This window comes from Lepidochelys kempii, chromosome 19 (assembly GCF_965140265.1).
Source record: "Lepidochelys kempii isolate rLepKem1 chromosome 19, rLepKem1.hap2, whole genome shotgun sequence".
NCBI lineage: Eukaryota > Metazoa > Chordata > Testudines > Cheloniidae > Lepidochelys > Lepidochelys kempii.
The window spans coordinates 10,001-61,661 of NC_133274.1; the positions used below are offsets into that span (position 1 = coordinate 10,001).

Below are 51,661 nucleotides of genomic sequence, written 5' to 3' on the forward strand. Positions count from 1 at the left end.
GAACCCTGCCTGCCCCCTGCATGCTGGAATGCTGTCTCTGTCCCCCAGCCCTGCCTCCATGGGGCTGGCATCTCCACTCGCCCCCACATACGTTCCTTCACACTGCACCCCATTTGTCCTGTTTGCTCTTGCCAACTGATGACAAATGCCCATTTTTGCAAAAAAAAAGTTGGGACAACAGGGACAGAGATTAAAAAGGGGACTGTCCCAGCCAAAATGAGACGTATGGTGATCCTAACAACAATTCGAGTGATGTACTGAGAGCTGCTGTGGCAAACACAGCACATCTCTCCCATGAGACCGGGGCCCCCTCAGCACCTCCCATTGGTGGCATGGGTGCTACCTGCTCCTCTGACTTTTCTCTAATTGTGGAGCCACCTGCTTAGGGCACAGCCTGTCACAGCAACTTCTGCTTCTGGCCTCACACCACCCTTGCCTTTGAAACAGCGAACCCTAGTGGGGCCCCAGCACAGACCCTACAGTGGCTGATCAGAGAGGGAGACTGGAGAACACTACATCTCCTTTGCAATACAGATGGGGTAGAAGGGCTAATGTGGGGACCCTGGGATTTCTCCTCCTAGAAGGGAATGTGGTCCTCATCCTCAGAGGCATTGACTATGGGGTTTGGAGATGGAGAGATAAGGGTGGGGGAATAAGGATGCCTGGAAGGTGTGAGGGATTTGGGATTCCCAGGCTGATAGGGGAAGCAGGATGTGATGCAAGGGTTTAGGGAATGGGAGTTCCTGGTGGGAATGGGCGGTGGGTCTTGGCAGATTAGGGTGTGGGGGTGCCAGGGGGATTGGGGACCTGGTGGGTGGAGATGGGCGGAGCAGGAGAGATAAGTGGGCCTGGGGAGGGGTTGGGATAGGGATTTGCGGGGGGATTGGAGTGTGGGGAGAATTGTTAATGGGAGGTTTGGGATGGGGAGGGCCTGGGGAAATTGAGGATAAGGGTGTGGGTACCCGTGGTAGGGGAAAAGGGGTTATTGGAATAGAGGGATTGGTGATGAAAGGACCTGGCAGGGATTGATGGTTCAGCGGGGATGGGGGGAGGGGTTGAAGAAGTTTCATGGGGGACTATGCTCAGGGAAGATAGGGATGTGGTGAGATTTGGGATTAAAGTTGCCACCTCTGAGGCACAAAAAAATCAGGACCTCTGCAATGATCCTGCACCAATAAAACTGGACAGCCAACAGTGTGTACTGAGCACCCCTCTGGATTTCCCAGAACAGCTACCTCAAAAAAAGGGATGATACTGGGAAAACGTAGCTGGCAACCCAATTTTGAATTAGTGCTACCGCTCTCTTGGTGCTCTGTGGCCAAGGCAGGGCTGGATCAACTCTCCTGTGGGCTGGGGCCTATTAGATTTTGTGGGGCCCCCAGGGGTTTGGAGTTGGGGGGTGGGCTCAAGCAGGGGACTGGGATACAGGGCAGCGGGGTGTAGCACTAGCGGTGGGGGTGGGTTCTGGGGTGGGGCCAGGGCTGGGACAGGGGGTTGGGGTGAGCAGGAGGTTCAGGCTCTGGGTGGGAGTTTGGGTGCAGGAGGGTGCTCAGGGCTGGGGTAGGGGGTTGGAGAGTGGGGAGGAGGGGGTGTGGGCTGCAGGCTTCGCCCGAGAGGCGCGTACCTTGGGCAGCTGCTGGTCAGCGGTGCAGCAGGGCTAAGGCAGGATCGCTGCCTGCCCTGGTTCCTGTGCTGCTTCCCCAGGTGGCCGCCACCTCCAGCCCCTAGACAGAGGAGTTAGGGCAGTCTGCATGGTGCGCGCTGCCCGTGCCAGCAGGCCCCGCCCCCGCAGCTCCCATTGGCTGCAGCACCCGGCCAATGGGAGCTGCGGAGCCGGCGCTGGGGGCAGTGTGCAGAGATTCCCTGAACACCCCTCGCCTGGGAGCTGCAGGGGCACGCTGGCGACCAGGCGCTCGCGGCTCCAGCCGGGCGGGAGCTGAGGCTCGGGGACCGGTGTGCGGCTCGCAGCCGGACACTTGCCGCGGGCCGAATGCGGCCTGCGGGTCCCTCCAGCCCAAGGCCTTGGGCTGCAGCCCCTGAAGCCCCGGCACTGATCCAGCCCTGGGCTGAGGGGTCGGAGGATGCAGTTTGGAGAGACGGGCGTGCGGCCGGGCCGTGTCACTGCGAGGGCGTGTCGGCGGTTGCCCGCCCCGAGAATGTGGCTGAGGGAGGCTCCTCCTGGAGCTGCCGCCGGGGCGGGCCGGGGAGCGGCTCCGGGGGCTGATCCTGCTCTGCAGAAGTAGGAGCGGCCGGCGCAGAGACTTGAGGCGGCAGAGCCGAACTCGGAGTCGCCAGGTAGGCCGGAGCCGAGCCAGGTCCCGGGGCAGCCGGGCGGCGTGACTGGGAGGGGGCGAGCCAGGCCGCCGGCCGGCCGGCGGGCGGCACCGCTTTGGTCTCCGTGGTGGTCCTGTCTGGAAGTCGGGGCCAGTCCGTGAGCCATGAGGTAACTTGGCGCCTTGCTCCCCACAGGGAGCCCTTGAGTGTCGCTGAGCCTCGCAGGCGGGGCTGGAATTCAGCTTCGGTAGCTTTGCTTGGTTCAGCTTCTTGACCTAAAACTCCCCAGAAACGCTTCATGGGGGAAAAGCTGCCCAGGCCGTTGCGGGGACAGTCTCTCTGCCTCCTACGTTCAGCGCCAAGCACCAGATTGCTTTGGCTGGGGAGATACGAGTGTAGTGCGGTCATTTGGGGGTTTTAGTATCCCTGTAAAAACGGCTCTTGCACAGAGAGCCGCTCTAAGGGCTGTGCCTTGAGGCTGAAGAACATTCCTCTGAAATAGCCATGTCACAGCGTTTCCAGTCTATCCTTTCAGCGTGTACAGCCACAGAGTGCTTCTTCAATGAAGTTAGTGGGTTTGTAATTATAATGGCTGGAATTTTTAAAAAACTGTCAGCGGTCTAGGGTCCTGCAGTTGCTTTTGTTCAGTGCCAGTACCACAAAGGCATTCTGTTGGCAATATTTAAAGAACATGTAAAACTTAGACTAGAAACCCATAACAACCAGTAATGCAGCCCAGATAAACTAACACTCCTTTTGATTAAAGGAGATTGAGAAGTGGGTGGAGAAGTGTTTTTTATTTAAACAAAAATTGGCCATAAAGACATCATATTTTCTTAAATTAGCGTTACACTACAGACAGCTGCTTTATCACAGTGGTAGTTGGACCTATCCAATGTCTGAGAACACATTTAAAAATACCTTCTGCCTAGAGTCTGTTTACCACTCATATCCCGCAAGCTAGATCAAAGACAGTACTTTGAAGCAAGTTCTCTTAGGATCATCTAGATACTATAATAAGTGGGGTGCTTTTTTTTTAGTGCCAGTAGTTGTCATTAATGCTTGGAGTTACTACTGAAGTAAAATTTCAGCTTTGCCTAGGGATTCCTTTGCTGTTGGGGCACCATTTTGTTCTTTTTTTAAAAAAGAGGTAAGACTGAGCCTCTCATAGCTATATCCTTAGGAGAAAGAAGGAACATTCTGATATCTAATATAATTTTCCAACTTAGCAGCTGGACAGGTACTTATAGTGCAATGCTCACACTGTCGATGATGGTGCCCCCATTGTGGATGCGATCTGCTGACCAAGGGAGCAAGTGTGAACATGAGATTCTGATTTTTGTCGACAAAAATTAGTAGTGTAGACATGGCCTAGGTCAGAGACTTTCTAGTAAAGAGCGTGTAATTGTTGTTTCTGTTGTTGTGCTTTGATCTAGTGCAGGGGTAGCCAACCTGTGGCTCTGGAGCTACATGCGGCTCTTCAGAAGTTAATATGCGGCTCCTTGTATAAGCACAGATTCCGGGGCTGGAGCTACAGGCACCAACTTTCCAATGTGGCGGAGGGTGCTCACTGCTCAACCCCTGGCTCTGCCACAGGCCCTGCCCCAACTCCACCCCTTCCTGCCCCCTCCCCTGAGCCTGCCCTGTCCTCGCTCCTCCCCCCACAGAGCCTCCTGCACACCATGAAACAGCTGATTGGGAGGTGCAGGGGGGGAGGTGCTGGGAGCAGGGGGGGGAACGGACTGATGGGGGGCTGCTGATGTATTACTGTGGCTCTTTGGCAATGTACATTGGTAAATTCTGTCTCCTTCTCAGCCTCAGGTTGGCCATCCCGATCTAGTGTTTGTCTTTAATAATAGAAAAAACCCAAAGATAAGCAATTTATTTCTGGAACATTATTTTCTTGTGAGTGGTTTCTTTTTCGATCAAGGTCGGGACAAAAATATTTGCAAAATCAGGGACAGCTGAGAAGCACGTCTGAGATAAATTATATTAAAAAATGCTTCTGTCTGCAAGTTACGCTGAATTACAACTAAATAAAGGGACACTCAACTTGTGTTTTTTGTTTTTTTTTACCTACTGTTGTTACAAGTAACACTTAAAATGGCTGTCTAAAAGATTATAGAGAGATTTCCTTTTTAAAGTTCATTTACATTGTGCATCTGACAGCACTTTTGTACCATCATTTTTACTGTTCCCCATCTCTCCTTCATGTGTCTTTCACACATCAACTGGAGAGAAATATTTTGTGACTGTAAAACCACAAAATTGACAGAGTTACTTGGGGGATGGGTGTAGCACCAGAAAGTATGTTAGTGTATTTTAATTGACTACATTTCAAGGTGGCTGTACCCATCTAATCAATCTTGGTATTTCTATCTGAGAGAAAAGAAATCTACATAGTATATCTGAAAAACAGAAAGGGCCAGACCTACACTGGCAGAACCTAGGTTGTGGGACTCCAGAGACCCCAACAACCTTCATTCAATGACACTAGCTGACTACAGTCTCCACTCCAGCAGTGGTCTGGACCTGGCTGGTATAGCCTACAGGGGGGGAGACTTGATTCAGTGCATTTCCAGGCAATATCCTATGAAGCCATAAATAAAGCTGCTTCCATTTTGCCCTATGAATCCCAAATGGAAGGGGTCAGTGATACTGCCTCCAGAGGTGTAGAGGATGCAAATTGCTGCTGCTTTAGCTTATAGTTTGAGGTCATTGAATGGGTCATTAAAGAGTTCATGATGGTTGTCCCCCCGCTCCCCCCCCCCCCCCAAAAAAAGGAATTTTTAGCCCCGTAGTCCTAGCCAAAGTCAATTTTAGGTTGTATTGTGCTTACCTTACATTCCCCTGTAATGTTACCTGGAAGCAAGAGTCTTCAGTTCTGTCTTAATTCATAGAATATCAGGGTTGGAAGGGACCTCAGGAGATCATCTAGTCCAACCCCCTGCTCAAAAGCAGGACCCATACCCAATTAAATCATCCCAGCCAGGGCTTTGTCAAGCCTGACCTTAAAAACTTCTAAGGAAGGAGATTCCACCACCTCCCTAGGCAACGCATTCCAGTGTTTCACCACCCTCTTAGTGAAAAAGTTTTTCCTAATATCCAACCTGAACCTCCCCCACTGCAACTTGAGACCATTACTCCTTGTCCTGTCCTCTTCCACCACTGAGAATAGTCTAGAACCATCCTCTCTGGAACTACCTCTCAGGTAGTTGAAAGCAGCTATCAAATCCCCCCCTCATTCTTCTCTTCTGCAGACTAAACAATCCCAGTTCCCTCAGCCTCTCCTCATAAGTCATGTGTTCCAGACCCCTAATCATTTTTGTTGCCCTTCGCTGGACTCTTTCCAATTTATCCACATCCTTCTTGTAGTGTGGGGCCCAAAACTGGACACAGTACTCCAGATGAGGCCTCACCAATGTCGAATAGAGGGGGACGATCACGTCCCTCGATCTGCTCGCTGTGCCCCTACTTATACATCCCAAAATGCCATTGGCCTTCTTGGCAACAAGGGCACACTGCTGGCTCATATCCAGCTTCTCGTCCACTGTCACCCCTAGGTCCTTTTCCGCAGAACTGCTGCCTAGCCATTCGGTCCCTAGTCTGTAGCTGTGCATTGGGTTCTTCCGTCCTAAGTGCAGGACCCTGCACTTATCCTTATTGAACCTCATCAGATTTCTTTTGGCCCAATCCTCCAATTTGTCTAGGTCCCTCTGTATCCTATCCCTGCCCTCCAGCGTATCTACCACTCCTCCCAGTTTAGTATCATCCGCAAATTTGCTGAGAGTGCAATCCACACCATCCTCCAGATCATTTATGAAGATATTGAACAAAACCGGCCCCAGGACCGACCCCTGGGGCACTCCACTTGACACCGGCTGCCAACTAGACATGGAGCCATTGATCACTACCCGTTGAGCCCGACAATCTAGCCAACTTTCTACCCACCTTATGGTGCATTCATCCAGCCCATACTTCCTTAACTTGCTGACAAGAATACTGTGGGAGACTGTGTCAAAAGCTTTGCTAAAGTCAAGATACAATACATCCACTGCTTTCCCTTCATCCACAGAACCAGTAATCTCATCATAGAAGGCGATTAGATTAGTCAGGCATGACCTTCCCTTGGTGAATCCATGCTGACTGTTCCTGATCACTTTCCTCTCGTGTAAGTGCTTCAGGATTGATTCTTTGAGGACCTGCTCCATGATTTTTCTGGGGACTGAAGTGAGGCTGACTGGCCTGTAGTTCCCAGGATCCTCCTCCTTCCCTTTTTTAAAGATTGGCACTACATTAGCCTTTTTCCAGTCATCCAGGACTTCCCCCATTCGCCACGAGTTTTCAAAGATAATGGCCAATGGCTCTGCAATCACAGCAGCCAGTTCCTTTAGCACTCTCGGATGCAACTCATCTGGCCCCATGGACTTGTGCACGTCCAGTTTTTCTAAATAGTCCCTAACCACCTCTTTCTCCACGGAGGGCTGGCCATCTATTACCCATGTTGTGATGCCCAGCACAGCAGTCTGGGAGCTGACCTTGTTCATGAAGACAGAGGCAAAAAAATCATTGAGTACATTAGCTTTTTCCACATCCTCCGTCACTAGGTTGCTTCCCTCATTCATTAAGGGGTCCACACTTTCCTTGGCTTTCTTCTTGTTGCCAACATACCTGAAGAAACCTTTCTTGTTACTCTTAACATCTCTCGCTAGCTGCAGCTCCAGGTGCAATTTGGCCCTCCTAATTTCATTCCTACATGCCCGAGCAATATTTTTATATTCTTCCCTGGTCATATGTCCAACCTTCCACTTCTTGTAAGCTTCTTTTTTATGCTTAAGATCCGCTAGGATTTCACCGTTAAGCCAAGCTGGTCGCCTGCCATATTTACTATTCTTTCGACACATCGGGATGGTTTGTCCCTGTAACCTCAACAGGGATTCCTTGAAATACAGCCAGCTCTCCTGGACTCCTTTCCCCTTCATGTTAGTCCCCCAGGGGATCCTACCCATCTGTTCCCTGAGGGAGTCGAAGTCTGCTTTCCTGAAGTCCAGGGTCCGTATCCTGCTGCTTACCTTTCTTCCCTGTGTCAGGATCCTGAACTCAACCAACTCATGGTCACTGCCTCCCAGATTCCCATCCACTTTTGCTTCCCCTACTAATTCTTCCCGGTTTGTGAGCAGCAGGTCAAGAAAAGCTCCCCCGCCAGTTGGCTCCTCTAGCACTTGCACCAGGAAATTGTCCTGGTGCAAGTGTAGTGTAGTGTTGTGTAGTGTTGCTTTGTGCTGTTAGACAAGAGGTGGAGTGGCTGGTAAAGTTTATAAAGTGCTTTGGGGAAGCTTTCTGGATGAAAAATAATGTGTAAATTTGTCATCATAATGCAAGAGATTATTCTTGTAAAATTTACCAGTCATCTGAATGTTGTGCTGATTGTGTGTAAAATAGTAACCTGTATGTTTGCTGGAACAGGTTTTTGAAATTCCTAAGTATTTGGCCTTTTCCGAGTAAGAAATATGGAGATGGAGAGGATGAACATGGATATGTCTGGTGAGGAGGAAGAGAAGGAAAACAATGAAAGAAACTCTAGAGTTTGTACTACCTGTGACAAGATTCATGAGTCCATTTCCAAATGGATGCTTCCTGAAAATGCCAGAGGAACCTACCTGGAAAGAGCAAACTGTATCCCTCCTCCCCTCTTCATCATTTCCATTAGTATAGCTGAGGTAAGGGTTCTTACCTGGTAACGTAAATGTTTGCATTTGTCTTGCATTGAACACTATTATTTTACAGTAACAACAGTCAAACTATGGGATTTAGATTATACACATTGCAGTTGTTTCACTTTAGAGTCACAGGCTTCTTGTCTGTTGTTCAGCACTGGAGTTTGCATGTGATCATAAAACATACTGAATTGAGCATTTTTAACTTTTTGATTATTTTCCATTTAGTAACTTCTTTCTCATTCATTGCACATTTGAAGCCCATATTATACATATTGACCACTATAACACCCTATTTTCAGTTCCTTGTAAGTCTGGCAAATCTTAACAGTGCAGGCTGAAATCTTCCATCTCTGGTTTCTGTTTCATGTTGAATTTTTTAAAATATTTGAGCAAAAATGGTTCCACATCAGCCTTTTCCGAGAATGAGCTTAGTGGAGAAATAAACTATTTATTTTGCATATATTTTCTTCTGACTTGAAACTTAGCAGGGGACAGTTCAGAGGTGTCCTAAACCTATGAAAATCCACACTCATTTGGCCAGTTTAAGAGCCTCTTAAAGTTGCTACTGGCACATGCGCAGGAGAACTTGTTCTGCACTTGGTGATTAAGTTTCCTAAAATCCGAAACCGAACTGCATGTGCTCTACTAGAATTCTTTGAATGGGTCAACAAGCATGTGGACAAGGGGTATCCAGTGGATATAGTGTACTTAGATTTTCAGAAAGCCTTTGACAAGGTCCCTCACCAAAGGCTCTTAAGCAAAGTAAGCTATCATGGGATAAGAGGGAAGGTCCTCTCATGGATTGGTAACTGGTTAAAAGATAGGAAACAAAGGGCAGAAATAAATGGTCAGTTTTCAGATTGGAGAGACGTAAATAGTGGTGTCACCCAGGGGTCTGTATTGGGCCCAGTCCTATTGAATATATTTATAAATGATCTGGAAAAAGGGGTAAACAGTGAGCTGGCAAAATTTGCAGATGATACAAAATTGCTCAAGATAGTTAAGTCCCAAGCAGACTGTGAAGAGCTACAAAAGGATCTCTCAAAGTGGGTGACTAGGCAACAAAATGGTAGATGAAATTCAGTGTTGATAAATGCAAAATAATGCACATTGGAAAATATAATCCCAACTATACATATAAAATGATGGGGTCTAAATTGGCTGTCACCACTCAAGAAAGAGATCTTGGAGTCATTGTGGATAGTTCTCTGAAAACATCCACTCAATGTGCAACAGCAGTCAAAAAAGTGAACAGAATGTTGGGAATCATTAAGAACGGGATAGATAATAAGACAGAAAATATCATATTGCCTCTATATAAATCCATGGTACACCCACTTCTTGAATATTGTGTGCAGATGTGATTGCCTCGTCTCAAAAAAGATATATTGGAATTGGAAAAGGTTCAGAAAAGGGCAACAAAAATGATTAGGAGTATGGAACGGCTGCCATATGAGGAGAGATTAACAAGACTGGGACTTTTCACCTTGGAAAAGAGATGACTAAGGGGGGATATGATGGAGCTCTATAAAATCATGACTGGTGTGGAGAAAGTAAATAAGGAAGTGTTATTTACTCCTTCTCATAACACAAGAACTACGGGTCACCAAATGATATTAATAGGCAGCAGGTTTAAAATAAACAAAAGGAAGTATTTTTTCACGCAACGCACAGTCAGCCTGTTGAACTCCTTGCCAGAGGATGTTGTGAAGGCCAAGAGTATAACAGGTTTCAAAAAAGGACTAGAGAAGTTCATGGAGGATAGGTCCATCAATAGCTACTAGCCAAGATGGACAGGGATGGTGTTCCTAGCCTCTGTTTGCCAGAAGCTGGAAATGGGCGACAGGGAATGGATCACTTGGTGATTACCTGCTCTGTTCATTCCCCCTGGGGCACCTGGCATTGGCTATTTTTGGAGGACAAGATACTGGGTTAGATGGACCGTTGGTCTGACCCAGTATGGCCATTCTTATGTTCCCAATTTTGATGACCTCGCTGTCCTCCCCAGTCAAAATATCTTTGACCGAGGGAAGGTGCGACCAGGCTATGAGCCCAGGAGTTTTAGTCTTGCCTCTTCCGCTGATTGGTTATTAATTGTCCACTTCTCAATCTTTATCCAGCAAGACTTCATATCCCTAGCAAGTATTATTCCCCCATAGTATATGTGAAGTAACTAAGGACCTTAGACATTTCACAAGCTCACTTCTGGCAGAAATGCTGATAAAATAGAGATCTCTGTGGCAGGCTCCAGTTTCAGCCACGTAATCCAACTGTCTCACTGAAAGTATAGGCCAAGTTGTTTTTGGTTATGAAGTCCTGCATACCCAGTGCCTGCAAAAGAACCAGGAATCCTGACTTCTTGTTCTTCTGTGGTCTAGCAAATGCATGATGGAATTTCTTCATTTTTTCAATTTTCTTTTTTCAAAGTCCAGTGTTTGTATGTTGTTTCCTGTGCGAAAAGAATGTTTGAGTTGGAAAACCAGGCACTTGAACATTAGGAAATGCTAGGACTGAGATTGCCTATGTAACCTTAACTCTGCCCCTTTGTGCATTTTGATTAGGTTTCACTTTCTAGTTACATTAACACAAACTTCTTGTTCTACAGTACTGTACTGCTCTGTCATTCAGATCCTGATTCAGCGGAATACTCAGGCATATCCTTAAAATCTATTGAAGTCAATGGGATTAAAGAACGTGCACAGTGGCAAGAACCCCTTTAAATCTGGTATTTCTTAATTTGAGTGCTTGGTTTTTGCATCTCTACCCTTGTTGTTTCCAGTGTGTTCTGACCATTACACACACAGTTGTATGTTAGTGAAATTATGCATTTCTGTATATAGAAGGTTTGAAATCTGCCATGAGACAATTGTATATCAAGGATTTGGGGATTATTGGAGGAAAATTGTTTATATTTCATAATTCCAAATGATTGTAGATGTTGTTAAAGTCTCTCATTGTTTCCAGATGGCTGTATTCATTTATTATGCTGTTTGGAAGCCCCAGAAACAGTGGATCACGCTGGATACAGGTGTCTGGAACAGTCCCTTTATTTATAGGCCTGACAAGAGGGATGAAGCTTGGAGATTCATTTCTTATATGCTAGTGCATGCTGGGTAAGCAATGTAACAATGGACTCTACAAACAGTCAACCTGTGGAACTCTTTGCCAAAGGATGTTGTGAAGGCTAAGACTATAACAAGGTCAAACAAGAACGAGATAAGTTCTTGGAGGATAGGTCCATCAGTGACTATTAACCAGGATGGGCAGGGATAGTGTCCCTAGCCTCTGTTTGCCAGAAGCTGGGAATGGGTGACAGGGGATGGATCACTTGATGATTCCCTGTTCTGTTCATTCCCTCTGAAGTACCTGGCATTGGCCACTGTTGGAAGATAGGATACAGGCTAGATGGACCTTTGGTCTGACCCAGTCTGGCCATTCTTATGTTCTAAACAGGTTTTTCAGAGAAGCCAAAGGGAGTTAGGTGCCACTCCATTAGGTTCCTCTGAAAATCTCAATCTGCTTTAAAAATTCATGTATTCATTTAGGAAAATGAAAGATTTTACCTTGTAAGATTTATAAAGATGATGTGGTCAGGATCCTAGTCTTAAGACTTGTCTGCAGGATGATGTTTCTGGGGCAGTAGGATCTGCATCATGATAGGCTGTCCCCTTAAAGGTAGTGATGCCTAGTTGTGAGCCAACCCCAGTCACATGGCATGGCCCTTCCAATATTTTGTGAGGTTTTGATATAGGCTAAGAAATAAGAGGTATTTGTGGCAAGGAAGCAGTCCCAAGAATAAATAATGTTTGGGAGAAATTTTATTACGTTTTTTTTTTTTAAGGGCCTTGGATCAGGAGCCTTGCAGAGTGGCCAGGGCAAGGCTCCCCTCTCACCCAACCAACCGGGTATGAGGTGGAAGAAGGGGACTAGTATGCTGCCTCTTCCCTGATAACAGGGCAGACAACAGCAGGAGAGCACTGCCTGTTGTACCCTCTGAGCCTGAGGACTAGTTAGGGAAAGGGGCCAGCTGAAAGTTGATAAGGCCCTACAGCTGTCCTAAATGATAACCCAGTGCAAAAGAGGAGAATGGAAGGCTGCTGTTTCAAGGAGAGAAACTGATGGAAATATCGCCCAGCTCTGGGAGGAGGGCTGGGACCTCCTGAACAGGAGCAAAAAGTCTATAGGGACTCTTACATGGACCTACAGTAGATGTGAACTTCAACTCAGAAGTGAGTTAAATGCTGTAGAAAAGTTAATAAATCGGACTCCCACAAAGGTGATATTGGTTTTGAAATAACCCAGTCTAAGTAATTAGTTGAAATAACCTGAGTTGGTGCTGGAGGCAATGAACCTGCAGGGCCACAAAGGTGGCCATGTTCAAGGGAAGCTCCCCATGACAGGGTCAGTAATGACAAGAGTGCCACCTAGTGAACTGCCAGCACCGCTTCCTGCAGCAGTGAGGTGTCACTCTCCATTCCAAAATCTGGCCTAATCCATCTGTGTTTAGTTTGCGAGATCAGTACAAGGTAGTATAGATATCATGGCAGTAGTATAGTTTTAATCCTACCTGAAAAGATACAAAGAAGAGCAACAAAAATGATTAAAGGCAAGGAACAGCTTCCATATGAGGAAAGATTAAACAGACTGGAGCTGTTCGGCTTTGAACAGAGATGTCTAAGGGGGGACAAGATAGATGTCTAAAACATCATGAGTAGTGTGGAGAAAGTGAATAAGGAAGTGTTACTTACTCCTTCACTAACACAAGAACTAGGGGTCTCCCTGTACAATTAATAGGCAGCAGCTTTAGAACAAACATAAGAAAGTACTTCTTCACACAATGTGCCAATCAATCTGTGGAATTCATTGCTAGGGTCCAAAGGTACAACTGGGTTAAAAAAAGAATTAGATAAGTTCATGGAGGACAGGTCCATCAATGATTATTAGCCAAGAGGGTCAAGGCTGCAACCCCGTTCTTTGGGTGTCCCTAGACCTCTGACTGCCAGAAGCTGGGACTGCATGACGGGGGATGGATCACTCAATAATTGCTCTGTTCTGTTCATTTCCTCTGGTGCATCTGGCACTGGCCTGTCATAAGGATACTGGGCTAGATGGACCATGGATCTGACCCATTATGGCCATGTTTTACTTTTTTTTTTTTTGAGACCTGTTCTTCATAACCTGTGGTCCAGTTCTGCCCTTCCACCAGAGTGCCTTACTCTGACTTATATGCAGACTCTGGCCTTCCTGATCCAAATGCATAGCCCAGACTCCACCCCCTAAAAAGTAAGGCTTACTTATTTTCAGTTATTTGAGTATATAATTATAACAGCTTTTATTTTGTCTTACTGACTTTTAAAAAAGTTATTTTGGCTGTAGAAATAAAGCCCCCAGGATGCTAGCATGCCATTTTATTATGTATTCGCTATAGTTTGAGAAAACTTTAAGTGTTAATTACAGTTTTGATATTTAAATATCAACATGTTTTTCCTTGCAGCATTCAACACATTTTAGGAAATCTCTTTCTGCAACTTATTTTGGGGATCCCCTTAGAAATGGTTCATAAAGGGCATCGGGTTAGTCTGGTGTATCTCGCAGGAGTGATTGGAGGTCAGTGTGTAATGGGAAATGGGTAAGCTTAAATGAAGAACTGTCTGTATCAGAAAATCAATGTATATTATTGCCACATCCCCTTTCCTGAACAGGGCAATCAAAGTTGTTAGTATACTGGATTGTGTAACATAACGAGTTCTCTTGGTGCAGAGAATGTTTGGACTCCAACCTTTTACCATAATAACATACTAGAAAACAACCCTATGTTCCACTCTACTCCTCTCAGGTGTTTACAGAAAATGTCTTCTTAAAGTTGCCATCAGGACTCTAGTTCTAAGGACATTTCTGTCTTTTCAGGTTCCTTGGCTAGCTCAGTCTGTGATCCCCTCCAGGCTCTCGTAGGGGCTTCAGGAGGAGTCTATGCTCTCATTGGAGGATACTTTATGAATGTTTTAGTGGTAAGGAAACAATTAGAAATGCACAGAAAAAAAAACAGATTCTTTGTGGATCCTTGTTCACTTTTGGGTAAATCTTATTTGTGTAAATAAGATGTTCAATTTTTTTCGGCAAAGAGGAATAATTAAGGAAAATGTAACTCCCACATACATATATGCTGAACAAACCATGTCTGTCCTTGAGAAATCAAAGCTTTATAGATGCTTTTTGTGCTATTAAAAGAGGAAAAAGTGAATATAGCAGTTGACATCATTTTCAGCCAAAGTGACATTGCACTATAGAAACTGCCATTTGTGATACCATGTAGTGCAGTATTCTGTCTCAGCTAGTGGCCAAAATCGGATGCTTTAGAAGTATAGGAAACCCCACAATTATGGAATAAGCTGCAAAGAAAACAAAACCAAAAAACCCCTCTAAACTCTAGGGCTTCAGTTAGAACTTGACTGATGCCCTGAAGCATGAGGGTTTGTATATCCCTTTAAAAATTGGCTATATATTCATGTAAATGTCTCATTGTACTGATCTCATTTTGGATGCAGTAGTTCAGCTTAACAGGAACTTTAAACCTTTATTTTGTGAATCTTTTATGTCTATCTCCCACACATACCAAAAAGCAATACAAACCCCAGCTTAATCAAACTTGCAGTCTAACGTAAAATCTTGGTGACGTCAGCATTGTTTAGCCAGAATAACTTCCCAAATGCTTGGAATGTGTGACAATCAGATGTTCTGGTCTTTCAGTATAAATGATGTAAAAGCACATGAGATCACTGTTAAGGTTTTGCATTGGAATGCAAGTTTTATGAAGCTGGGGTACATACTGATTTTTGGTGTCTGTGGGTGATGGAAGTGAAAACCGTATGGAGTATTGGTGAGCATTATCACTAAAGTTTTAGGGAAAACAAAGGTGGAAAGGAGTGTTTAGGTCTCTCCCAGTAACTTGTTACTTTCTTTCTTTTAAGATTTCAGATGAAGTGTCATGCTACATAATCTTAACTGCAACTAAACATATTTTTGTTTGCTAATTAAGGTCTTGGCTTCAGTGATCTCTAGTGTCAGAGAGGCTGACTGTACACTGGGTGGCTTTTTAAAAAATGATTTAATTTAATCAGTCACCAAAGGTGGGTCCTACTCTTTTAATTCTAAACATTGCTAAACATTAGTTCATGGAAACATCAGTTCTTCAGCAAATCTTCTCTTAAGTAGTTCAGTCAGCAGTCAGACCTTTCCTTTCTGTGTGATCAGAGGCAGTATGAATTATAAATGACACATTAAAGACTTCATATCACTAGAGTTTTCAAGTAAACAAGGATGGGGCCTGGTTCAGCAAATAGCATTGAGTCTCCACCACCAAAGGCATGAGAGGCGCTAAAGAAAATTGGTATCCTTTGTGTAAGACAAAAACATTGTTTTGCTGGATAATCATTCTCAAAGGGCTGACAGCACACAGATTGCATCTTCTTTTTTAGTAATTTTTATCACCAAAAGGCATACAAAAGGTTATATGTTTTCATTATAAAATAAGGAGGAATGTGAAAGATGTGATAATAGCAGTGGTCTAGTGGATTAAGCTGCTTGTTGTTGGAGTTTGGGCATGCCACTTTCCCTTTCTGTGCCTCAGTTTCCTCATCTGTAAAATGGGGAGAATGATACTGACTCTCCTTAGTCAATGCTTTGTGATTGTTTAAAAGGGGCTATAGAAATGTGGGATGTTACTTAGTGTATATTAATATACCTAAGTGGACTGTGGTGTGTGTGTGTGTATGTATGTATGTATATATGTGTATGCATGTACAAGTCCATGTGTATAATTATATAGCTTGTTTCTTTTTTTCTCTCCAAGAACTTCAGAGAAATGATTCCTTTGTTTGGAGTCTTCAGATTGCTCCTCATCGGGATTATAGGTAATTTTAATCCTACCTAGTGTATATGTGATAATAAAAACTATACAAGACACACAGTATTAAACTGTACAAAAATGAATGCCCATTTGGAGTCCAAAAGACTAATAGTCAGGGAGGTATCAGTTGCATATTATTCAGTTTTCTAGAACCACAAAGTAAATGTAAATTGGGGTTAGGTTAAATTATAATGTAAACTGATCTGAGCCTTAAACTATTTAGTGTTTCTTTGTGTTTTTAAATACTACTAATTACCTGTGTAGTGCCACAAGCTACGTATGGTGCTTGATAAAACTCTAGCTAAATTTTGCTCCGTTAGAAGGGTGATACTGAAGTCAATAGGAGTTGGAATCCTGTGGCTGAGAGTAGAATTTGGCCAGATTCTTATTTTACTAGTTGCTGCATTTTACTCCAAAAGAGACTGCTTCAGTTGTGGGTGAGATGATCTCTTTGTAGTTAGCTTTGTAGATGCCACTAGAAGACATACCATGTTGTTACTTACACCCATTATTTGGATTTGTTTCTGAAATGTCTTGTCAATTTGAATGAACAATCTTACGATGATTGTGTTTTTTTAGTTGGAACAGATATGGGATTTGCTCTGTACAGAAGATTTATAGCTCCTGTGAATGGGCCTCAAGTAAGTGTAGTCTTCACTAAAATAGCTTGGATAAATTATAACTAATGCTCTACTAGTCCTTAGATAATACCTCAGTATTAAGTATTGGAATTTAGTAGAAAAAATAGTGTTTCAAATAGTGAAAGATTGTGATTCCTGTTGCACAAAGAAACAAAATGGCCCATAATCCCAACTATACATACAAAATGATGGGGTCTAAATTAGTTATTACCTTCACAAAACCAATCTTGGAGTCATCGTGGATAGTTCTGTGTAAACATCTGCTCAATATGCAGTGGCAGTCAAAAAAGCTAACAGAATGTTAGGAACCATTAGGAAAGGGAGAGATAATAAGATGGAAAATGTCATAATGACATTATATAAATCCATAGTATGCCCAGAATACTGCATGATGTTCTGGTTGCCCCATCTCAAAAATGTATATTAGAAATGGAAAAGGTACAGAGAAGGACAACAAATATGATTATGGATATGGAATAGCTTTCACACAAGGAGAGAGAGAAAAGACTGGGATTGTTCAGTTTAGAAGAGAGATGACTTAAGAGGGGATATCATAAAGGTCTATACAATCATGAATGGTGTGGAGAAAGTGAATAGGAAAGTGTTGTTTTTTATCCCTTCACGTAACATAAGAACCAGGGCTCACCCAATGAAATTAATAGGCAGCAGCTTTAAAATAAATATAAGGAAATACTTCTTCATACAACATGCAATCAACTTGTGGAACTTGCTGCTGGTGGATGTTGTGAAGGTCAAAATTATAACTGGGTTCAAAGAAGAATTAGGTAAATTCATTTAGGATAGGTCCAACAATGGCTTTTAGTCAAGATGGTTAGGGACTCAACCCCATGCTCTGGGTATCCCTAACCCTCTTACTGCCAGAAGATGGGACTGGACGATGGGATAGATTACTCAATAAGTGCCTTGTTCATTCCCTCTGAAGTATCTGGTAGTGGCCACTGTCAGAAGACAGGATACTGGGCTAGATGAATCATTGGTCTGACCCCGTATAGCCATTCTTATGTTCTTATGAGAGAAAGTAAACTGTTTTTTTTTCATAGTGATAAATTCTAAGCCAGAAGGGACCATTGTGGTCACATAGTCTGAGCTCTTATATAACACAGGCAAGAGAACTTCCCCAGAATAATAGCTAGAAAAAACATCCAATCTTGATTTAAATATTTTTAGTAATGGAGAATCCACCATAACTATTTTGTAAATTGTCGCAATGGTTAATTACCTACTATGTCAAAATTTACACCTTATTTCCAGTCTGAATTTGTCTAGCTTCAACTTCCAGCCATTGAATTGTGTCATACCTTTTTCTGTTAGATTGAAGAGCCCATTATTAAATATTTGTTCCCCATGTAGATATTTAGAGTGTAAGCAAGTCACCCCTTAACCTTCTCTTTGTTAAGATTGAGCTCCTTCAGTCTATCTGTCGATCACTATAAAGTATGTTTTCTAATCCTTAATCATTCTCGTGGCTCTTCTCTAAACCGTCTCCAGGTTATCAACATCCTTCTCAAATTGTGGACACCAGAACTGGATGATATTCCAGCAATGCTTGCACCAATGCCAAATACAGAAGTAAAATAACCTCTCTAATTCTGCTTGAGATTTCCCTGGATCACATTAGCTCTTTTGGCCACAGCATCACACTGGGAGCTCATGTTTAGCTGATTATCCACCATGACACCCAAATCTTTTTCAGTATCACTGCTTCCCAGGATAGTCCTCCATCCTATAAGTATGGCCTACATTCTTTGTTCCTACATGTACGTTTACATTTACCCATATTAAAACCCATATTGTTTGCTTCTGCCCAGTTTACCAAATGATTCAGGTTGCTCTGAATTGGTGACCTGTCCTCTTCATTATTTACAGCTTCCCCAACTTTTGTGTCATCTGCAGACTTTATCAGTGACTTTGTATTTTTTCCCAGGTCATTGAAAAAAATCCTAAATCGTGTAGGACCAAGCAGTGATCCCTGAGGGACCCCACTGGAAACAGACCCGCTTAATGATGATTCCTTTACAACTAAATTTTGAGCCAATTTTTAGTCCCTTGAATGTATGCCATGTTAATTCTATATCATTGTCGTTTTTAATCAAAATGTCATGCGGTACCAAGTCAAATGCCTTCCAGAAGCTTGTGCATAGTAGGTCAACACTATTGCCTTTATCAACCAAACTTGTAATCTCATAAAAAAATATTAAATTAATTTGTCAGGATCTATTTTCTATAAACCCATGTTGATTTTCATTCATTACATTACTCTCCTTTAATTCTTTATTAATTGAGTCCTGTGTCAGCCATTCCATTGTCTTGACCAGGATCGATATCAGTCTGATCGATATCAGCCTATAATTACGCAAGTTACCCTGTTTACTCTTTTTAAAAATCGGCACAACATTACCTTTCTTCCAGTCTTCTGGAACTTCCTTGGTGCTCCAAGACTTATTGAAAATCAACATCAGCAGTCTAAGGAGCTCCTCAGATGGCTTTGTTAAATCTCTTGGATGCAAGTTATCTGGACCTGCTGATTTTAAAATGTCTAATGTTAGTAGCTTCTGTTTTAACATTTCCAGAGATACTAATAGAATGGAAAGGTTTCAGAGTAGCAGCCATGTTAGTCTGTATCCGCAAAAAGAAAAGGAGTACTTGTGGCACCTTAGAGACTAACAAATGCATGCATCTGATGAAGTGAGCTGTAGCTCATGAAAGCTTATGCTCAAATAATTTGTTAGTCTCTAAGGTATTATTAATTCTACCATTTCCATCTAGTAGTGGACCAATACCATTATCAGGATTTTTTTGTTCATAATATATTTTAAAAAATCCTTCTTACTGTCCTTAATTGTGCGAGCCATAGAGTTCTCTCTGTGTCCCTTTACTTCCCTTCTTAATTTTCTACAGTTCCTAACTTCTGATTTATATTCATTACTATCAACTTCGCATTTCTTCCATTTGTTACTTTTTTTATAGCTGCCTTCACTTCCCCTCTAAATCAGGAGCCTTCTTTCTCAACTGTGGGATTGTGACTTGTTAGGCATCTAGTTAGGTGTTCTTTGATGATTACTAATTATCATTCACATTTTTCTGATAAAATTCTTCCTCCAAGCTACTTGGCTTATAAAAGTTGAAGATACATTTGTTAACTTAACTTAAATTTGTTAAATAACTTAAATAATGTATAGGCAGAGCTGGGATGGGTGCTTACTATAATATCTATATACATTGAAAAAAGCCGTTACCTCTGTCTGAGACCAACATTTTTGGTAAATTTAAAGACGACTTTCCTTGTAGAAGCTGTATCCAGCCATGAAACAGGCTACATATTTAATAAAATATTATCTTTATGGAATACAGCATTGCATGTAGATTTCTTCACTATACTGCCACTGTACTTGTGTAGTAATTCATGCAGGTAACTTACTACTGATTAAGATAACTACGGGTCTATTTTAAACTCAGAGTAAGTAAAGCAAGACTTTTATCTCTTGCTGTTTATTGTTTAATCACAATGAACATACTAAAGGAAGTATAGTTGTGTTTAAGATTTACTATGTACTTGAGCATGGACAGCACACTTATCTTTCAGAACAAAGGGCAGACAAGGGCACTGCCCTTGAACTATTTAAATTGTAATAAATAGCACAGTCCCCATAAATACATTTTTATGAAGAATGGTGTGGGGAGGAAGGCTTGTGGTGGAATAGTGGTTGAAGGCGTGGTAAACCAGGTCAGGAATACTGTTCCGTTATACCATAGGGGCACATGGTATAAAGCAGGAAGGAAATTATGACGTGCCTAGGCATGCATCTTGAGCACAGGCATGGAGAAGAATAGCCAGGAGCAAGGAGGGAGCCTAGAAGGTAGGAGCCTGAAAAACAGACAGGGAGTTCCTATATCCTGTGCACACTGACTTTTAGTGAATCAGTAGGGAACCATGTTCCCTTGGAGTCAGTTCTGAAGGAATGTCCCAGCATGGCATTAGGGACATGCCATATTTTGGATGAGGCATAAAACTGTGATCAAAGATGTCATGACTCTCTTCATAAAAGTATATCCACATTCTAGCCAAATTCCCAGTTCTGAATAATTTAATTCTACCTCCCTAGATTCATGCCTGCCGTTTTAATTTGATATGTAGCTGTACACTACTAAACAGCTACTGCCTTCCATCAGAGTAGCTACATTTAAATACTAATGATCCCTATGTATTCTTTACCTATCTCATAGGCATGCGTTAAAGCTAAAGTAATAGTTATAAGTGCTTTCAAATCCTTGGATGAATAATGTTACAGAAGTGCTGGTATTCCTCAGTCTTGAAATGTAACTTAACAGTTTACTTCTTTTTCTCTTAAGGTGTCCTTTGTGGCTCACATTGCTGGTGGCCTAGCTGGGATGTCAATAGGTTATGTCATTTTCAGCTGTTTTGATAAGAACTTTATAAAAGATCCAAGATTTTGGATCTCCATTGTTGCTTTTTTAGTCTTTCTGGTGTTTGCTGTATTTTTCAACATCTTTCTTTCACCAGCAAACTAAACTGCACCACCCACAAAAGAAACACTTAAATCATCAGGAAGACAACTTTTAAAAAAAGAAAAATTACAGTTTTATAACTTCCAAAGGACTCCATAAATGTTGCTTTTTTAAATAATGGTTGTGTACAGACTTGAATTTTTAAAGCATTAGACCATCATTTTTATGGTTATCCTATCTCAGAAATGAAATATAGTTATTTAAAATATGACCTTTTAAAAATCATATGTAAGCTTTTCTATTTTCTATTGCTTTTTATACTGTTAAATTAAATAAACATCAAGGGATCCTGATTGCTTTGGAATACTTCTTGCAGCTTTTGTTTTGAGCTTTTGTGACATGAATCAGTAATACTCATTTGGAAGAAATTACTTCTTCCAATACCAGCTTTCTAACCTCAAAACAAAGAGAAAAATGTTGATCACCACAATAAAGAGTTCTTTTAGAGAAAAAATTGTGGTGTGATATTTTTACAGTTGAGTAGCAAGTGTGATGATTCTTGATCTTTGTCACCTGTAGTCAAAGCTTCAGGTACTTGGACACAGACCTTAAGTCCAGGCTGCTGCAATGTCTCTGGATTCTGTGACATTCTGCTTCAACAGACTGGAAATTCAGTGGCAGCTCCATTCATTTGAAAAAAAAACAGATTTTTACAGGAATGACAACTTTACTATTGTGGACAAGTTTTTCATAACTGCCTTCTTCAGGGTTTCTTGCATCTTCTTCTGAGGCACTCAGAAGTGGCCACTGTTAAGAGACGGTATAAAACTTGATGGACCACTGGTCTGATCCAGCATTGCAGGTTTTATGTGCCAATGAAATATGAACATGAAGATGCTGCTGTACTGGTTGTATTCATCTTTATATTAAACTTTATTTTACATTGTGCAGTTTTCAGTGTGCTGCACAGTTGTATATTGATAATGCAGCACATTGCTAGAAGTTGGATGTTTTGGCAGCTTGGTTTTCACATCTGAGGAGGCATGGAAGCTAGTCTGTGGTTGTGGAACAGGAACATTCTCTAGATGTTTCTGCTCAAATTATCAGCACTGAAAGAGTTGTTGACATCTTAATTGCCATTATGATCCATACTTGATATCCTAGTGAGACAAAGGGGACACTTGTCAGAGCTATTGGTTTGTTTGTAGAATGAGGAAGACAACACTTCAAATTAAATTTGATTTATATTTCAAAGTTATTTTTACAACCTGAGGGTTACATACACTTTTAATGGAAGTCTAGAGTCTAGAACAATGATTGGGCAAAAAGTGGATTACACAGTGCATTCCATGCAGTCTTGCAAAACACATGATGCTACATCTGTCTGAGGAAAAGCAGTTTTGTGCTTCTGCCATTACCAGTTAAAACATGCTTAAATAGATAATGGTTTTCATTGTAACTTGATCTTGATCGTAATCTGGACTTATCTGATTTAGGATTTCCCTTTGCTCTGAATTTCCCTAAACTATTGAGGATGAGCAGTTAACACAGCTGCAGCTGATGTACACTGATTGTCCGGGTTCCCAGCTACCTACCTCTACAACAGCCACTGTGAAAGTGCCCCCAACTTGTTGTCTTCCTCCTTTCTCCTGGAGGGAAAAAAATTCATTGTAGGTTGTGAAGCCCACCTGTTCCTCCCCATCTCGAATTGATACTATTTCATTTGCCACTTTCTCCTTGTTTAAGAATAGTGACTTACCCATATGCTGAGACCTCTATGCTTTAATTATTTTCTATTGGTAAAGATGTGACTCTTTACATTTTGGTGACTTGACTTTGTCCAGTTACTGGTCCAAATTTCTAAATAACTTGCACACTGTCTGTTCTGTAATTTTCTTTGAGAATTTATGCATTTAATGATTGCAAAGTATACAAGTGCTTCCTGCTTTCTTTATTGTGGCTCTTTTTCACAGAAAGAGGAGATATGAAGAGTAGCCAAATCTATGCTAACTAGTAAACAACTCTGATTTGTGGAAGAAATATAGACCTTTTGGATGATCTGAAGGACAAACCCAATTTTTGCAAACAGTGCTTATGTAAGCAGAAGCACAGAAATGTTCACTACCAATCAGCAGTTACCTCAGGCTTTGTGAACTGATCTAAAAACTATTGTGGGGGAGGGGAGGAATGTGGTACCTCTAGTTTTATACATACTTTCTCTCTATGCATATCCATACATATCAACAGTTATACTTTTTAAATGTTAATTACAAATTTACCAGAACAACAAAGAAAGTGACAGGAATAAGCCTAGCCATAAGAAAACTCATGCATCCTGGGGTTATTTGTACTTCTATTCATTTAGATGATCATTGTAGGTCAGACAAAATACAGTAGAAAATAAAAATCAATATTGTCTCTAAAGCACATCCTATTGATGATTAAGAATTAAAAGCTCTTGGTTTTAGGAGTATTTTTCCATGAGGACAATGTGGTTTATAGTTTTTAATGTTAAATTGTATCTGATACAGTCTGATACCTTTTTATATCAAAAAGGTAAAAACTGGTTAAGGTGGCTTCAGCTTGCAAAGCAAATATATAGTTTTTCATCTCTAGGTCACTAGAGTTTAAAATTAGATACCAGTTGATGCATCATGAAGGTGCAGATCTGGTTATCTCCTTTTCCCCTCACTTACAGCTTCAGCAGTTGAACATGTGGCAGAAAGAAGGTAAAAAAATGAAATAAATGCATCTTGGATGCATCCCCAAAAGGGGTGCTCTGTGCCCCTCACCTGAATAAAATTCAAATAGTTTAACAGAGAATTGTGTAAACCATTTGTTAGATGTTGGTCATCTGTGTGAGGGCTGATTGCTTATGGCAATTTTGTCATAAGTCCAGACTCTCTTTCTTGCATATGTTTTGACTATGTTTCTATTAACTGCTGTTTCCCATTGAGTCATAACATGGCTCCCAGAGCTTAATCTTTGTGTCTGGTATAGAGAAAGAGTGAGCCTCTGCCTTTGTGGTGAAAAAAAAATATTTCTTACTCAGTGAGGGTTACATAGTAAAACCACTTCTTACTCAGGCAAGTCTAGTTAGCACGCCCATGACATCCTTCATGGTCAGCCTCACTCATTTCCCAGTTTGGACCTGGACATTGCCATATTGTTTCTACATTACACTTCCATTATTTGTTCCTAAGTAGATATCACGTGAGGAGAACTTATTTTCTAGTGTTTTGAAGAGTCTGCAATGGGCCATTATGCTGGGGTGGAGGGAGAGCTCTTGTCCACAAAAGACGGGGATAGTTTGAGACTCCAGTGTCAAGTACACTCTGACCAGCTTCTCCTTCTGGAATCCTTCAGTTATGAGGTTTGTGCTACTGAAATGAGCCACCTCACCCTGTTGAGACTAGCTGCCATTTGGCACTGTTTCTTCATGCCAGGTGTGTTGGGGAGAGGGCACACTTGCTACAGACTATGAACTACAGTAATTGTAAATAGTTAAACAAAGCACTCTTTACTGAAGAATTCAGGAGAAACTCCACAAACTCAAACTGTATCCTATTCAATTATATCCTAATAGGGCTGGCAAACCATTTAAAAAAATCTCAATTAACCATGAGATTAAAAAATATAGTGGTGATTAAATATAGTTTTAATTGCATTGTTAATAGAATACCAATTTACATTTATTATAAATATTTTGGATTTTTTGACATTTTCAGATATATTGGTTTCAACTACAATACAAAGTATGCAGTGCTCACTTTATATTTTGATTACAAATATTTACACTAAAAAAGATTAAAAACTAGTATTTTTCAATTCATCTTATATAGTGTCTGGTGCAAGTGCAATTTACAAATGTAGATTTTTTTTTTACATAACTGCAGTCAAAAACAAAATATTGTAACGCTTTAGAGCCTACAAGTTGAAGCATGAAGGGGCATATGAATGTTTAGCGTCTCTGGCAAGTAATAACTTGCAATGCCAGCTACAACAGTGCCATGCGAACCCCTGTTCTCATAGATGACATTGCAAATAAGAAGGGGGCAGCATTATCTCCTGTAAATGTAAACAAACTTGTTTGTCTTAGCAACTGGCTGAACAAGAAGTAGGACTGCGTGGACTTGTATGAGGTGGATTTAAAAATACAATTTCTTTTATCTTTTTTACAGTGCAAATATTTTTAATCAAAAATAAAAATAGGTTAGCATTGTAAACTTTGTATTCTGTGTTGTAATTGAAATCAATATATTGAAAATGTAGAAAAACATCCAAAATATTTATAATAAATGTACATTGGTATTCTATTATTAACAGTGCAATTAAAACTGATTGTGACTATTTTAAAAGTCTAGTTAATTTGTTCTGCATTAATCACATGCATCAACTGCAATTAATTGACAGCCCTAAATGCTACTAGGGCCCATTCTATCAAAAAATCTCCCTTCACCCTTGACTGCAGCTCTCAACTTACTTTTCCTTATTAGTGGCATTATTATTTAATATTTATATAACAGTATCCTCAGGTCAAATAGGGGAGGGGTCCTTTGTGCTAGGCACTTCACAAAGTGTATATAACAGTTCCTATGCCAAAGAGCTTACAATTAAAACTTAATCACCAATTTAAGTATGCCTTACTGTTCTAATTACATCACATATTGCCAACTATCTTTTATTGTTTATCTCCATAAGCATTTGGCATACCGTTTATATGAATGGTGCTGTATAGAACAAAGCTGTAGTGTATTTTAGCTTGGTGATTAGTTTGTACTATAGAGCCCTAACAGAACAATATGTTTACCTTGCACTGTAATCACATTGGGGTGGGGCTGGTCTTCCCTTATATGAGACTTCTGTGATAGCGAGAGGGCAATCCTCACTATGTTTGTTTAACCTCCACAGGAACATACTGCTGTTGGAAGTACTGAAACTTCTTGGAGTGGCTTTTTCCTTGTTGGCTGCCATTTTGTTATAATCTACTTGTGAAGGAGAGAGAGTAAGAGTAAGGAAACAGATGGTCAGCTACCATGTTGATGTGTATGGTATAAGAATCTAGATAGAAAGTATTCTAGGGCCTGAAGCCTTCCATACACCACCACCTGTTCACTTACTCAACCCACCAAAAGAGTCTGTAATCAGACTTATTACAGCAGTCAGACAGAATTGCCAATTCTTAAGAGAGAGAGACTGAGATAGTAAATGCTTGGACAGTACTGTACAACTCAATTTCATGTGTTTTGTAGAATTGCTAAACCATTTGCTGAAATATTTCTAGTAATCTTGTTAATTTTCCCTGAAGACAAGCTAGAATTATAGTTTTTTAAAAAATGTTATGCCAGTCAAACAATTTTAAGTAAGGTAAAAGTTCCTTGGGTACTTTATTCATATTCTAAAATGGAATTGGTTCCTAGACTCAATAAGCTAATCTCCTGTATTGCTGTAAAGATTGAGACTGAGAAAATCTTTAATGACTTTGGATAAAGCATTTAAATGGATCAAGGATCTTTTTAAAATCAATATTAAAGTTCTTTTTGGGGACAGATGTGGGGGACACAACATATTAAGAAACCTGTTTTAAACACCAATTGAAAACAGATACTGACAGGCCAAATAAAAAGGGGACTGTGACACATACATCCCCAGGCAAGTATATTACACCTAGCTGACCATCATCCCAGTATTTCACCAAAGATTGTGTGAAGCCTCTGCTAAAAGCTAAGAATTAGCATATCATCATGGTTATTGCAAGAAGATAAATAGTTTTTAAAATATGTAAAATGTTATGTTCCAAAACTGTTGGAGATGAACCATGTCAACTGAAACAGGATGGGTCTCAGAGCTGACTCAACACTGAGAACAGTTGACATCTGTTGACCCAGCCCAGGCCTGTGTGTATAGTTCAGAACAGATACAAGCTTGAGCTTTGACAAAGATAAAAGAACCCAGCTTCCCCCCTCACACCCCGCATAAAAAGACTGAATGTGGGGCCACAAGAATTGAGCTGAAGTTAATTAAATGCTCTGATTATGAAGAGAGAGAAAAGTCTTGCACTGTATAAGAGAAAGAAAAAGGACACAAAATTTTATCCATTACAGACAAGATACTCTGCCAGAATGAGTGTCTCATGAAAAGTGGATTTCAGCTGGACTGGACAAGTGCTGTATGGACTGACCATTGGATGAGAAATACTTTTTTTAGACAGGGAAGTAACTTGTTAGTAAGTATAGGTTCTAGATTTTTTTAATGTTTTTATTTTACCTGTAACCTTATATTTCCAAATCCTTTTACTTGCATTTATTTGAATCTTTAACTCAAGCATTATTAAATAAACTTAAATTTGGTTTTACTACAGACATGTCTAAGTGTCTTGTCCTAAGGAGAGAGTGTTGAACTGAGGTGAAGCCGGTAAAGTCAGGTTCACTGCTTCCATGGTGGAGTGGATTGGTGTACACTGCAGGTGTCTGCAATGTAAGGGACTGGGCACGTGAGTGTAACTATATGGAGTGTGTAAATTGCTAGTGTGCCTCGGGAAAGAGCAGGGCTTGTGGTAGCCTGGAATGGAGGCAGTGTTTGTGTTGCCTGCAGCTGGTAGCTTTGAGAGAATTTTCCTTGGTGGGCACAGATGAGACTCCTTCACATTATAAGCAGGGGGTAGCGGCTCACCCTGTATATCTTGGTTAACCCAGAAACGTGTCACAGGGACTTTCTGGTGCTTGTAGGAATGACTGATTACATTTTGGGACAAGGTTTCATTTAACTATGAAATCGGACATGACCGATTGATTGATACTCTGTGCCAGACTGACAGGATATTGATTAGTTGTTCATGGGTTTCAGCACAGGAAGCTTACTTACCCTGTTCATGGCACCATTTGTATCAGAAATTTATTCTACGATTTTACAATGAACTGATGGGCCTAAAACCAAGTAGAATTGCTAGATACCATATTACAGGTCTCAACTATATTGTTCTAATAGTCCAGTTTCATGTTTCCAGGCTTGCTTAGTGACACACCACATTGGGGCAATGTTCTGATCTGGCCAGCTGCAGGAAAAAGCATTGTACACAAAACTGACACATTTTATTTTTTCTTGTTCCAAAGATTTTAAGAAAAAACAAAGATTTTTTTCCTACTACATTTTTGCATCAATCTGCTAAATATGAATGTTTCTGAAGGCAGGAGCCCAAAGATACCATCTTTTCCAAAATAGAGTTGAAAATGGAATTAGAGTTGTCTAATTGGCTCAACATATTTAAGTGCTTTGAAAACAATATTTCAAAGAGAGAGAGACACACTCATACCCCTTCAGGACATTGTAAAGGCCTCAGTTTAAAGCCTATGCCCCAACAGTTCTAACTCTGCCAGCGAGGTTACTTCAAGTGGTGGGGATTTACTCATGAGATGTTGAGCTCTGAAATCCTTCTGTCCTCGTGAGGCTCTTCAGAGAGAAGTATTGGTTAAAAAGTCTTCTTTCTTTGTTAACTTGAAGGAGGGCCACCTACACAGAGGCTGAACTCTCTGCTCCAGCAGCTGCCAGTTCTCCCTCTCTACCAGCCTCTGCAGAGTGGCAATATAATCTTGTGCTTAAGGCACTAGACTGGGAATGAGGTGATCTGGATTCTATTCCCAGCTCTGCTACAGACTTTTTGTGACCTTGCATAAGTTGTTTTGCCTCTTGATACCTCAGCTTTCTTAGAGTATCTCATGAGGATTTATGATCTTCACTAAGATAAAAAGGGTTTACCTAATTGTCAGGACTTCTCTGCAGCAGGAGGCAAGCTGGTATAGGGTAAAGAGTATGAATCAGGATTCTTCAGACAAACAAACAAACAAAAAAAACCCAATAAGGCTGTTCTATGTGAGCAGTTATGGAGCTGGAGGGCCTCTATATAGCTATAGATGGTCCTGAAGAAAGGTAGTTGCTCCTGATGTACTGGAGAGACCCAGTCTTCTTGTGTTTATATACAACTTTTACAGTTGAACAATGTATTTAAATATGTTATGTTTAGTGCATTGGAACTCCAGGTACATGGTGTTAACACAGGGATAAGTTGCAGGATTGAGGAAAGGGGAGCTCTTTTCTCCTCTTTCCTGTTTACAGACCAAATCCAACTCTTAGTTGCATGAGTTTCATTGTTGCTACACCTGAAGACCAATGTGGAATGATAATGACTTGAACGTTTAAAAATAAAAATACCGACATGGTCAGAGAGGTAAAGAGGAATAAATAGAGACAATTTGCTTTTAAAGAGGTAAAAGACCAATTTGCTTTTAAAGAGGTAAATAGTATGCTGACAAGAAAGGAGGGGGAAAGAAGAATGAGACGTACAGAGCTGGAAATGATAAGTTAACACATTGTGGGAGGGGGTGGGGACAAGGGTGTTGGTTTATCTTGTTTTTTTAAGGAGGGTTGAGAAGGTGATTGTAGGGTTCTGATTGATGCTGCATTGTTTAAGTTATACAGAACTTAGTGTATGAGAGTATTTGCACATTTAGATTTTGTACAGTCAAGCTGAGTGTTTGCCACTTATATGTGATTGAAATTAAGCCTAAATTTAGTGCTTTAATGGCACTAGCTTTATATTTATACAGTGATGAATATCAGGGAATGAATAAATCCAAGGAGATATATGCCCAAGTAAATCTGTTTTGATGAACTGTTCTGCGATGGGGCAGAGAGACCCCACATTGGCCATGAGAAGGTTAAGGAGAGCCTGTGGTCTCAGTTGGCCTGTCGCACTACACCTGTAGCAGATGTCAGGCATGGAGAGGAGAGTTAAAAGGACGAGACTGAGGGCTTGCCTACACTATAAAATTAAGTCCACTTATGGTAAGTCGACATACACCCACCATGGTAATTAAGGCGGTGGTTCGTGGCCACACCTGCTCCTTCCGTCAGTGGTGCGCATCCTCACCAGGAGTCCTTCCACCGATTGAAGTGGAGCATTGTGGGACACTAACAGCTGGAGTCCGGCAGCTCTGGGCTATCAGCACTGGGGCAGAGCCCAGCTGTGAGCCTGCGCCCAGCTGACAGCTTAGGCTGTCAGCCTGGGGTGGAGGGGCGGGCAGGCTCCAACTGTTAGCTCCACTCAGGGATGACAGCCATCAGGTGATGTAAGTAACCCAGTGTCTACACAGTCACTGCCAGGCAACTCTCCAACATCACATTCTACGGGCCACTATCCTCTGACCCCACTGAGGAGTACCAAAAGAAACTACACCATCTGCTCAAGAAACTCCCTGCTACAGCATGGGAACAAATCTACATAGACACACCCCCAGAGCCCTGACCAGGGGTATTCTATCTGCTATCCAAGATCCATAAACCTGGAAATCCTGGATGCCCCATCATCTCAGGCATTGGCACTCTTACAGCAGGATTATCTGGCTATTTGGACTCTCTCCTCAGACCCTACGCTACCAGCACTCCTAGCTATCTTTGAGACACCATCGACTTTCTGAGGAAACTACAGTGCATTGGTGATCTTCCTGAAAACGCCATCCTGGCCACCATGGATGTAGAAGGTCTTTATACCAATATTCCACATGAGGATGGACTACAAGCTGTCAAGAACAGTATCCCTGATGAGACCACGGCATACCTGGTGACTGAGCTTTGTGACTTTATCCTCACCCACAACCATTTCAGATTTGGAGACAACTTATACCTTCAAGTCAGTGGCACTACTATGGGTTCCCGCGTGGCCCCACAGTATGCCAACATTTTTATGGCTGACTTAGAACAACGCTTCCTCAGCTCTTGTCCCCTAGTGCCCCTCCTCTACTTACGCTACATTGATGACATCTTCATCATATGGACCCACAGGAAGGAGGCCCTTGAAGAATTCCACCTGGATTTCAACAATTTCCACCATTAACCTCAGCCTGGATCAGTCCACACAAGAGATCCACTTCCAGGACACTATAGTGCAAATAAGTGATGGTCACATAAACACCACCCTATATCGGAAACCTACTGACCACTATACTTACCTACATGCCTCCAGCTTCCATCCAGGACACATCACACGATCCATTGTCTACAGCCAAGCCCTAAGATACAACCGAATTTGCTCCAATCCCTCAGACAGAGACAAACACCTACAAGATCTTTTATCAAGCATTCTTAAAACTACAATACCCACCTGTGGAAGTGAGGAAACAGACTGACAGAGCGAGACGGGTACCCAGAAATCACCTACTTCAGGACACGTCCGACAAGGAAAATAACAGAACACCACTGGCCATCATGTACAGCCCCCAGCTAAAACCTCTCCAGCACATTATCAACGATCTACAACCTATCCTGGAAAATGATCCCTCATGCTCCCAGACCTTGGGATGCAGGTCAGTCCTCGCTTACAGACAACCCCCCAACCTGAAGCAAATACTCACCAGCAACTACACACCACACCACAGAAACACTAACCCAGGAACCCTGCAGCAAACTTCGTTGTCTACTCTGTCCCCATATCTACTCTAGCGACACCATCAGAGGACCCAACCACATCAGCCACACCATCAGAGGCTCATTCACCTGCACGTCTATTAATGTGTTATATGCCATCATGTGCCAGCAATGCCCCTCTGCCATGTACCAAACCAGACAGTCTCTATGTAAAAGAATAAATGGACACAAATCGGACATCAGGAATGGGAACATACAAAAGCCAGTAGGCGAACACTTCAATCTTCCTGGACATTCTATAACAGATTTGAAAGTAGCTATATGTGAACAAAAAAAACTTCAGAAACAGACTTCAAAGAGAAACATCAGAAATAAAATTCATTTGCAAATTTAACACCATTAATTTGGGCTTGAATAGGGACCGGGAGTGGCTGGCTCACTACAAAAGCAGCTTTGCCTCTCCTGGAATTGACACCTCCTCATCTGTTATTGGGAGTGGACTACATCCACCCTGATCGAATTGGCCCGGTCAACACTGGTTCTCCACTTGTGAGGTACCTCCCTTCTCTTCATGTGTCAGTATATTTATGTCTGCATCTGTAATTTTCACTCCCTGCATCTGAAGAAGTGGGGTTTTTACCCATGAAAGCTTATGTTCAAATAAATCTGTTAGTCTTTAAGGTGCCACTGGACTCCTTGTTGTTTTTGTGGATACAAACTAACACAGCTACCCCGTGATACAGTCACTGTTTCGCCCTAACTATGTCAGCATATGTGCTACACCGCTCATGGAGGTGGAGTTATTATGTCTGTGCAGGGTGAGGGGACTTACTTCAGCAGAAGCAGCATTCTAGCATAGACACTGACATAATTAGGTTGACATAAGTGACCTTGCGTTGACTTAACTCTGTAGTGTAAACCAGGCCTCAGCCTAGCTCAGAGCTGACCAGGAAAGAAAACGGAGCTCTGCTTCTCTTGATGGGAGAGAATCCTGGTTGCAGCCCAGAGACTGAGTTAGCTTGCTGAACAGATAAGTCCCAGTCAGTAGGGATGACAAGACACAAGGGGATCGGTGGAAGCACAGACTTTTGAGGCAAGATCCCATCCCAAATGTCAGATGACCTTGTTTTCAGTTGTGGCTTTTTGTTTTTTGTTTGTTTGCTGATTTCACTTGGACCACAACATTCTGAAAGGGCTAGGACTGAAATGTGCCTAGGCAGAGGGTCAGAGCACCACTACCTTCGACCTCACAGAGACAGTGACATACCAGTGGAGACCAACAATTGGGTGTTGTGCCCTTATAGGCCACAAAGGGATGCTGCAGAGGCAATCCTGTCACAAGGCCCTAGGAAAATAAATGTAAATACTTACACCATTAGGTCCAGACTACCACTCCCACCAAGTAAATAAGGCTGAAGTGCCTTATAAAAATTATGTTTATATAAATATTAATGCATATATATAAAACCTGAAAGATGATATTGCTCACCAGTTATAAGGAATAAAACATCTGCCATTAAATGACAAGTTAATTTTCTAGAATGTGTGTTTTAAAAAAAAAAATTGAATCCGAGATCCCTCTTAATTAAGAGAACCAGTCATACCCTTTCCATGCCACGGTTGTGCCTCTCTAGCCACAGAGATCCATCTGAATTTCCAGCACACGTGAAAACAAGCAAGTTTCCTAAAAAATAATCAATTTTGGTGTCTGGCACTATATATAACAATAATATTGCTCTTCCATACTCCTCTGAGACTAAAGATAATCTTTAAATTTGGTTATTAAAATGACAGAATTTCGAACAAAGGTGTTAAAAACCTATAGGCCAGGCCCTGAGCACCTTACTCAGAGACTGATCATTTCATTATATTTGTATGCATGGAAATCCACGCTACATGCCAAGTTTTCTGTGTGCGAAGATCAGCCACCACTGTCCCCAGAACTAATGGAGCTGCATGGCCAAGAAAACCAGCAGGTTGCCCCGGGATGTGGAGGCACAGAGCTTCTGCACCAGTGATCCTGTGCCTTCTGTCTCTGCCTACATTTTTTATGTTGTGCCAACCACTGATGGCCTCCAAGGGATCCTCAGAGACTCACAGGTGGAACTTGTATCCACTGCTTCTTCCACAGAGGTCAAACCCTACCCCTCTGATGGGAGACTTCGGAGGAAAACTCCAAAAGGGGAACCTGGTAAAATACTCTCCCCCCCACCCCCACTCATCAGCCCCTCCTGTTGGTCTTTCCAATAGCCAGGGCATTCAAATACTTGGTTGTCCAGCAGTCCTTACTTGGACAAACTCGCACCGGGTCTAATGAATTTGAATTTGTCAGTATCCGGACCCCTCAGTATTTGCCTCTCTATGAGTAAAATATATAGTTGTTTTAAATTAGCAATGTTGGATCATTTAAACTGGAAATAACTTGTTGGAGACAAAGGGTCAATACATGCAGTATAACTGCAATATGATTTTAAAAAAAACCTATAAAAATAGTTTTGTGGGTTTTTTTTCCTTCTGAGGACTGAGACTGTCATGCTGAATTACCAAAAAAAAAAAAAAAAAAAAAGTGGTGGGGGAGAATTGGGAAGCATCCTAGACTCCTGAAGTTTTGCATTTCTGGCTGTTGGGAGTGATTGTTTCATTGCATCAGGTTAATTTTGGTCATAGTTAAATTTTGCTAGAAGCCATGGCAGACTGAACAACAAATTGATTTTTTTCCTGACTATAAGTTCAATGCACAAGGCTTGAACTCCATTAAATAAATCCTCCAGCAGTGGAAGAAGCTCTCTTTTGATATTTTGTAAAATCTCTGAGGCAGATGAAAGATGACAGAGGATGTGACTTTTTATTGGATACCATAGTGTTCTTACATGGCACATTTTAGTCAAGACAGGTATGTTTTAATCATTGGTATTTCTTTCATCCAGTTAATTAATAATCAATTGAAATTATATTGTTTACCTCTAGCAGGCTCTCTTAATGTATAAAATGTCTCCTGCATCAATGTTACTACAAGTGTTTTTAGTATAACAGGAGCCTATTAAAATTATACATGCAGCACATTTTAAATTAATACTGTCAGCATAATTGCTTATCTTTTATTGCTACAAAAACATAGTAAAACAGTTTCTTTGTCAACATACTGCATAATATTCAATAAATATGTTAAAAATTATAAATAATCCTACCAGGTATTTTCAGGATATTTCACTGTAAAACAGAAAGCAGCAAAGCTGTAGCTCACAAAAGCTCATGCTCAAATAAACTGGTTAGTCTCTAAGGTGCCACAAGTACTCCTTTTCTTTCTCTGTAGTAAATGCAAGTCTTGTGATTTAATGGAAATATTACCAGCTTTAAATTTTATTTTACTATAAACATTTAGGCAAATGCTGGCAATTTTTCAGTGTATTTTTACTTAAAATATTTATTTTAATAAACCATGACTACAGTTCTCATTATGTGCCACTTATTCACTGATTATATTGTGAGCTCACAACTGTGTGTTCAAAAAGTCAGATTTTTTTTTTTTAATTTTAACATATTTCAGAACTCAAGCTACTGAATTGTTTTGTGGACTGAAAGAAGTATTACAGATAGTGAGGATGATAAATCTTCACTGTGTGAGACAGTCAGTGGGGGCCTGATTTTCTTATGTACTTGAAAAACTGCAACTCCCACTGACTTCAACTGCAGTTGTTGGTGCTCAACAATTCTGAAAACCAAGACCTGAAAATGTCTTCACCTATTTACTCATAGAGAAGGAAAGTCTGGTAGCCTTCACAAGAGTGCACAATCCAAGCCACGGTGATACTGCTCTGGCACAAGTATGGTGTAGGATGACAGACCACAGAGAGGTCATAAAAGGGTTCCAGAGTCCTTTGAATGCAATGGAGCAGTGTGCCACAGTGGCTCTCTCCACAGAGCATGTGGGAGATGGTTCCTAATGAGATGAAGGAAGGGCATGGGTGAGACCATCAGGCCCCCCCAAATCTCTGTAGGTCGCTTGTGCAAATCCTTTGTAAATCCTATTTGTTTAGGCTTTACATGAGTGATGTACCTTTCACCATAAATGGCAATGACTGAAATGAGAGAGGTAACATCTTTTATTGGACCAACTTCTTCTAGTGAGAGAGACAAGCTTTTGAGCCACCCAGAGCTCTTCTTCAGGTCAAATGACTTTTAGAAAATAATAGCTCTGGTATGTGAAGAGAAGAAAGCAATCCATTCTATTCCAGGCTTCTTGAGGGTGAAGCTACTGCTGAGAAGCATAATTAAAAATAAAAAAAATCCATTCTCAGCTATCAACCTAATGGGATAGTGACAGATATTTCTAAAAACTGTTCTGAAAAATCCATTAAACGTATTCACTAAATAATAATGTTTTATTAACTATCAAGGGAACTATAACTAATCAAAGGAAGTATAACTAATCACTGTATCCAATGAAGTGAGCTGTAGCTCACGAAAGCTTATGCTCAAATAAATTTGTTAGTCTCTAAGGTACCACAATTACTCCTTTTCTTTTTGCGGATACAGACTAACATGGCTGCTACTCTGAAAACTAATCGCTGCAGGTTTCTTTTAAATCCAGTATACTATGTTTGACCTTTATTTATACCAGATAAAAGCCTCCTGATTTTGTGGCTTTCAACCCTCTTCGTAGCTTTTCTGATTTCCCTGTTCAGAAGAAACATTCCCCAGTATACAATTTATGTAGATTTGAGATTTTTTCTATACTTACTTTAGATATCAACTAATTATTAAAGGCATATTTACTGGACTTTAATAACCTCAGTAAGAACCCAATTCTGCAAAGGGCCAAGCACCTAAACTTCCATTGACTTCAATGGAAATTGAGGATGCTTAGTACCATGTAAGGTTTGGTCCCTACTTAGGTAATTTTTATTTTTAATTTGAAGAAAAAAAGCTAGAAATCATCACTGTATTCATGTTGTACCTGAGATATTAAAATCTCAGGCCTTTCATGAAAGAGTGGTGTTCTTTATGAGCTAGAAGAAAAGGAGTACTTGTGGCACCTTATGAGCTAGGTTACTGTGTTTTGAATGTGAGAGAATCAGTGTCAGCTTTTGTTTAATATAGTGTAGAAGGGCTGAAACTGTGACAATATCTTATGTTTATCTTTCATGGCTTTTAGTGCTAAGATGGCAGAGTAACCATGGGAGACTGGAATTTTCTTGGAGGCATCTTGGAAGAGGTCCACATTCATTCCACTATTATTGGAAAGGTCTGGTTAACTATCCTATTCATATTTCGAATGCTGGTCCTCGGTGTGGCAGCTGAAGATGTCTGGAATGATGAGCAGTCAGAATTCATATGCAATACAGAGCAACCTGGCTGCAGAAATGTTTGCTATGACCAGGCCTTTCCTATCTCTCTCATAAGATATTGGGTCTTGCAAGTTATATTTGTATCTTCACCTTCCTTGGTCTATATGGGCCATGCTTTATACAGACTAAGAGCCTTAGAAAAAGAGAGACAAAAGAAGAAGGCACAAGTAAGAATGGAACTTGAAGGAGTCGAACTAGAAATGACTGAAGATCGGAAAAGACTGGAGCGAGAACTCCGGCAACTGGAACAAAGAAAGCTCAACAAAGCACCCCTGAGAGGCTCCTTGCTCTGCACTTATGTGATACATATTTTTACTAGGTCTGCAGTTGAAGTTGCATTTATGATTGGCCAATATCTTCTTTATGGTTTCCAGCTCAATCCTCTTTATAAATGTCTGAGAGAGCCATGTCCAAACATAGTTGACTGTTTTATATCAAGACCAACAGAAAAGACAGTGTTCATATTATTTATGCAGTCAATAGCAATTGTATCATTGTTTTTAAACATCTTAGAAATTGTCCATCTAGGGATCAAAAAAATTAAAAAGGGACTTTGTAGGCCTGATAAAAACAGGGATGACTTTGATGATTTCTATGTAAGTAAATCCAAGAAAAACTCTGTAATACCCCACCCTTGTATGGGAACATCCGCAACTCCACAAAGAACTCTCCCTTCTGTCCCTAGTAGTTATACCATGTTAATGGAAAAACAAACTTACACGGCAGGCCATGATCTAAATTCATCTTCTGCATTCCAATCTGTTAAAAACAACCATACTGAAAATAGCAATAATCGCCTCCATGATGAAAAGGAAAGTAAATTGCCAGATGAGACGCAAACTACTAATACTTTGGACCATCATCCTCGAAATAACAGCTCAAATAATAATGAAGGCTTAAGCAAGGTATTTGGGACAGAAATTAACGGTAGTCAACAACAAGATGAAAAGAAACATTGCCTCAGTGGCATGCATTCTAATCTAGTTGCTGCTTCTGGTCTGTGCTTGGGAAACCTGGCTGAACTGCCACCTGGAAGTTCATTGCAACCTGATATGACTTCCCCTATTTCAATTAACTGTGCTCGAAAGCTACGTGGAGTCAGTTCCCCATGGAACTGCTCAACAGTAGTTGAGAGTGAAGGGTCTCCAACCGATTCTCCTTCAACGAGCAGCAACCGAGGACAAGACAACTTCAGTGGAAGCAGAGCCCAAGGCCTTTCCAAGACTGACCTAAGAAAAATTGGCAGACCGGACACTCCTGATTCTCTAAGTGAGTTGAGCTCAGAATCCAAACAGAGCAGAAATTGTGAAAGTCCTCAGGCTTTCTCTCCCTCTCGGCGAATGTCATTGGCAAGTAATGCCAGCAGCAGGCGTGCCCCCACCGATCTTCAGATCTAAGTGTTTGTTACCTTACCTATATGTTACATGCATGAGTACTGAGGGAAATTATTGGACGCTGTCGCATGAATTATACCTATTTGTAATTGTAGTTAAGTTAATCAACTTTCACCAGCTCTTTCACTGAGGTAATGGAAAGAACTATGCACCCTTGTGCAGTAGTTAAGAACTCTTGAAATGAGAAATTGATTCTACTTCCTTTTAATAAAAAGATGACTTAAAATCTAATAGAGCAGATATCCCCATTATCTTTCCTGTTCCTAAAGCAAACAGATGTCAGTCACTTTTAATTCAACCCAGTAATTCCTGTATGAAGTGCATCCAAGTTCAGCCTCAAAAATCTACGGATCACTGCAATCTGAACTGACTTTTTTGTGGGGGGCAGGGGAGGGGGAGGAGAAGTAATGGACACAGGAGCCATCTTTGTGTGGAGGCTTTGTGCCTCTTCATTGCCTTTTTTCACCCTCACTCCCACATAGCTCCATGCCAGGGGGACTGTGCTGACAGGGATTCGCTTGCTGCAGTTGCCTCTGAAAAGCATGTTAGTGGGGGTTCCACATCAAGGATGGGGAACATGTGTTGTTTGGTTTGTTTTGTTTTAGGGGGAACATACTGAAAAGAATGGACCTCTACTGCCTCCTCTCTAGATCCGTGAAGCCCAAATTCCATGAAGCACCTGTGAAATATAAAAGGGTTTATGTGAGGATGGGGAGAAGTGAGCACTATGCGACGTAGCCTGCATGCTCCCAGGGAGCAGCCCTAGCTGTTGCTGGCCAGGGTGGAAAATGTTTTCAGCACCCTCTCCGCCTGTGCATTGGAGGCCCTCCCCTCCCCCCCCCCCCCCAAGAAAAAAAAAAGGCAAAGCAAAACAAAAAAAACCCCCAAACCAGAAAAGCCAAGTGGTGACACAGCTCCCTGGAAAATTGGTGCCCACGGTGACTGCTCTGCTCACCCACCCCTAGAACAGGCCATACATGCTCTCTTCTGTGCCTCCCCTGAGTTAAATTCACAGTTTCAAGCAATATTTGCATAACTGATAGTGCAACATCAAGGTTAAAACAAGAACAAAAAAACAAAAGCTAGGAAATTGAAAAGTAATTTTTCTTTTAGCATTAGACATGTTGCACATGCTGAAGTATTTACTATTCTTGTGTATCTTGTTAAATCTATCTTAGTTTTTTCTTTGGTATCTATCAGTTTAGCATCTGAGGTAAATACATAGTTGTATGTTATTCTATTGATATTGCTAAATGACTACCTTACCATGGTCATGATCATATTGAAGTGAACACTATTTACATCCCAAGTGTCAAAGTTAATCTATTTATGTGTTCGTGTGGGAATGATTTTTTTTTTTTATAGTGGAGGAAAGCATTCCATTAAAGTCTTGTGAAACCACGTTTGAGATCTGATCCAAAGTATATTGAAATCACTTAGAGTTTTTCAATTGACCTCAGTGGGCTTTCAATCAGGCCTTTATGATTATAGAAACGTATGTCTGAAAGGGACTTTGAGAGGTTATCTAGCCCAGCCCCCAGCACTGAGGCAGGACCAAGTAAACCTAGACTGTGCCTAACAGGTGTTTGTCCAACCTGTTTTTAAAAGCCTCTAACGATGGCGATTCCACAGTATCCCTTGGAAGCCTATCACAGAGCTTAACTGTCCTTATAGTTTAATTCCCCCCCTCCCCCGATATCTAACCCAAATCTTTTTTGCTTCAGATTAAGCCAATTACTTCTTGTCCTACCTTCAGTGGACTTGTAAAACAATTGATCATAGTCCTCTTTATTAATAGCCCTTATTTATTTTTGAATATTTGAAGACTGTTATCAAGTTCCTCCTCAGTTGTCTTTTGGTTTTGTAAACCTTTTATAATTTTTGTTGCTCTTCTCTGGACTCTCTCCAATTTGTCCACATATTTTGTAAAGTGTTATGTCCAGAATTGGACATAGTACTCCAGATGAGGCCTCCCCACTGCCAAGAAGAGTGGGACAATTACCTTCTGTTTCTTATACAATATCTCTGTTAATACACCCTAGAATAGTAGCCTTTTTGCAACAACATTACATTGTTGACTTATATTCAATTTGTGATTCACTATAACCCCCAGATCCTTTTCAATAGTATTACCACCTACCCAGTTATTGCCTATTTTCTAGTTTTGCATTTGATTTTGCCTTCCTAAGTGAAGAAATTTGCACTTGTCTTTATTGAATGTTATCTTGTTGAATTCAGAGCAATTCCCCAATATTTCAAGATCATTTTGAATTCTAATCCTGTCCTCCAAAGTGCTTGCAACCCTTCCCAGCTTGGTGTCATCTGCAAATTTTATAAGCTTACTCTCCTCCACTTCATTATCCAAGTCATTAATTAAAATATTGAATAGTACTTGACTCAGGACAGACCCCTGTGGGACCCCCACTAGATATGCCTTCCCTGTTTGACAGCAAACATCAATATGTTGATAAATACTTTTTGAGTATGATTTTTCAACCAGTTGTGCACACAACTTGTAGTTATTTCATCTAGACCACATTTCTCTAGTTTGCTTAGGAGAATGTCATGTGGGACTGTGTCAAAAGCCTTACTAAAATCAATATCTACCTGGTCTACTGTTTCCCCCTATCCACTAGGCCAGTAACCCTGTCAAAGAAGGAAATTAGGTTGGTTTGGCATGATTTGTTCTAGATAAATTTATGATGGCTATTCCTTCTAACCACATTATCTTTTAGGTGCTTATAAATTGATTGTTTAATAATTTGTGCAAGTATCTTTCCAGGTATTGAAGGTAGGCCAACTGGTCTATAATTTTCCAGGTCCTCTTAGTTCTGCTTTTTAAAGACAGGTACTATGTTTGCCCTTCTCCAGTCCTGTGGAACCTCACCCATCTTCCATGAGTTCTCGGAGATAACGGCTAATGGGACTGAGATTGCTTCAGCTAGTTCCTGAGGTACTCTAGGATGAATTTCATCAGGAACTGCCCAGTGGAATCCATCTAATTTATCTAAATTTCCTTTAACCTGTTTCCCTATTTTGGCTTGCAATCCTTCCTCCTTGTTGTTAATATTAACTTTGTTGAATATCTAATCACCACTAACTTTTTCATTGAAGACTGAAGTAAAATAGACATTAAACACTTCAGCCTGCTTGATATCATCAGTTATTAGATCTTCTTCCCCACTAAATAGAAGACCTACACTTTCCTCCGTCTTTCTTTTACTCCTGATGTATTTAAAGAACCTCTTCATACTGCCTTTTACAGTATGTCCATTGCTAGGTGTAACTCATTTTGTGCTTTACCCTTTTTGATTTTGTTCCCTACTTGCTTATGCTACGCTTTTGTAATCCTCCTTAGCAATTTGTCCGTGTTTCCACTTTTTGTAGGATTCCTTTTTGATTTTCATGTCATTAAAGAGCTCCTGATGGAATCATATTGGCTCCTTACTATTCTTCCTATCTTTCCTTCACACTGAGATAGTTTGCATTTGTGCCTTTAATACTGTCTCCGTGAGAAACTGCCAGCTCTCCTGAAGTCCTTTTTCCCTTAAATTTTATTCCCATGAGACCTTACCTACCAATGTTCTAAGTTTGTTAAAGTCTGCTTTTTTGAAGTCTGTTGTCCTTATTCCCCTGATCTCACTCCTTCCTTTCCTTGGAATCATTAAATCAATCATTTCATTATCACGTTCACCCAAATTGCCCTCCACCTTCAGATTCACTACCAATTCCTCCTTGATCAGAATCAAGTCTAAAATGGCTGTCCCACAGGTTACTTCCTCCACTTTCCAAAACAAGAAGTTGACCCAGTATATTCCAATAATTTATTGGCAGTGTTGTGTTTTGCTGTGTTACTTTTTTAGCTGATGTCTGGGTAAAGTCCCCATTACTACCAGCTCTTGTGTTCTGGATATTTGTTGTTTGTTCTAGAAATGCCTCATCTACCTCTTCTTCCTGATTTGGTGGTCTATAGCAAGCCTCTACAATGATGTTATCCCTATTTCCACCCCCCCCTTTTATTTTTACCCAAAGACTTTCAGGTGGTCTGCCTTCTTGATGTATAATGCAACACCACCTTCTCTTTCCCCCTGCACATCCTCACTGAATGATCTGTCCCCCACTATACCATTATTTCAGTCATGAGACTTATCCCACAAAGCCTCTTGATGCCAATTAAATCATAATTTAGCTTATATATGAATACGTTCCACTATGTCCACACTACTATTTTTAGTATGCTATCTTGAGCTGAGCTAGTTCAAGTCTGTGTACCCAGCCTGGGACTCTCACCTCCCAGCTGCAGTGTAGACATATCCTACGAGAATTTAAGCCCTGCTGAAGAAAACTATGAGTAAGTGAAAATGGAATTATTACTGAAAAACTTTTGCATCCTTAATTGTACCATTAGTTAAAAAGTTATTTACATTAATATTACTTTTACTGATGTTTTCTTTACATTTCAGTTCATTGATGATTTATAAATGACTACAGAAAATAGGAACCACAGTTTAATCCAAAGATATCCTACAATAGCCTAAAAATCAACGTTAGTAATATATTAAGTCTTAAATGCAACAACATAACTAAATGGTTCAGAGTGAAGTTTAATGGAGGGACGATAAGAAAGTAGGACATGCCCTGAAAAAGGGCAAATATAGTGCCCATCTATAAAAAGGGTAATAAGGACAAACCGGGGAATTACAGACAAGTCAGCTTAACTTCTGTACCTGGAAAGATAATGGAGCAAATAATTAAGCAATCAATTTGCAAACACCTAGAAGATAATAAGGTGTTAAATAACCGTCAGCATGGATTTGTCAAGAACAAATCATGTCAAACAAACCTGATAGCTTTCTTTGACAGGGTAACAAGCCTTGTGGATGGGGGGAAGCAGTAGATGTGATATATCTTGACTTTAGTAAGGTTTTTGATACGGTCTCCCATGACCTTCTCATAAACAAACTAGGGAAATACAACCTAGATGGAGCTACTATAAGGTGGGTGCATAACTGGTTGGAAAATCATTCCCAGAGAGTAGTTATCAGTGGTTCACAGTCATGCTGGAAGGGCATAATGAGTGGGGTCCCGCAGGGATCGGTTCTGGGTCCGGATCTGTTCAATATCTTCATAAATGATTTAGATAATAGAGCTGTTTCAGAGTAGCAGCCATGTTAGTCTGTATTCGCAAAAAGAAAAGGAGTACTAGTGGCACCTTAGAGACTAACACATTTATTTGAGCATAAGCTTTCGTGAGCTACAGCTCCGATGAAGTAAGCTGTAGCTCACGAAAGCTTATGCTCAAATAAATTTGTTAGTCTCTAAGGTGCCACTAGTACTCCTTTTCTTTTTAGATAATAGAGAGTACACTTAAAGTTTGCAGACCATACCAAGCTGGGAGGAGTTGCAAGTGCTTTGGAAGATGGGATTAAAATTCAAAATGATCTGGACAAACTGGAGAAATGGTCTGAAGTAAATAGGATGAAATTCAGTAAGGACAAATGAAAAGTACTCCACTTAGGAAGGAACAATTAGTTGCACACATACAAAATGGGAAATGACTGCCTAGGAAGGAGTACTGCGGAAAGGGATCTAGGGGTCATAGTGGATCACAAGCTAACTATGAGTCAACAGTGTGCCTTCCAGTTCTATGATTCTATATGTGAGGCACACAGTTTTAATAATACTTAACACATAATACTTAGATGCATACCACTGTAAGGAGGGCCATAGAAAACTCCAAAATATGTTATTTTGAGATATGTATGTTACATTCAGGTCTCATCCATATGGTGATATTTCTTTAGAAAAACACAGAGAGAAACAAATGTTCCCTTTGTGTTTGCTCTTTTTGTCTACGCATTGTCATGTGGTAGGAATTATATTAAATTCTATGTTCCGTGCTACTTTTCCTCAAACATGGGAAATATGGTAATAGTTGTAAATAATGAAGCTTTAAGATTGGATTTTCAGAACTGCTGAGTACCCAAAAACCTCACTGCAGTTAATGGGTGGGTGCTCCTCAACTTTGAAAAGCAGTCTATTTTTTTTAAATAAATATGAAGAACCAAAATATACCTCTCTATAGAAATAACTGCAGAAGGGGCACTGGGGCTTGGAGCTGAGAGAGAGAAAGGTATTTGACCTTACAGAATTTTTTGCAAACTTTCCTGTCAAGAGAAAGGACCTTGGAGGCTTAAGATGACTAAGGTATGGAGGCAGGATGAGGACCCCCAGTTCTGGAGAGGGTTAGAGTCACTTGCTGCTATTCTCGACCTACCTGGTCCCTGATAGCATGGTTCTTGAAGGGTACATGTTACCATTACCCAGTTCCCCAGTGCCTACGCAAGACCCCTATTCAAGTAGCATTAACTCATACGCAGGTGAGTGAATATCTGCTGCCTCTGGAGGTGAGAATACTGTGTTCAGCTGACTCCATACAACCCCACTCATAATCTCTGCCACAGATTTCCTGCGTGACCTTGTCAAGTCACTTAGTTTCTCTGTGCCTCATTTCCCAAACTGAAGAATGGGGATAATAGTACGTACTACCTTCCCTCACAAGGATGTTGTGAGGATAAATACATTAAAGATGGTGAGGTGTTCAGATACTATGATGATGTGTGTGCGGAGAGGGTGTATCACTAACTTAGCTAGATAGCTGGGGTTTTCAAAAGCTGCTCACATAGTAGTATCGGGCCAAATTCTGGAGTCTCCCTGGATACATCTACATAGTCAATGGCTGGAAGCCTCCCAGTTTGGGTTGACAGGCTTGGGGTTGTGGGGCTAGTGCTACCAGCATGGGCTCTGACACCCACTCCTATCCTTAGGTTTCAGAGCCTAAGTGTGAGTGTGTCGACCAAGTCTGGGAGGCTTGCAACTGTGAGCTGTATAAATGTACTTCATGTGAACTTAATAGGAGTTTTAAGAACATAAGAACAGCCATACTGGGTCAGACCAAAGGTCCATCTAGCCCAGTATCCTATCTTCCAGGTGATTCAGAGGGAATGACCAGAACAGGTAATCATCAAGTGATCAACAGGTAATCAAGTTGTTTTGCCTGAATAAGGACTTCAGGACAGGGCCCTGAGGCAGTGGTCCCCAAACTTATGACATGCACCCCTCTTTAACTGTAATGTAATTATCTCCACTACTCCAATGGGAGCTGCAGCTGGAGCTAGGCTGTGGTTGGGGCCGAAGTCAGGGCCTCGGCTGGGGCCAGAGTGGAGCTGGGTGGTGCTCCCTCCCTGCCCCATATGGGGCTGGCCCGGGCCGGGAGCTGCAGCCAGGAGCCAAACTGTGGATGGGAGCAGAAGCTGAGGCCTCGGCTGGGGCCGGAGTTGGAGCGTAGCTGGGAGCAGAGTAGGGCTGGGTGTGCTCCCTCCCTGCCCCCCATGGGGGCTGCCTGGGCCCTGCCTTGCCCCCTGTACATTTCTCCATGCTCCTCTAGGGGGGCATGCTCCACAGCTTGGGGACCACTGTTCTAAGGTGTTGTCTTTGTGGGGAAATAGCCTGGAATAGCTATTCTGTACTAGCTTACTACAATGTAGAATAGAATCATAGAATCATAGAATATCAGGGTTGGAAGGGACCCCAGAAGGTCATCTAGTCCAACCCCCTGCTCGAAGCAGGACCAATTCCCAGTTAAATCATCCCAGCCAGGGCTTTGTCAAGCCTGACCTTAAAAATCTCTAAGGAAGGAGATTCTACCACCTCCCTAGGTAACGCATTCCAGTGTTTCACCACCCTCTTAGTGAAAAAGTTTTTCCTAATATCCAATCTAAACCTCCCCCACTGCAACTTGAGACCATTACTCCTCGTTCTGTCATCTGCTACCATTGAGAACAATCTAGAGCCATCCTCTTTGGAACCCCCTTTCAGGTAGTTGAAAGCAGCTATCAAATCCCCCCTCATTCTTCTCTTCTGCAGGCTAAACAATCCCAGCTCCCTCAGCCTCTCCTCATAAGTCATGTGTTCCAGACCCCTAATCATTTTTGTTGCCCTTCGCTGGACTCTCTCCAATTTATCCACATCCTTCTTGTAGTGTGGGGCCCAAAACTGGACACAGTACTCCAGATGAGGCCTCACCAATGTCGAATAGAGGGGGACGATCACGTCCCTCGATCTGCTCGCTATGCCCCTACTTATACATCCCAAAATGCCATTGGCCTTCTTGGCAACAAGGGCACACTGCTGACTCATATCCAGCGTCTCGTCCACTGTCACCCCTAGGTCCTTTTCCGCAGAACTGCTGCCTAGCCATTCGGTCCCTAGTCTGTAGCTGTGCATTGGGTTCTTCCGTCCTAAGTGCAGGACCCTGCACTTATCCTTATTGAACCTCATCAGATTTCTTTTGGCCCAATCCTCCAATTTGTCTAGGTCCTTCTGTATCCTATCCCTCCCCTCTAGCGTATCTACCACTCCTCCCAGTTTAGTATCATCCGCAAATTTGCTGAGAGTGCAATCCACACCATCCTCCAGATCATTTATGAAGATATTGAACAAAACCGGCCCCAGGACCGACCCTTGGGGCACTCCACTTGATACCGGCTGCCAACTAGACATGGAGCCATTGATCACTACCCGTTGAGCCCGACAATCTAGCCAGCTTTCTACCCACCTTATAGTGCATTCATCCAGCCCATACTTCCTTAACTTGCTGACAAGAATACTGTGGGAGACCGTGTCAAAAGCTTTGCTAAAGTCAAGAAACAATACATCCACTGCTTTCCCTTCATCCACAGAACCAGTAATCTCATCATAAAAGGCAATTAGATTAGTCAGGCATGACCTTCCCTTGGTGAATCCATGCTGGCTGTTCCTGATCACTTTCCTGATCACTTTTTATAAGTAGGGCCCTTCCAAATTCACAGTCCATTTTGGTCAATTTCACGGTCATGAAAAATTTTTTAAAAATAGTAAATTTCATGATTTCAGCTATTTAAATCTGAAATTTCACAGTCTTGTAATTGTAGGGGTCCTTACCGAAAAAAGAGTTGGGGGTGGTCACAAGATTATGGCAGTGGAGGTTGTGGTACTGCTACCCTTACTTCTGCACTGCAGCTGACGGTGGCGCTGCCTTCAGACCTAGGCAGCTGGAGAGCAGTAGCTGCTGGTCAGGAGCCCAGCTCTGAAGGCAGAGCTGCTATCAGCAGCAGCACAGAAGTAAGGATGGCATGGTATGGTATTGCCACCCGTACTTCTGCAGTGTTGCTGGCAGAGCTGGACCCTCAGTCAGCAGCTGCCATCGTCCGGCCACCTAGCTCCGAAGGCAGCAGCGCACAAGTAAGGGTGGCATGGTATGATATTGTCACACTTAATCCTGTGCTGCTGCTGGTGGGGCGCTGCCTTCAGAGCTCGGCACCTGGCCAAGAGCCGCCACTCTCTGTCTGTCCAGCTTTGAAGGCAGTGTAGAAGTAAGGATGACAATACTGGGACCCCCTAAAATAACTTGTGACCCCCCTGCAACTCCCTCTTGGGTCAGGACCCCCAGTTTAAGAAATGCTGGTCTCCCATGTGAAATCTGTATAGTATATGGTAAAAGCACATAAAAGACCAGATTTCCCAGTGACACATTTTTCATGGCTGTGATTTTGGTAGGGCCCTAAGAATAAATGTCCACATGGGGAGTTAGTATGGAATAGCTACTGCATTTTAAATTCACACTGTAGCTCAATGGTTCTAATCTCAACCTTTCCCGACCATTGTATCCCTTTCAGAAGTCTGAAGCCGGAGATCCACTGCCTGGGGCTGAATCATATAACTCAGCTTCACAGGCCTCCCTCCCTGTGGTGTGGGGTGCCAGGCAATTGCCTTGCTTACAGCCCCCCTAAATCCATCCATCGACACCCCCCCAGGTTGAGAAACACTGATGTAGATAAGTAGAGACACACCCTGGAAGACTTCTGTGTATCCATAGGGGGTAAGCATATCCTTGGTTGAGAACCACTGCTCTAGCTTATTTTGCAATAATTTCCCTGTGTAGATAAGCCCTTTCCACTTGTGGGCAGTTTATATTCTGAGTAGCATGTCTGTTAGATACTACGTAGCAAACACACAGGACCTCGCCGCCTTTTCCTTTTCAGATCACTGTACTGTAGCTTTCCTCCCCATCATGAAGAAGCATTAAAGAAGGCAAGGCAGGAACTTCTGCTCCCCTGCCATGCCAGCGATACGTAGTGGCGGCCGGCGGGGATATATAACATGCGCCCTCCCCCGCGGCGACAGCGGCAGTGATACTGAGTAGCACCGAGAATTTGTCAGACCCTGGCCACTGTAGTGACTTACATACGGTGTAGTAGCAGAGCCAGCGAGGCTGTGCAGCAATCTGTATGACGCCGTGTCCCAGCACTTACTTTTACACTGGGTGGCACCTAGCATTCCTGCTCCAAGCGTAACCACGGGGCACCGTGAGCACAGCGCCCCACATGGATAAAAAGCAGGGTGGTCGCGGCGTGGAGTGGCTAACACGCGGGCAGCTGGGTGGGAACGGCTTCGGCGGGAGGCAGCTGCGCTGGGCATGTTCTGAGGGAAGGGAAGGCAAGAGAAGGGAGCTAGCCAGGGCCTGAGGTGGGAAGGCGGGAGAAGAAGGTAGGGGCCAGGCGGGCGGCGGGAGAAGGGGGCTCGGCAGGGCCTGAGGTGGGAAGGGGGCTGGAGGCTAGGCGGGCGCGGGAGAAGGGCGCTGGGCACGGCCTGAGGTGGGAAGGCGGGAGAAGGGGGGAAGGGCTAGGCCGGAGAAGGGGGCTGGGCACGGCCTGAGGTGGGAAGGCGGGAGAAGGGGGCTGGGCACGGCCTGAGGTGGGAAGGCGGGAGAAGGGGGCTGGGGGCTAGGCGGGCGGCGGGAGAAGGGGGCTGGGCACGGCCTGAGGTGGGAAGGCGGGAGAAGGGGGGCTGGGGGCTGGGCACGGCCTGAGGTGGGAAGGCGGGAGAAGGGGGCTAGGTGGGCCGTGGGCTAGGCGGGCGGCGGGAGAAGGGGGCTGGGCACGGCCTGAGGTGGGAAGGCGGGAGAAGGGGGGCTGGGGCCTGGGCACGGCCTGAGGTGGGAAGGCGGGAGAAGGGGGCTAGGTGGGTCGTGGGCTAGGCGGGCGGCGGGAGAAGAGGGCTGGGCACGGCCTGAGGTGAGAAGGGGGGCTGGGGGCTGGGCACGGCCTGAGGTGGGAAGGCGGGAGAAGGGGGTTGGGCACGGCCTGAAGTGGGAAGGCGGGAAAAGGGGCTGGACACGGCCTGAGGGGAGGAGATACAGCTCGCGGAAAGGCCCAAGGCAGGACGCCAAAAAGAAGTTGGAGGAGGGGCGGGGCGGGGCGGGGCTGTGTGCCAGCGTTGCCGGTCTCCATGGTAACTGATAGGACGCTGCGTGTCTTCCCCTCCCGCCGGTAAAAGACACAGGGCGCAAGCGCGGCGCAGTCGTCAGAGCGGAGGGGGTGCAGCTCGGTGCAGAGAGGGTTGGGATGGCGCATTACAAGGTGCGGGACTGCGATTTCTTCCCGGAACCCACCACCCTCTCTTGTTCCCTTTCCCCACATCGGGGAGTCTCGGTATCCCGCCGGCTGCCTCTGCGCCCTTCAGACAGGCCCGGCGAAGCCGGCTCGCCGACCCCGGACCGCCCTGCCCCGCGCTAACGTTGTTCCCATCCTTCCCTCAGGCCGCGGACTCTAAGCGAGAGCAGTTCCGCCGCTACCTGGAGAAATCCGGGGTGCTGGACACGCTCACCAAAGGTAAATAGCCCCGAGCCGCTGCCCCCAGCGCGCGGGAAGGGAAATGTCCCCCCTGCCCCGCGCGGGGGGCGAAGGTCCGTGTTCTCTTGCCCTTGTGCCCACGCCAGGTGGTTGCAGGGCCCTTTCTCTAGCAGCTGCTGTCCCCCGACCCTCGCCGGCCAGGAGTGGCAGGTGGCCAGCAGCCGTTGTTGGAAATCCTGTGGGTCAAGACTTAAGATACTCGAGGCCTTATTTTGTCAGAATACTTAATATTTCTGTAGCACTTTATATGTTCAAAGCAGAGTTCCACTTGATTTCAGTTGTAGTGTTGAGCACACCCTACTTCTGCAATTCTGACCCCTTGGCTCCTGATCCCTGGTACTCACTCCACACAGTGGGCACCTGTGAATTTTGGTTTAAGTGGCTTGTTCAGCATTGCAGAAGCAGGGATAAAATGCAGTTCTTCAGGGGGGCATTCAAGGTCTGTAACCACGAGATTATCCTTTTTCTCCCTGTAATTCTCTGCTTTATTTGCTACACAACATCCAGCCTCTACAACAAAGGAGGCAGGGTTCTTTTTAGACAAAAGCCTCATTCACTACACAGTTCGGTTTGATTTCTGGTGCACTGAATGAGGCAGAAGTCCTGTAGGGGGGGAAAAGTATGTGATCATGTAACTAAAGAGTGTCATGCACATGCAAAAAAGGGGCACAAGCAGCCTTAATCCTGACACTTCTCTGCAACTGGACTATTCCTTTAACATATTTTTTTGTAATTACACATTTAGAAACAAAAACTGACCAAATTTCATCATGTGGAATCCTGTTGATCCCCATACGGATTGTTAGCACGTTTGTGACCTCTAGATCCACTGCACAAACCTCTCCCACTTGAGCTAGTGGAGCTACCGATAGCCGCAGCAGGTTGTTACTCTGTGTAGACTGATCACTAAAGAGGGATGAGACACATTTTGCCAGTGATTCTGAAGCTATTAAATAATCTTGTGTTCAATTCCACGTTTTGGTGGGGAATGTGCTTCTAGTCATAAACACTTCTCCTTTGGGTCTTGGAACGGGGCGGTCAGGGGACAAGGAGCGGGTGGGGGGGGTTGGATGGGTTGGGGCTCTGGGAGGGGGTGGATAGGGGCAGGGGCCAGGCTGTTTGGGGGGCACAGCTTTCCCTACCCAGCCCTTAAAACCATTTCGTACCCCGATGTGGCCCTCGGGCCAAAAAGTCTGCCAACCCCGATCTAGACCATCCCTGAGAGGTGTTTGGAGATTTTTAAGAGCAGGTTAGACAATGATGGAGATTCCACAACCTCTCTAGGCAGTTTATGCCGGTGCTTAACCACCCTGACAGTTAGGAAGTTTTTCCTAATGTCCAACCTAAACCACCCTTTCTCCAATTTAAGCCCATTGCTGCTTGTCCTATCCTCAGAGGTTAAGAAAAACAATTTTTCTCCCTCCTCCTTGTAACAACCTTTTACTTACTTGAAAACTATTATAGAATCATAGAATCCTAGAATATCAGGGTTGGAAGGGACGTCAGGAGGACATCTAGTCCAACCCCCTGCTCAAAGCAGGACCCAATCCCCAACTAAATCATCCCTGCCAGGGCTTTGTCAAGCCTGATATTAAAAACCTCAAAGGAAGGAGATTCCACCACCTCCCAAGGTAATGCATTCCAGTGCTTCACCACCCTCCTAGTGAAAAAGTTTTTCCTAATATCCAACCTAAACCTCCCCCACTGCAACTTGAGACCATTACTCCTCATTCTGTCAT

At 42.7% G+C, this 51,661-nt stretch overlaps 3 protein-coding genes across 8 annotated transcripts in view; all 3 read left to right on the forward strand.

Annotated features, from left to right (window-relative positions):
• The first annotated feature begins 1,847 nt into the window (after positions 1-1,847).
• RHBDL2 (rhomboid like 2) lies at positions 1,848-22,878 on the forward strand. Of its 3 annotated transcripts, none has more exons than XM_073318025.1 (8): positions 1,848-2,295; positions 7,741-7,994; positions 10,959-11,107; positions 13,489-13,601; positions 13,902-14,002; positions 15,844-15,904; positions 16,480-16,541; positions 20,913-22,878. In XM_073318025.1, the coding sequence occupies exons 2-8, from the start codon at positions 7,785-7,787 to the stop codon at positions 21,090-21,092; spliced, it is 876 nt and encodes a 291-aa protein (XP_073174126.1). In that variant the 5' UTR covers positions 1,848-2,295; positions 7,741-7,784; the 3' UTR covers positions 21,093-22,878. The 3 variants fall into 3 exon arrangements, with proteins under 3 accessions (XP_073174126.1, XP_073174128.1, XP_073174127.1); XM_073318026.1 differs by lacking the exon at positions 1,848-2,295 and adding an exon at positions 2,306-2,443; XM_073318027.1 differs by lacking the exon at positions 16,480-16,541 and having other exon boundaries at positions 20,913-21,081.
• Positions 15,853-38,504, forward strand: GJA9 (gap junction protein alpha 9). 3 transcript variants are annotated; one of them, XM_073318018.1, is made up of 2 exons: positions 15,853-15,904; positions 36,604-38,504. In XM_073318018.1, the coding sequence occupies exon 2, from the start codon at positions 36,625-36,627 to the stop codon at positions 38,191-38,193; it is 1,569 nt and encodes a 522-aa protein (XP_073174119.1). In that variant the 5' UTR covers positions 15,853-15,904; positions 36,604-36,624; the 3' UTR covers positions 38,194-38,504. The 3 variants fall into 3 exon arrangements, with proteins under 3 accessions (XP_073174119.1, XP_073174121.1, XP_073174122.1); XM_073318020.1 differs by lacking the exon at positions 15,853-15,904 and adding an exon at positions 16,493-16,541; XM_073318021.1 differs by lacking the exon at positions 15,853-15,904 and adding an exon at positions 18,541-18,614.
• A 10,996-nt stretch (positions 38,505-49,500) lies between these two features.
• MYCBP (MYC binding protein) overlaps positions 49,501-51,661 on the forward strand; it is a 14,046-nt gene continuing 11,885 nt past the window's right edge. Inside the window, exons 1-2 of one of the 2 annotated variants that reach the window (XM_073318028.1) lie at positions 49,501-49,649; positions 49,829-49,901. In XM_073318028.1, coding sequence (XP_073174129.1) covers positions 49,635-49,649; positions 49,829-49,901 — 88 coding nt within the window. In that variant the 5' untranslated portion in view covers positions 49,501-49,634. The remainder of the gene's footprint in view (positions 49,650-49,828; positions 49,902-51,661) is intronic. The other variant, XM_073318029.1, reaches the window with a different exon arrangement.

Excerpts from the sequence above, each read along its gene's own strand:
- RHBDL2 (XM_073318025.1), top strand. The coding sequence starts at position 7,785 with ATGGAGATGGAGAGGATGAACATGGATATGTCTGGTGAGGAGGAAGAG. Across the intron at positions 14,003-15,843 it reads ACTTTATGAATGTTTTAGTG|AACTTCAGAGAAATGATTCC; the intron begins GTAAGGAAACAA and ends TTTCTCTCCAAG. Across the intron at positions 15,905-16,479 it reads GCTCCTCATCGGGATTATAG|TTGGAACAGATATGGGATTT; the intron begins GTAATTTTAATC and ends GTGTTTTTTTAG.
- GJA9 (XM_073318018.1), top strand. The coding sequence starts at position 36,625 with ATGGGAGACTGGAATTTTCTTGGAGGCATCTTGGAAGAGGTCCACATT.